Here is a 72089-nt window from a genome sequence, read left to right on the forward strand (position 1 = left end):
ATTTGTGAAATATTTCATAAGGATGCCTTCATTATGGATATGAAGGTTATTGATTCCAAGACATCCACATTTCTCCAACTTGCACAATTTGTCCTAGGCCGTTTAGCTCAACTCAGATTTTCCCCATAAGCATATGCGCCTGGATTTTTTATCTATTTTGTCTTTCACCACCTTTAGGTAGCTTCATGGAGCAAAGGGAGAAGATAGCTTTGATGACCGGTGATACAATCTCCAAGAGAAAGAGAAGATATCAGGAAGTAAGGCATGTCTCAATTCTATCAACAAGGGGAGCAAAGTCTCTTATGCTCGGCCTGGTTGGACCAAGGGGAAAATCCAAGGTTAGTGAAGGGGAATCAACCAATCCTACAATCTAAGATATTGACCGTATGCTGAGTTTAATCTTCTAGACAATGATTGAGAGGAGAAATTTTTCAAAGTTAACTCGAACACCTATTAACCGCCCAAAAGATTCAAGGAGAGCTTTGAGACACAAGAATGGTCGACGACTTCCGTTACAACGGTGTGTGTGGAATATCTTGTGTGTGCCACTCATCGAATTGTGACGATTTTTTTTCCAGTGTTCTATTAATTAACCATGCAATTATGCTTTTCTTAATCAATGGATGAGGCAAATCTTTTGCATCCGTTTAAAAAAATAGTCGACAGAACTCTTAACAGACCATGACTTCATGAGCATATCGTTGGCATATTGAACAACTAGATAAAAGAAACAAAGGACCATGTCCTTGATCTTGGTCATATTGACTACCCAACATCAAATTAAGCTAAGCAAAATGAAGTTTGCCCAACCTCTCACTAATGGATACTCAAAATACCATGCTAACTGTGAATTAAGCTTAAATTAGAAGATTAGGTTCCTTCGGATGGAACCAAACAACTCGGGTTTAAATCATGGACTTGGCACGGGCGCTCGCATATTTCATGTATTTATTTCAGGCTTCCCGGCGCTATATTTTCAGTGATATAACGTGTTCGTCGACTATGAGCTGCGTGTGAAGACTTCACCAATCTCAAGATCAGTCAACTAAGTCTCTCCGAGTTGTGCATATGGATACAGAGTGTGTGCGGACGTCTAAAGGGTGAGTGTGTGCATGTGAGTGAGCGTCCGTGTCTGAATTGTAATTTATCATCATCAACAACAAAGCATTTAGTTACATTCAAGAATTTTGAAAAACCAACTGCCACGTTCGATACATCGATCAAAGCACTGGAAGACACCAAGCTGGATGATGTGAAGACGATCCATTTTGTGGATATTGATAGCTTCGGTGGAACCACGTGCAATATCCATGGACTGAAAACGATCCATCCAGAATGAAAATGAAACATCGAGGCCAATGTTACAATCTATCTCGGCAAACTTGGAAGTTTTTGCTGTATATCCAAAAATCCATGTGGACCATACAGTAACTGAGCTGGCATAGTCCTGGCCCCATGAAGCACACTTTTTGTGGCCTAAAAATTGCGCCAAGTTTAGTAGAACAAAAAACTCTTGATCTAAACTGGGCCCGTCCCTCAAAAAAAAACCGGGTCTAGAAGATTCTTTGCTGGACAGCGAATCCACCACCAGTACATAAAAGTCACTTTCTTTCTGGGGACATAAAAGTCATTTGGTGGTTGTTTTGAGCGGTATTTACTACTGTAATGTTCGATGTGATGGACGACAGACATCGACTTGCACCTCTTGCAGCTATCTAATCCTAGCTAGCTAGCGTAAATTTTCTTGACCACTAGCTAGCATTGTGTGCACACACGTATGGCACATGTTTTGCGAGATCAAATGCATGATCGGTATGTATCGGATCTGCAGCATTTACCCCTCATGATAGATCCATCGTACATGAGGGCCATGAAAATTCATAGCGTGATGCAAAACCTTACGGAAGAGCCAGAACCACACAAGGATTTACTCACAAAAACTAATTCATTGATTTTTGTGATGGATATGTTTTGGATGAATTCCATCGGCATCAGCTCGTTCACGGGCTAATCAACAGCCCCACCATATCATTTGAGATGATGTGACATATACATCATGTACTATAGGTGTGAGTAGTCTCAAGCATGAACCATGTTCCTTTACAAAAACAGTATGTAGTACTTTAACTGTTTAACAACATTTGTTAAAGTATGTCACCGCACAGGTGGTTGAGACTTGAGAGCATATATACTTTCAATGATACTACACTTTCATTGTATTGCAGTGTATTTTTTGGTCTTTACATGCATGTGTTTTTGTTGTTTCCGTTGGTTATATATGTTGTCCGCATAATCTGCAGCTTCTACAATTCTCACATCATCCAAGTGCTAAAAAGAAGACTATACATTCTTCATGAACTTAGTACCTGAAAAAGGTGGACTACATAGATATTGTGCCAAACTCTACACCTGGATTGGGGATTGGGCTGAGAAGACCAGCAAGTGTGAATTATAGAGCGGTTTCTTATTCAACACCAAAGCTAAACTACTGGCTAATACTACCAATCATTGCTTCCTCCTCGACCGGCATAGCGCCGCATGCCATGCGCGCACTTGATCGCGTACGAAGCTGTTCCATGAAGATGACTGCGCCGCGCGGCAAATAAACAAATTAGATGTGCGGCTAACCGCTTAATCTAGTGTTTTGGTGCACACTAGCCAGAGTTGTTTTTTGTCAAATAAACAAATTAGATGTTTTTTTTGTCAAAGTGGAAGTATCATGCAGCATAGTTTAGTGGAAAACATTCTGGTCTCCGAATCCAAAACCACCCACCAACCCTATATTTATACACTGTAGTATATCCTAGCTAGGCTAGTTTTGGTCCCACGAAGAGAACTATTCAAGGTAGAAAATGACATAAACAAAAGGATAAGCAGCAACCAGCCACTGCCCACAGGACCTCATGAACAAGAAAAGTATCTGAAATTTCCTTCTGCCCTATATATATCTTAAAAAATGGAGTAGCTTTCATTAGGTGGCAATCAAACCATGATTATTCGGCCCGTCAATCCGTTTCCTTTCATGCCACAGTTTTGTCATTCTTGCTAACCACTGCCTTGACTCACTCCAGCGTACCCTGTCACGTCGTCCATTCGCACCACATGTGCTGCACGCACCTCCCTTATGCCACGGCTGGACTAACTCCACGTTTCAATGGGCCACAGCCCTTTATCGTCAGTGTACCGAGTCCATGTAACACGTATGTACTTTCTTCGTTCCTTAATATAAGTCTTCTTATAGGTTCCACTATAGATTCTATATTTGGATGTATATAGATGGCTTTGAGAGTATATGTTCACTTGTTTTGCTTCTTATGTACTGTAATTTATAGTGATTTTTTTAAAGACTTATATTTAGAAATGAAGGGAGTATGATTTTACATCGCCGTTTTCAAATTTCTTATTGTCGTGAATTGAAGGTTGATCGACCTCATGCACATACTATGTGGATGCATTAGAAAACTTGTTCTCCCCACACTGATGATGGCAGTACACTAACTAATGGTCAATCAATCGTTGCAACATCCAATGCCGCATGCCACTGTTTCCAGGCAGATACTTGTGCCGGGCCGCGCGATAAACAAATTAATCAACACTAGTTGTGCCCGCGGCTAGTCCAGTGTTTTGTTGCATCTGACATGTTCTAGTTTTCTATAGCTGTTGCATAATTGCATTGCATCCCAAATTATTTTATCAAGGTGGAGGCTCGAGGTGGATTGCTACAGTTTAAACATTTACTCCTATTAGAAGTATATAACCGACATGCAGGGCAAAAAAAATCTGGTATCCAAACCCAAAACTAGCCACCCAAAATGTATATCCATCATCTTCTAGTTTTGGTCCCAAAAAGTGAAACTATTCATGTAGAGGCGGAGCCAGGATTTGGGCATGGGGATGATGGATGAAGATGCAGTGGTCAAGTCTCACATAACAAAACATGGAATTGCCAGAGTGATTGTGTTTTTAACAATACCATATTCCTAATTTCTAGCAGGTTATTTGTAGGGTTGTAGCTTTGATCCATATATGGTCATCATTACAACAAGTGGGCACGCATGCATTTATGGCATCTGGGTGCAGCCTGCAGGATTCGGTTGCGCAGAGTTTATTCAACTAGTTTCGTTCACGAGGCACTCAGGCCAACTCCACCGCACAACCCCAAATGGACGTCCGGTTTGGCCGGATTTTGTCCCTTTGGGGCGGCAATGGGTACGCCGTGTCCAGTCATGTCCGTTGGGTCGTGCGTGCGCCCACCGCGCGCCCGCAACCCAAATCACGTCCGCGTTGGACATGATTAAAAAAACAAAAAAACATAAATAAAATGACTAAAAAAAGTAAATAAATGCATTTAAAAAAACATAAAACATAGTTAGGGGTCACGACCACAAAACGGCCCTGTTTAGCAGTTCACTTAACGACCCAGTGCCATAATTAACATAAAAAGAAAATAATAAATGCCGCTGCACGCTCCTGCCGCGCCCGTCGATGCCATGGCTCTAACCGTCTTCAGTGGCCGCCGGTGTCCAGAGGTGGGACGTCGGCGCGTGGTACACGGGGGCGGCCTGGAAGGCCGGAGGTGTTGGCGAACGTAGTAATTTCAAAAAAAATTCTATGCACACGCAAGATCATGGTGATGGCATATCAACGAGAGGGGGGAGTGTTCGTCCATGTACCCTCGTAGACCGTAAGCGGAAGCGTTATGACAACGCGGTTGATGTAGTCGTACGTCTTCACGATCCGACCGATCCAAGCACCGAACGTACGGCACCTCCGAGTTCAGCACACGTTCAGCTCGATGACGATCCCCGGGCTTCGATCCAGCAAAGCTTCGGGGATGAGTTCCGTCAGCACGACGGTGTGGTGACGATGATGATGTTCTACCGGCGCAGGGCTTCACCTAAACTCCACGACGATATGACCGAGGTGGAATATGGTGGAGGGGGGCACCGCACACGGCTAAGGAATGATCCGTAGATCAACTTGTGTTGTCGTGCCTAGAGGTGCCCCCCTGCCCCCATATATAAAGGAGCAAGGGGGGAGGGGGCGGCCGGCCTAGTAGGGGCGCGCCAAGGGGAGTCCTACTCCCACCGGGAGTAGGACTCCTTCCTTGTTGGAGTAGGAGAAGGGGGAAAGAGGGGGAGAGGAGGAAGGAAAAGGGGGCCGCACCCCTTGTCCAATTCGGACCAGAGGGGGGCTGCGCACCTCCTTCCTTTCGGCCTCTCTCCTCTATTCCCGTATGGACCAATAAGGCCCATATACTCCCCGGCGAATTCCCGTAACTCTCCGGTACTCCGAAAAATACCCGAATCACTCGAAACCTTTTCGAACTCCGAATATAGTCGTCCAATATATCGATCTTTACGTCTCGACCATTTCGAGACTCCTCGTCATGTCCCTGATCTCATACGGGACTCCGAACTCCTTCGGTACATCAAAACTCATAAACTCATAATATAACTGTCATCGTAATGTTAAGCGTGCGGACCCTACGGGTTCGAGAACTATGTAGACATGACCTAGAACTATTCTCGATCAATAACCAATAGCGGAACCTGGATGCCCATATTGGTTCCTACATATTCTACGAAGATCTTTATCGGTCAAATCGCATAACAACATACGTTGTTTCCTTTGTCATCGGTATGTCACTTGCCCGAGATTTGATCGTCGGTATCCAATACCTAGTTCAATCTCGTTACCGGCAAGTCTCTTTACTCGTTACGTAATGCATCATCCCGTAACCAACTCATTGGTCACATTGGCTTGCAAGGCTTATAGTGATGTGCATTACCGAGAGGGCCCAGAGATACCTCTCCGACAATCGGAGTGACAAAACCTAATCTCGAAATACGCCAACTCAACATGTACCTTTGGAGACACATGTAGTACTCCTTTATAATCACCCAGTTACGTTGTGACATTTGGTAGTACCCAAAGTGTTCCTCCGGTAAAGGGAGTTGCATAATTCTCATAGTTACAGGAACATGTATAAGTCATGAAGAAAGCAATAGCAACATACTAAACGATCAAGTGCTAGGCTAACGGAATGGGTCATGTCAATCACATCATTCTCCTAATGATGTGATCCCATTAATCAAATGACAACTCTTTTGTCCATGGCTAGAAAACATAACCATCTTTGATAAACGAGCTAGTCAAGTAGAGGCATACTAGTGACACTATGTTTGTCTATGTGTTCACACATGTATTATGTTTCCGGTTAATACAATTCTAGCATGAATAATAAACATTTATCATGAAATAAGGAAATAAATAATAACTTTATTATTGCCTTTAGGGCATATTTCCTTCAGTCTCCCACTTGCACTAGAGGCAATAATCTAGTTCACATCGCTATGTGATTTAACACCAATATTCACATCTGCATGTGATCAATACCCATAGTTCACATCATCATGTGATCAACACCCAAAGGGTTTACTAGAGTCAATAATCTAGTTCACATCGCTATGTGATTAACACCCAAAAGAGTACTAAGGTATGATCATGTTTTTCTCGTGAGAGAAGCTTAGTCAACGGGTCTGTCATATTCAGAGCCGTATGTATTTCGCAAATATTCTATGTCCACAATGCTCTGCACGGAGCTACTCTAGCTAATTGCTCCCACTTTTAATATGTATCCAGATTGAGACTTAGAGTCTTCTAGATTGGTGTAAAAGCTTGCATCGTTGTAACTTTTATGACGGGCTCTTTTATCACCTCCATAATCGAGAAACATCTCCTTAGTCCTCACTAAGGATATTCTTGACCCATGTCCAGTGATCTACTTATTAGATCAAAATTGTATTCCTTTGCCAAATACAGAGCAAGGTATACAATAGGTCTGGTTCACAGCATAGCATACTTTATAGAACCTATGACTGAGACATAGGGAATGACTTTTCATTCTCTTTCTATTTTCTGCAATGGTCGGGTCTTGAGTCTTACTCAACTTCACACCTTGTAACACAGGCAAGAACTCCTTCTTTGACTGTTCCATTTTGAACTATTTCAAAAATTTATCAAGGTATGTAATCATTGAAAAATCTTATCAAGCGTCTTGATCTATCTATATAGATCTTGATGCTCAATGTGTAAGCAGCTTCACCGAGGTCTTGCTTTGAAAATCTCTTATTCAAGTATCCTTTCATGCTATCCAGAATTTCCATATCATTTCCAATTAACAATATGTCATCCACATATAATATTAGAAATGCTACAGAGCTCCCACTCACTTTCTTGTAAATGCATGCTTCTTCAAAAGTCTGTATAAAACCATATGCTTTGATCACACTATCAAAGCGTTTATTCCAACTCCGAGATGCTTGCACCAGTCCATAAATGGATCGCTGGAGCTTGCACAATTTGTTAGCACCTTTAGGATTGACAAAACCTTCTGGTTGCATCATATACAACTTTTCTTTAAGAAAACCATTAAGGAATGCAGTTTTGTTTATCCATTTGCCAGATTTCATAAAATGCGGCAATTGCTAACATGATTCAGACAGACTTAAGCATAGATACGAGTGAAAAACTCTCATCGTAGTCAACATCTTGAACTTGTCGAAAACCTTTTGCGACAATTCTAGCTTTGTAGATAGTAACACTATCAGCGTCCGTCTTCCTCTTGAAGATCCATTTAATCTCAATGTCTCGCCGATCATTTGGAAAGTCAATCAAAGTCCATACTTTGTTTTCATACATGGATCTTATCTCAGATCTCATGGCCTCAAGCCATTTTGCGGAATCTGGGCTCACCATCGCTTCTTCATAGTTCGTAGGTTCGTCATGGTCTAGTAACATAACTTCCAGAACAGGATTACCGTACCACTCTGGTGCGGATCTTACTCTGTAAGACCTACGAGGTTCTGTAGTAACTTAATCTGAAGTTTCATGATCATCATCATTAACTTCCTCACTAATTGGTGTAGTAGTCACAGGAACAGATTTCTGTGATGAACTAATCTCCAATAAGGGAGCAGGTACAGTTACCTCATCAAGTTCTACTTTCCTCCCACTCACTTCTTTCGAGAGAAACTTCTTCTCTAGAAAGGATCCATTCTTGGCAACAAATGTTTTGCCTTCGGATCTGTGATAGAAGGTGTACCCAACAGTTTCCTTTGGGTATTTTATGAAGACGCACTTCTCCGATTTGGGTTCGAGCTTATCAAGTTGAAAACCTTTTTCATATAAGCATCGCAACTCCAAACTTTAAGAAACGACAGCTTAGGTTTACTGCTAAACCATAGTTCATACGGTGTCGTCTCAACGGATTTAGATGGTGCCCTATTAAACGTGAATGCAGCTGTCTCTAATGCATAACCCCAAAACGATAGTGGTAAACTGATAAGAGATATCATAGATCGCACCATATCTAGTAAAGTACGATTACGACTTTCGGACACACCATTACATTGTGGTGTTCCAGGTGGCGTGAGTTTGTGAAACTATTCCACATTGTTTTAATTGAAGACCAAACTCATAACTCAAATATTCGTCTCTGCGATCAGATCGCAGAAACTTTATTTTCTTGTTATGATGATTTTTCCACTTCACTCTGAAATTCTTTGAACTTTTCAACTATTTCAGACTTATGTTTCATCAAGTAGATATACCCATATCTGCTCAAATCATCTGTAAAGGTTAGAAAATAACAATACTTGCCACGAGCATCAACACTCATTGGACCGCATACATCGGTATGTATTATTTCCAATAAGTCAGTAGCTCGTTCCATTGTTTCGGAGAACGGAGTTTTAAGTCATCTTGCCCAAAAGGCACGGTTCGCAAGCATCAAAATGATTCATAACCAAGTGATTCCGAAAATCCATCTTTATGGAGTTTCGTCATGCGCTTTACACCGATATGACCCAAACGGCAGTGCCACAAATAAGCTGCACTATCATTATCAGCTTTGCATCTTTTGGCATCAATATTACGAATATATGTATCACTACGATCGAGATCCAACAAACTATTTTTATTGGGTGTATGACCATCAAAGGTTTTATTCATTTAAACAGAACAACAATTATTCTCTGATTTTAAATGAATAATCGTATTGCAATAAACATGATCAAATCATATTCATGCTCAACGCAAACACCAAATAACATTTATTTAGGTTCAACACTAATCCGGAAAGTATAGGGAGTGTGCGATGATGATCATATCAATCTTGGAACCACTTCCAACACACATCGTCACTTCACCCTCAACTAGTTTTTGTTTATTCTGTAACTCCTGTTTTGAGTTACTAATCTTAGCAACCGAACAAGTATCAAATACTCAGGGGTTACTATAAACACTAGTAAGGTACACATCAATAACATGTATATCAAATATACCCTTGTTCACTTTGCCATCCTTCTTATCCACCAAATATTCAAGGCATTTCCGCTTCTAGTGACCATTTCCTTTGCAGTATAATCACTCAGTTTCAGGCTTTGGTCCAGCTTTGGGCTTCTTCGCGGGAGTGACAACTTGCTTGCCATTCTTCTTGAAGTTCCCTTTCTTTCCCTTTGCCCTTTTCTTGAAACTAGTGGTCTTGTCAATCATCAACACTTGATGCTCTTTCTTAATTTCTACCTTCGTCGATTTCAGCATCACGAAGAGCTTGGGAATCGTTTTCGTCATCCCTTGCATTATAGTTCATCACGAAGTTCTACTAACTTGGTGGTGGTGACTAGCGAATTCTGTCAATCACTATCTTATCTGGAAGATTAACTCCCACTTGATTCAAGCGATTGTAGTACCCAGACAATCTGAGCACATGCTCACTAGTTGAGCGATTCTCCTCCATCTTTTAGCTATAGAACTTGTTGGAGACTTCATATCTTTCAACTCGGGTATTTGCTTGAAATATTAACTTCAACTCCTGGAACATCTCATATGGTCCATGACGTTCAAAACGTTTTTGAAGTCCCGATTCTAAGCCGTTAAGCATGGTGCACTAAACTATCAAGTAGTCATCATATTGAGTTAGCTAAACGTTCATAATGTCTGCATCTGCTCCTGTAATAGGTCTGTCACCTAGCGATGCATTAAGGACATAATTCTTCTGTGCAGCAATGAGGATAAACCTCAGGTCACGGATCCAATCCGCATCATTGCTACTAACATCTTTCAACACAATTTTCTCTAGGAACATATAAACATATGAAAGCAACAACGCAAGCTATTGATCTACAACATAATTTGCAAAATACTACCAGGACTAAGTTCATGATAAATTAAAGTTCAATTAATCATATTACTTAAGAACTCCCACTTAGAAAGACATCCCTCTAATCCTCTAAGTGATCACGTGATCCAAATCAACTAAACCATAACCGATCATCACGTGAAATGGAGTACCTTTCAATGGTGAACATCATTATGTTGATCATATCTACTATATGATTCACGCTCGACCTTTCGGTCTCCGTGTTCCAAGGCCATATCTACATATGCTAGGCTCGTCAAGTTTAACCTGAGTATTCTGCGTGTGCAAAACTGGCTTGCACCCGTTGTAGATGGACGTAGAGCTTATCACACTCGATCATCACGTGGTGTCTGGGCACGACGAACTTTGGCAACGGTGCATACTCAGGGACAACACTTCTTGATAATTTTAGTGAGAGATCATCTTAAAATGCTACCGTCAATCAAAGCAAGATAAGATGCATAAAGGATTAACATCACATGCAATCAATATAAGTGATATGATATGGCCATCATCATCTTGTGCTTGTGATCTCCATCTCTGAAGCACCGTCGTGATCACCATCATCACCGGCGCGACACCTTGATCTCCATCGTAGCATCGTTGTCGTTACACCATCTATTGCTTCTACGACTATCGCTACCGCTTAGTGATAAAGTAAAGCAATTACAGGGCGTTTGCATTTCATACAATAAAGCGACAACCATATGGCTCCTGCCAGTTTCCCATAACTTCGGTTACAAAACATGATCATCTCATACAATAGCATCACGTCTTGATCATATCACATCACAACATGCCCTGCAAAAACAAGTTAGACGTCCTCTACTTTGTTGTTGCAAATTTTACGTGGCTGCTACGGGCTTTAGCAAGAACCGTTCTTACCTACGCATCAAAAACCACAACGATAGTTTGTCAAGTTGGTGCTGTTTTAACCTTCGCAAGGACCGGGCGTAGCCACACTCGATTCAGCTAAAGTGAGAGAGACAGACACCCGCCAGCCACCTTTAAGCACAAGTGCTCGCAACGGTGAAACCAGTCTCGCGTAAGCGTACGCGTAATGTCGGTCCGGGCCGCTTCATCTCACAATACCGCCGAACCAAAGTATGACATGCTGGTAAGCAGTATGACTTGTATCGCCCACAACTCACTTGTCTTCTACTCGTGCATATAACATCAACGCATAAAACCTAGGCTCGGATGCCACTGTTGGGGAACGTAGTAATTTCAAAAAAATTCCTACGCACACGCAAGATCATGGTGATGGCATAGCAACGAGAGGGGAGAGTGTTCGTCCATGTACCCTCGTAGACCGTAAGCGGAAGCGTTATGACAACGCGGTTGATGTAGTCGTACGTCTTCACGATCCGACCGATCCAAGCACCGAACGTACGGCACCTCCGAGTTTAGCACATGTTCAGCTCGATGACGATCCCCGGGCTCCGATCCAGCAAAGCTTCGGGGATGAGTTTCGTCAGCACGACGGCGTGGTGACGATGATGATGTTTTACCGGCGCAGGGCTTCACCTAAACTCCACGACGATATGACCGAGGTGGAATATGGTGGAGGGGGGCACCGCACACGGCTAAGGAACGATCCGTAGATCAACTTGTGTTGTCGTGCCTAGAGGTGCCCCCCTGCCCCCATATATAAAGGAGCAAGGGGGGAGGGGCGGCCGGCCTAGTAGGGGCGCGCCAAGGGGAGTCCTACTCCCACCGGGAGTAGGACTCCCTCCTTGTTGGAGTAGGAGAAGGGGGAAAGAGGGGGAGAGGAGGAAGGAAAAGGGGCCGCACCCCTTGTCCAATTCGGACCAGAGGGGGGCTGTGCGCCTCCTTCCTTTCGGCCTCTCTCCTCTATTCCCGTATGGCCCAATAAGGCCCATATACTCCCCGGCGAATTCCCGTAACTCTCCGGTACTCCGAAAAATACCCGAATCACTTGGAACCTTTTCGAACTCCGAATATAGTCGTCCAATATATCGATCTTTACGTCTCGACCATTTCGAGACTCCTCGTCATGTCCCTGATCTCATCCGGGACTCCGAACTCCTTTGGTACATCAAAACTCATAAACTCATAATATAACTGTCATCGTAACGTTAAGCGTGCGGACCCTACGGGTTCGAGAACTATGTAGACATGACCTAGAACTATTCTCGGTCAATAACCAATAGCGGAACCTGGATGCCCATATTGGTTCCTACATATTCTACGAAGATCTTTATCGGTCAAACCGCATAACAACATATGTTGTTTCCTTTGTCATCGGTATGTTACTTGCCCGAGATTTGATCGTCCGTATCCAATACCTAGTTCAATCTCGTTACCGGCAAGTCTCTTTACTCGTTATGTAATGCATCATCCCGTAACCAACTCATTGGTCACATTGCTTGCAAGGCTTATAGTGATGTGCATTACCGAGAGGGTCCAGAGATACCTCTCCACAATCGGAGTGACAAAACCTAATCTCGAAATACGCCAACTCAACATGTACCTTCGGAGACACCTGTAGTACTCCTTTATAATCACCCAGTTACGTTGTGACGTTTGGTAGTACCCAAAGTGTTCCTACGGTAAACGGGAGTTGCATAATTCTCATAGTTACAGGAACATGTATAAGTCATGAAGAAAGCAATAGCAACATACTAAACGATCAAGTGCTAGGCTAACGGAATGGGTCATGTCAATCACATCATTCTCCTAATGATGTGATCCCATTAATCAAATGACAACTCTTTTGTCCATGGCTAGGAAACATAACCATCTTTGATAAACGAGCTAGTCAAGTAGAGGCATACTAGTGACACTATGTTTGTCTATGTGTTCACACATGTATTATGTTTCCGGTTAATACAATTCTAGCATGAATAATAAATATTTATCATGAAATAAGGAAATAAATAATAACTTTATTATTGCCTCTAGGGCATATTTCCTTCAGGAGGTGCCTGCACCACCTCCTCCCATGGCGAGGCCTCCCGCTTCGGTGACCGCGGCGGCGTGGGGCACTAGTTCACGCCCCCCACGGCGTCGGCCATCGCCGGAGCCGTGCACGACCAGTTCCAGTGCTGGCCCACGAGATCCGGGTGGAACGCGGCGACAGGCTCCTCCTCTAGCACCTCGTCCCTCCTCTCCTCCTCCTTGACGGCCACCATCTCCAGCTCGAGGAAGGCGATGTCGCCGGCGGCAGAGAGTTCCAGCGCCTCCTCCAAGCCGTCTCATTTGCGCTCGTCGTGCATGTTCATGGAGTCCTCCATGACACGCTACATGAGCCGGGCCTCCTCCTCCGTTGTCATGCGAGGAGGTGGAGGTGGTGACGGAGACGGGGAAGGCGACGGCGTGGGCGTGAGGCCGCGCACCCGCGTACGCCCACACACCTCTGGACGTGGCCGCTGCGGCCCCGACACCGTGCCGGCGAAGTAGGACGCGCGGCACGTGTCATGCTCGTCCTGGAGCCACGTGTCCCAGAGCACGGAATCGGGGGCGTACCTATCATCGTAGTAGAGGTCGTCGGGGAGGAGGCGGCGGCGGCGCTCGATCTCATCGCGGCGCGCACGGCCGCTCATCGGCACCGGCAGGATCGGGACCCGGTCAGCGCTGACGTGCTAGTTGTTGGGGAGGTGGATGTCGCTCCACGGGACCGGCGTCCTCGTCTTCCAGTAGCGCCGGCACACGTCGGCGCTGAGGTACTGCCGGTCGCGCTCGCCGGCGGGCCTAGCGCCGATGGTGAACAGGGCCGACGCGGGGGCTCGACGGGAGGAGCGTGGCGGTGACGCGGGCTCCTCCTTCTTCACGGAGCCGCGGCGGCGGCCCGAGGAGGAGCCGGCCTCGCCGTCGTGCTTCCCCTTGCGGCCGTAGTTCCACAGGCCCATGACTGCTAGGCGGCCGGCCGGCGAGTTCGAGGCCTAGGGTTTGAAGTGTCGGGTTTCGAGGAGGCCGCGGGGTGGAGTGGGGAGTGTGGACCGGTCCACGGCTTCCGCATTTAAGTACGACCGCGACGTTTCCCTGGGCGGATGACAGGCGGGCCCGGCCGCGCGTGCGCATTGATGTGGACGGGTGGGAGGTAGGTGGCCGCCTGCCACGCGGCCCTGACGTGGACGAGCGTGCGTCCGTTTGCTGTCCGCCGTGACCCAAAACCGGCGCATGTTTGCGCTCGAAATGGATCAGTCCGGACACAAAACGGACAGGATGGGTCCGAGCCGTCGCGTGCTGGGCCAACCGGTTTATCCCTTGTACCCCAAACGGACGTAGCCGGACAAAATGGGGTCGCGCGGTGAAGTTGGCCTCATAGATTGTATAGATGAGCTATGTAATCTCGAGTTCGACCGGTTATGGTTGTGTGTTTTTTCTAATTTGTTTTACTATCTGAAACTGGGTGTCTGCAACTTATTTCATGAACTCCTGTTATGCAGAGGCCGCGGTAATCCCCTTTTCAAAAAAAAAAAATCTACACCGGGCACCAGTAACCATGTTTTATTCTCCATTGGGCACCAATGTAAATCCAATAAGATCGTGAAATATATGTGTTGAAGGGATCCGCTGCCTTATTTTGGTCAATACTGCTCAGTTAGTTATGTCGCCCATGTTTTTTTCTCAATTTTGCCACCTCATAAATTCAGCTCAGTGGGATCATATGATATCCTGAATAACAGCAGACACAACTTGCTATTAAGCTGGACAAAGAAATCTATTTTAGGGCAAACTGTTTCTGCACCTTTGCAGTGCAGTACAGCAAAATCAACAAATATATTCATGAACGGAATATTCGATTCTGAATTGTTGGGATCCCAAGACAGGAACGGACGACAGTGATTTCGGGAGCATCTGAGCTCGAGCACCGAATCGCTGTGTCCATCATGACTCTTTGAAAGCAAATTAAAGTTCAGGAACGTGAGAACAAATCCATACTTGAGCCAACCTACTGACATATTTGCAAAGCTCAACTTGGCGCAGTAGAACACAGTTGGAGCTCCTAATGACCATTACAAGGAAGATTAAAAGCACTAGCAGGTCTCCGAGTTGCACGTTTAGAACACCTAGTGACCATTGCCTATGACGAATGACAAGCTTCTGATGCTTTCATTAAAGCTTAGACGACATATCGCCTCAAGATTTCTCGCAGTTCTGTGGTGTCATAAGTCATCTCCCTCTCTGAAGTTTTCGGAAAGCACCGATCTGTTATATTATCCCGATAGCGCGCAACCGAAGCATCTCCTCGGTATAACATATCTTAGAGCCATGTAAGCAGAATCTTCAGCTTCAGCCACCTTCAGTTGAGCCCATCTTAGCACACATGTCATGGGATGAACTCGCAAACTCCCTAGTCCCGACCTCCACTCCACTAGGTGCAGAGTTTGACTGTGCATGCCACTGTCTGTGCCCAATACTTGAGCCGAGCTTTCACTTCGTCAGGATCATCACCTGCCAAAGCATGTCATTTGTTAATCACAAAGAAGAATAGGATATCATCGTAAATGAATAGCAAATCAAACACAACTCCAGATGCTTCGCGCGCACTGCTGGTTTTGTATGAAGGCATAATGGTACACTCAAGGTATAAAGATTAGCATTTTCTTAAAAATTTGCAAATTCTTATTTTTAGGGCTAATTATGCGTTGGAGAGAGGAGACAGATTTTCTGTGGGGGCTATTGTTTTGCTTTGTTGTGAAGCTTGTCTTGGAGAAGACAGTTCACCTTACTGAGTTCCCTTTCTGTTTCTGTTTTGCAACTGGGGATGTGAGTGTGACTACAGTAAGGCTGGAAAAAAAGCTCGAAGCTCGTGAGCTAAACAAGTAGCTCATGACTCGGCTCGAATCGACTCGAACTCGAAGATTAACGAGTTGAGCCGAGCTTTAATTTAAGATCGTTAGGCTCGATATGATAGATCAACCACTCCCAATACAAAGAAAGATCAGCCACTAAACAACCTACGTCCCAGACGCACAACCCAAGGCCAAGCAGTTGAAGGCCTAGCCTCCTAGGAGACTCATGCGTTACAAGAAAATTACAACTGTTTAGTGATATATATGTTTAATATATACAAAATCATTTTTATCAGAGCTTTATGTTTATAATCTAAACGAGTTTAACAAGCTAAATGAGCCAGCTCGCGAGTTATACGAGTCGAGCCAATCTTAGGTTTGAGCTCGTTATAGTAACGAGTCGAGTCGAGCTAGCTCGTTAACAAAATGAGCTCTAGCGAGTCGAGCCGAGCTGGCTCGACTCGGCTCGAATTCCAGCCCTGGACTACAGGTTGGGATCTTCCTCACTCATCCGAACCATACTAGAGTACTCAATGCTAGTATTGATTCCTCCTTTTATTTATTTTTTATTTTTTTAAGCCGGGCTAGTCCCCTTTCCATTATAAAAATAACGGAAATACGAATAAGGTCTCAGTCGAAACGAAAAAGGGAAAGGGAAACAGCGAGCTCAAGCATTCCAGGGAAACCCGCTGTAGGCGCTCGCAATCGAAACGTCCACTACGAGGCAACAATTCCAGGGATTCCTCCTTCTATATGCTGAAAATTTCAGTTCTTTCATCAAATTTAGACTGCGCCAACCAAAAATGTTTAAAACCTTTTTCTATACTCTTAGTTCATTTTATGTAGTGTTTTTTAATAGAAATGGAAGCATAAACAGAGAGTTCTGCCACAACAGCAGAGAAAAACCTTTGCCATCTTGGCGTCATCCCGAAACGATTGTAGCGAAATCGAAATTGCGTGCACGGGAAAACAAGTCTTACCAGGGCCGGAGATCTTCCAATCCGGGATGGGCGCTGCCGCCGCAGTAGCAGGCTCCAGCTGCCCGACCAGAGTCCTCTGCTCGTCGAGGAACCTCCGCGTCATGGAGTAGCAGAGCTCCAGGCCGGGGAGCGTCCCGCAGAGGCCCGGGATCTGGTGGTAGGAGAAGCCGAAGCCGAGGTCGAGGCAGCCCTTGAGCTCCTCCAGGTCCTCCTCCGTCAGGCTCCTCGTCCTCCCCGCCGCCGCGCCGCCACTGCCACTAGCAGAGGCAGCGTCTGCTTCCAGCATGATGCACCTGCCGGTCCGCCGCCTCCGGGGCTCCCGGCCGTTGCTGCTGCTGCTTCTGGCGGTGGCAGGGTTGGCGCCGTCGGACGCCGGCAGCTGCGGCTGCGAGGAGAAGTAGGAGGTGGAGGAGATGGCCGCCATGTTCTCCCTGTCTTTCTCTCGAGGCGTTTGTCTACCTCGAACTCGTGTGCTGGTGCTTCTTGGTCGGTTTCTAGAGTTGGTTTGGGCTGTGGCTTATTTATAGAGGCAGGGCAAAGAGCGTTGGCTCATTGACTGGCTGTACCGCAAAAGACAGTAGTTTGTTCTTGGATTTGTTGTAGGTGATTAGCTCATGGGAAGCCTACCTTTTCTCGGGCTAATTTTGCCAAGAAAACATTTTGAGTGTGATGTTCGTTCCTATAGGAAGGGAGAAACTGATTCTTTTTTAGCCATGCCATGCGTGAGGGCTTCGTTGGGCGCGTGCTTAATAAATAATCTAGCAACCAACACCTTGCTCTGAGCAAGTGTTCCATCGTACTACTACTTCAGTGTGGCGGCCAACATTTCGTGTTAGTGATGACGGAGTATTTGTCACTCTCTTTGCTGGTGGTGGTCTCGGTATTGCGTTGTCCAGCTACGTGACAGGATCAGGCCCAGATTGTTGGATGGATCAGGACCGGAAATTGCGTGCACTAGGAGTAGGAGAGTCTAGGACGGCATGCACGGCAGGGGCCGGGTTCTCGCGCGCACGGTACGTGGCCACTCCGTCAAGTAACCACCACTAGAACCCTAAAGAAAACACAACTGGAACTCTGCCGCCCGCATGCGCCCTCAGCAACATCGTGATCGTTCCCAGCGCGACAAGTTTCTGCAGCTGGCCTGGCTCTTTTACTTTTACTTACGTGCACCCTCGGTCGATCGGCATCGACCGACCAAATGGTTGCTCATCACGTACTCACTTGACCATGCCTCCACCCCATGCAGTTTAGACCGCGCAGTACCGGACCCTGCTAGCTCTCTTCTTCTCTTTTAGATAGAGCTGGCACGTGCCGTGCTACTTTGTACGTGGACACGAGGTGGCCAGGTGGAAGCCCTACGCGTGCGTGTATGGATAAGTACGAGCACGAGCAAGAGAAGTTGTGGCCGAAGACCGCTAGCAGCGCCGGCCGCCGGAATCTTTGGTGCGGCGTGGGGCTGAAGCCAGCCGCCATGAACCCGCTACCCATGACCAACCGTCCCTGGCCGCTTATTTGATCGCCGCCAGGACGCCAGCCAGCCACATTTCGCTTACTCAGCCGCCGTGGGAGCTATTAGCAGCCACGCGATTTGTCTCGGCCCGTCTGTGTGGACAATGGCGGTGAGGGCCGTCCAAGGCCGCGACGGCAACGTTGCACCCTCCTCGCTCGTCGTCCAGCCAGCTGCACTGCATGCGTACGTATGGAGGAGTGTGCACGTACGTGCGTGCCGCAACCAGACAACACGTAGGGAGGGTCCTACGTGGGGACTGGGATGTGGATATGCTCTGTTTTCTTTCTTTCAAGTCTCACGTGCTCTGTTTGGGATGCCAGGAGCGTATAAACATAGTACTGTAGATAGGATTTCACGTGTCGTATCTAGTGCAATCATCCAGGGGTCACAACTCACAAGGTTTCATTTTAGACGTCATATTTCCCATTTTAGACGTTGCGGCTTGCCGTTACATTTTCTTAGGCTTGATCCTAGTTGGTTACACCTGACAATAACAATGTTTCGTTAGCACGGTTTGAAGTTGCTCGGATTTTTGATTTTCATGATGAAAACCTAGAATCACGCCTCCAGAGATTGGATCCGGCGAGGACGGTGCTTGAGTATTGTTTTCTTCTTAGAGGTGTTGCTGCTAGATAACTTTTTCAATTGTCTGTATGTTGTCAAAAGATAGATAATTGGTGCCGATGATCATTCTTGTAGTTTGTTTGTCGGTGCTTTGATCGCTTCATGTTTTTCCACCGTCTAGGCATAACTTCGGTCTTCTATGACTTTGCTATTTATCGATGTGATCTTTTATGTGTTGGTGTTGTTTAAATGTATCCTAATCATGCATAGATCATGTGTGTGCTCATTGTCTCATATTGTCGTTTCATTCCGAGTCAATAAATTCACTCATCATCTAAAAATATCTATTCTGTGAAACAAAACCCATGTTGTTGTCTTTTTGCGGGTCACAAAACCCATGTTGTCGCTTTATTTCTACATGTCACTTTATGACAAAAACTTTCAAATTGTCGATTAATCAGATATGCCTCTTTTTCGCGACAGAGTATTCGAATGGAACCACTTTTGGATGATTGGACATGGAAGGATTGAAATAGCAAAAGGCAATGTGAATCAGCCGAGGTCGCCTTTTTCAAGCAAGTGAACTAATGGATTTGTTGTGATATTTTTTATGAATATCTTGTAGAATTAGTTGTGTGGCGGGGGCGATGTGCCAGAAGCCAAGACGATTAGGCAAAGGCGGAGGTGATATGGTGAATGTGAGGGAACACGAGGCGGGGCCAGGAGGCAGCGTAGAGGGGCGGCACAATGGCAGGGGTGCTTAGGTGAGGAGCTGCGATGGGGAAGCACGGCGACATTGGTCACGAGAGGCCGAGGTGAGTGATGCAGGAAGGCGAGCGGAGGTGCGGGGGGTTGCCACAAACCTACTTACCGGTGATGGTGGCTGCCAGCCGGGTGGCACTGAGGACGGACACGACACCAAGGCATAGCGTGGGGGAAGGCGGAGGGGGTTGTTGAAACTTCGGACCATGAGAAACTGTTGATAGGATAGATCTTATCAACTACCATGACACACTGAAAAATAAAATCAACCACCACGTTGCAGGGGCGTAACCAGGATTATCAACCATTGGGTTAAGCTAGTGTAAATCTGTAAGGGATATTCCAAATTTTCATTTGGGTTCACTTGAACCCAATGGTAATGAGCTGGCTCCGCCCTTGCCACGTTGGATACATCCAAGCGGTCGATGACACTTTCCTATAAATTGAATAAGGGCTCCTTTGATTCAAAGGAATTACATAGGATTTTTGAAAGATTTGAACCCTTAGAATTTTTTCCTGTGATGCTCGTTTGATTCGTAGGATTGGCATCCTTAGGAATTTTTCCATGTGATCCATTTGTACTATATTTTGGAGGAAAATTTTCATCTACTCAAACCTCTTTGTAGAATTCCTTTGTTTTTCCTGCGCTATCAAATATTCTTTCAAATCCTGTAGGATACTATGGGACATGCCATCCTATTCCTGCATTTTTCTTATTCCTTCATTTTGATAATCCTGTGAACCAAAGAGGCCCTAAACGTGGTGGCATCTACACAATATCCATGAACTGAAAACGATCCATTGACAAATCACAATGGACAACGAAACATCAGGTCTGGGATCACAAACGATCTTGGGCTCTTTGGCAAATTGCAAGCTTTTGTTGTATATCAAAAAAATCCATGTGGGCCACGCTCTAGCTGAGCTGGTGGTGCAGACATGGCCCAAGGAAACCCATTTTTTGTGGCCAAAAGTCGTTCAGATTCGAAAAGAACGAAAAACAAACTTTTGATATAAACAGGGTCTGGAATATTCTTCACTGGACCAGCACCGCTACATAGGGCCACATAAAAGTCGTTTTCTTTTCAGGAACATAAAAGTCGTTTGACGGACGTCGACTTGCAAGCTGCGCCTTCACAAAAATTTCAAAATCACAAGGTGGAAATTTTCACGTTTGGAGGCTATCTACATAACCAGCGTAAATTTTCTTGACCACTAGCTAGCATGTTTTGCGAGATCAAATGCATGGTAGCATAGTGCAAGTACGTATACCACACAAAGCCGGCCATGCATATGGTCAAATGCAGCACGCACAAGAGAAAGATTCTCCTGAGTGTAGATAACACCGCTGTGAAATTCTGATGGCCATAGAAATAGCGGTCCATGAAACGATCGTGACGGTGCATGCCTTTCAATTGTCGGTAAAAGGTTGAAAACAAAATATGCATGGACTGGAGGTATATATCTCATAAAGATTTATTCATTAAGTGATTTATAGATATTTTTTTCTGATGTGTTTTGGATGTATGCGATCGACAACAGCTGATTTTTACAAACTAATCCACAGCCCCACCACACCACTAGTGACAATGTGACATGTATACTCATGTACAGGTGAGTTGTCTTATTGTGCATGAGCCATGTTCCTTTACAACAACAGTACGTAGTGCTGCTTTTTTTATTTAAAGTTTGTCATTTGACAGGTCCTTGAGGGCATACTTTTCGTATTCGGCCAAAAAGGAGCATATTTTTCATGATGTTGCAATTAATGACATTAATTTTATACTGCAATTTTGTATTGAGGTGCATTATTCGGCTTTACATGGATTTGTTTATGTTGTTTGCACTGGTTATATACGTTTTTCCCATAATCTGCACAAACAGTTTAAAATTGTGTAATTGCTAGCATAAATCTGCACAGACAGTTTCAAATTATGTAATTGCTAGCATAAATCTTGAACATGATATATATGCCTGTCTTCAACTTACGAACATTGTGTTAGTACTAATCTAGTAAGATAATCTGAATTGCCAAACATGATTTTGTTTCGAAACAATAATACCATATCAAAAGTGCATTACATCTCATCATTCAGCAACTGCATGCTAAACCTTATATATCCAGATAAATAAATCTATAAAAAGGTTATAGTGGCGCATTGGCAGCCATGGAAAATCAGTAATGCTCAACAAGCGCGAATACTTACAAGGGTGGACATACAGATACGGCAAAGTCTTCCTGTAGAGGAGATTGGGCTGAGATGGTCATTAAAATGATTAATGAAAATACTGATTATTTTGAACTCCAAAGGCCAAAGCTAGCTAACTATACTATACTACAAATCATTAGATCTGCGCACTTGATCACATACGCGTTGTTCCTCGAAGATATCCGCGCTACGTGACAAATAAACAAATTAAGCATTTTTTTCCGAGAGTAACAAATTGAGCATTTCGGTGTGTAGCTCATTTAGGTGTGTAGCTAACTGATATATACTCCCTCCGTCCCAAAATAACTGTCTCAACTTTGTACTAGAGCTAGTACAATACAAAGTTGTACTAAGTTTGAGACGCTTATTTTAGGACGGAGGGAGTATTAATCCAGTGTTTTGTTGCACACTAGTCAGGCCAGAGCTGTTGCACCCTAGATATTTTTGCTTGAGGAGATATTTTAAGCATGTAATGTAGTCCATGCACAAATAGACGGCATGCAGGCCGTTGCCTAGCTATAGGTTACTGGAAAACATTCTGGTCTCCGAGCCCAAAATCAGCTAGCCACCCCTAATCTTGTTTGTAGTATATATAGTTATATAATGTATCTATCCTAGTCTAGTTTTGGTCCCACGATGTGAAGTTATTCATGGCAGTTGGTAGACAAAGACATAGAAAAAGGATAAGCAGCAACCAGAGCCCCATGACCCGTGAACCAAGAAAAGTATCTCCAAATCATGTCCACCATATATCCAAGAAAATTAGGAGTAGCTTTCATTTGGTGGCAATAAAAATCATGATTACTTTGGCCGTCAATCCGTTTTCTACCACAATTCTTGGTCCTCTTACTAATCACTGCTTTGACTGGAGAGTGCATTTAGGTGTTCAAACAAAATTCTAAAATCAGATTGATCCAGTCTAAGCATTTTTTTTCAAGAGTGCACCACCAGGCCAGCAGTACCCTCTTAACTCTCTTTGTTCAAACAAAATTCTAAAATCAGATTGATCCAGTGTTCAAACAAACAAACAAACAAGAAGATACTCGAGCCGCGCGATTAGTTGTGCGGCTAATCCAGTGTTTTGTTGCACTTGACCTGTTCTTGTCTACCAGTAGAGCTGCTGCGCCCTAGAAGAATTTTGATTGATCGAAGTGGGGGCTCGAGGTGGATTTATAATTTCAGCATGCACATACGACATGCAGACCGTTGGCCAGCTATAGTTTAACGGAGAGAAGGTTCTGGTCTCCAAATCCAAAACCAGCCCCCCCTAAATACATATATCTATCACCACATCTATCTATCATAGTCTTTAGTTTGGTCCCAGCCAGAAAGTGAAGCTATTCATGGAAGAAAAAGACATAAGAAAAAGGATAAGCAGCAACCAGAGCCCCAAGAACAAGAAAAGTATCTGAAAATTCAGTCTACCATATCTATAGAAAATCATCTGTGTAGCTTTCATTAGGTGGCAATCACATCATGATTACTTTGGCCCATCCCCTAGTCATTTGACTAACATGGAGTAGCACTCTATAAGTGAGCCTCTACTCTTTCCTGGAACTTAATCAAACCTTAAGATCTATTTAAGCATAGCAGGTAGTGTATGGTAGCTCTCCAGCACTGGTTGATTATACAGGGCATGGAGTAGCATCGAAGCTAGCCATCGAGTTGTATACTTAATCAGTGTAGTTAGTAGTCCCTCCGTTCCATAATTTGAACTAAAACCACGAGAAGAATTATGGAACGAAGGGAGTACTGCGCAAATAAACAAGGTTTACAGATCCTAAAGTTAGTTCTTACACAGCTATCCGGCTACAGATCTTAAAGCAAGCAACCATCACACATATGTTCCCATGACTGGGTCTCTTGTTAAGAAGGTTCTCTCATATTTTTGAACCAACTCCTGGAGATGCTTCACGGTTGAGAGGTCACAGAACACCGTCTCTATGTTCGGCATGGCAGCAACCCATTGGCCCGTAAGTAGGGTCTGTATGCGCAACAGTTGGCCTGAGCACGCTACAACTAGCTAAACTCAAGCAAAACGATAGGGCAAAGAAAACAGAGTGAAACTTAAGCAACAGCAGAAGCTACCACCAGCAGTAGTCAGGAGGCCGACCAGAGTCTTTAGTATTGTGAGACACTGTGGCAGGTCAACATCTCTAAAACTTGTATTGCACCAATTTCTGATACAAATTGCATTGATTTGGTGTGCACACGTAACAGAAAATATGCTAGTCATGGATTCTCAATCATGTGGGTGCAAGATTAAAAAGTCTTACTTTTCAAGGTGCAAAGAGTTCACTCCTTGCTGAACAGGACTAATCATAATCAGTTGGCAAGGATCCTACAAAGCATGCTAAGCTGCAATAACATAATTTAGTCCAAACAATTGATTGCTAAGCTATATACATGAGGAAATGCAGGAGAAACCTGAAGCTTAGACTCAGCAAATGCAACGACAACAGCAGGGATGATACCCTTCCACCAGCCTCCACCAGTGAAAGATTGTGACCAGTTTTCCATTGCTTGGTGGTTCAGTGGGCATGCATAAATTTTCTCCACAGCCAAGGCAAATAAGTACAGCAGTACAACACTTGATCAGTTGTTGTTTCTTGAACTGCCATTACTGATAAGAGGTAAGCTATTTCTAGATCAGGAGCTACAAGATAACTTAGGCTGAGAAAACAAAATATTAACTGTGTACCACAAGGAATATTTGCACATGTGAGCATTCAGACATCTGCTAAACTACTTGCTAGCTCATCCAAGATGGTTAGTGTTTTCTCTTGAAATATGTTCTTGCATTTTTCCAGTAAGATGCGAGAAGTGCCCAGCACGAATTTGCCGAAGTGTGTTGTGCTCATACACAATTATTAACTGACAATGCTACTCGCACATTCTGCTATTCACTCTGTCCTTTGTGCTTTAAACTTGTCATTTTAGTTTAGGTTTTAGTTGGTTTTAAGTCTTACTTTCTAGTATTAAGGAAAGCAAAAGGAAGATTGGAATGTTCAATGTACCATGAGTTGCAACTTACAACAGCACTACATTTGCTCGGACGTAAACCAAATTGTCATTTTCTGCCTACAATTGAATGAAAATAAAAACATGGGAATAAAGTATCTTCAGTTAACATGACAAAAGGTGAGGTCAAAGTTCTACTCCAATCAGGCCTGTCCTACATTATGTCTTAAAAAAGTTAAGTCGTATTGGACTTAAGCTCAATATGGACAGGGATCAGGGGTTATACATCACGATTTCAACTTTCAGTGGCTACGCCAAAAGATTCGCAAATAATGAATGAATACAGTCATTAATTTGCCATTAGTGTTACAACCAGGAGAGCCTAAAAACGATTTGCAAATACTCCCTCCGTACCATAATATAAGACGTCTTTGCAGTTCAATTTGATTATGATACAGAGGTAGTAGTAAGTGACAACAATTATTAATTTACCATTAGTGTTACATATACTACAACCAGAAGAGCCTAACAACACGGGGCACATATGAACTGCATGTATGATGTGACTGCCTATAAGATCTGGACAAGATAAGATAGGGCATGCCAGCAACATATACCTTGCAGTATAACTAAACATACTACAACAGTTTGACAAGATAACCAGTACACTGAACGATGAAACCTCAACGGAGTAATATTGTTGATTTAGAAGAACTATCATTTCCGTAACCATCCTTGAGCTTCAGTTCGAAATTGCAACCAGAGAAAGCTTCATACTCAAATTCTAAATCAGGAAGGAGATAGTTGCCATCATGCTCACCTGCATGAAAACGACAGGTTTGTTGGACCAGTTGCAACAAAAGGTTTTGCCACGCAATGACACGTGTAGATAATTTTTAGTAAGTTTATGAAGACTTTTTTGTGGGAAGGAGGGCATGTGACACAGTAGTGAATTATTCGTGTAATTTACTGCCACAAACATGCATGTGACACAGCGTGCAAGAGGGCGGACGAAGGCAGTGAGACAAACCTAGTCTTGAGCTTAAATGCGACATTGGAGGAAGAATCTCAGGGTCAAGCTCCAATGTTGTTTCATCATCTGGATCGTCCATGGATATCTAAAATACAGAAGTAGTGAATTTAAACAACTGGAGGTAATTAATTGCACACAACGCATACTCATGACATCAACAGAACAATGGGGAAAACATTTCAACTCATAGTCATCAGTAACACCATGCTGTTCACTAACTCAGTCATCTTATAGCAGTCACGAGCCTGCAGTTAAAGGGGATAAATAGCATACTAATATATAATCTAACACTTATTCTAATCTAATTCCACAAAGCCAAGTATATAACCCAGTTGTCCACCAGAAAATTAGTTAGCTTGTGACTGAGAAATGCTAACCATCAGCAATCATAACAGTTCAATCATTCACTGTTATCACCAATTTACTCCAGCCTGATATTATTCCTCTCGATTGTAGTGTATCATCTTGATGCACAACTAAGTTTCATCACACTTGAGGGTAATTTGGGATCAGGCAAAAGGTTACGACATACCTTTGATGGTTCATCGATGTCATAAATACTGTCCATGGAGACTTGCAAAGTGCTCATTGCCTTCTCCACCTTCTTTCGTATGCCTGGTTCCGGAATTGAAACATAGGAAAGATTTAACACATACAAACACTAAAAACTTGTTTTTTATAGTGGCTAAAGAAGTTCAGTTAAACAGAAAACATACGCTCTTCACGCTCGTCTGCCATCAGTCTCTGCATATCATTCCCGGTGAAACTCGCAGTCTCAATGCCACCCTTAGCCCACTCGCAGCATTTCACCCAGTCCCCGTCACTCAGAGAGCTCGGTTTCGCCACGCCCTTCGACCCCTGCACGCTCACTGCTGCTGCTGCTGCTGCGGCCTTCCTGGAGGCGCCGGCCGGCGGGGCTTTGCCGGCTCTACCGAGGTCTCCCAGGGCTCTCCGCCCCGCCCTCGCCGCATGCCCGCGCGCCACTCCGGCCTTCTTCCCATCAACGCCTGGCCAAACAACGGCAGGGACGCGCAGCGGGTCAGCGCAGGGAGAGAGTTCGCCGCGGATTCGGCGAGGTGGGCAGGTGGCGGGTTAATTACCTCGGAAGATGGGCAAGTTCTCGTTTTGCACGAGGACTGGAGCCCGTGGAGCCTGCATTTCCTCGGACGGTCCGGCGGCGCCGCCGGATCGCGCGCTTGTTCGAGCAGTTAAGCTCCGACCAAGACGCGAAGCTGGAACTCCCGGCGGGGGTAGAACCCTGGAAATCGCAGGACTTGGCGCGCGCTGCGCAAAAGCCCTAGCCCGACCTTGGATTTCGGTGGCTCGCCCGGCGGAAACCGTGGAAGTGGAGTGAAACTGTGGCAGGCTCGCTGGGGAAGGAGGGGGAAGGAAGGAAGGAGGCTGAGAACGGAACAGGTTGACGCGAACAAACCTGGCCAAATGGGCCGGCACGGCACGGCACGGCCCGGCCTGGTTTAAACGGGCCAGGCAGGCACGGCACGACCCGGTTAGGCACGCTAAGTGCACAGGCCGGCATGCGTGCTGCCCTATATGGCCCAGGCACGGCCCCCTGCTACACGGGCCGGCACGGCGGCCCGTTTACCACGCGAGCACAGCGGCCCGAGTGACAGATTTCTAAAAAAAAAAACAAATCGAGCCACATACCTCTCAGGAGCTCCTAACCGGCGCCTTAAGCGCCGGTTCAGGAAGCTGGCGCTCACAGCCGCGCCTGCTGGGCCGGCCCACGACACGCCTTCTATACCACAAAAGAAATCCCCTAAAAAGTGTTGCTCCCGTGAGGATTCGACCACGCAACCTCCAGTACATGTTCCAGTCCACTAACCACTAGTGCAACCAATCAATCATGGATATTTTCAGCGCGCATGAATTAAGAATAATTAAAGTCGCGCTATTTATTGCGCACAGATTTTGAGAAACGTAATTTTTTCGGGACGAAATTCGAAAATTCACAGATTTCAAAATAATCACGCATTGAAAAGGTTAACGAACTAAAAAAAGATTGATTTTAAAAAAGTTCACAAATTTCAAAAAAGTTCATAAATTTTGAAAAATAGTTCATCAATATCAAAAAAATTGTTCAAATTTTTTAAAAAATTCAGCAACTTTGAAAAATGTTCATCAAATTTGAAAAAAAGTTCATCAAAGTCGGAAAAACTTCATCAAATTTTAAAAAAGTTCGTCGAAATCTAGAAAAGGTTCATTGAAATCTAGAAAAAGTTCATTAAAATTGGAAAAAGTTCATGGAATTTAAAAAAAATGTATTTTTCTTTTTTGTTCGTGATTTCAAAATGTGTTCATAGTTTTTCAAATTTGTTCACTTTTTCATATTTTGTTCACTATTTTAAATTGTTCAGTGTACATAAAAAATGTTCAATGGGTATTTAAATGGTTTTTCAGCGCATATCACAAAATTGTTCAATGTGTAGTTAAAAATTGTTCAGATTATATTACAAAAATGTTCAATGTATAAAAGTTGTTCATCTTATATCAAAAAAATGTATAAATATGTTTTAAATTATTTCAATGTATATCACAAAAATGTTCGCTGTGTAGTTAAAAATTGTTCATCGTACACCAAAAAAATGTTTAGTGTATATTTGAAAATCGCTCATCGTATATAATTTTTTGTTCAGGTTCTCAATAATTGTTCACGTATTAAAAAAATCATGGAATTTGAAAATTTTCATCGAATTTTACAAAAAGTTCATCAATTTGATAAAGGTTCATCAAATTTGAATAAAAAATTGCACATTTACGGAAAAAAGAAAAAGGAATAAAGAAAAGAGAAATGAAAAAAGAGCAGGAAAAAGGAGAGAGAAAAATCTCGCGATCTGGAGAAACAATAAAAGAGGGAAAAGAGGTTTGCAAACAGCAAGTAGTTCCTCGCTTAGTGGTAACTGCGCTGATGTCTAAACTAAACATCCCAAGTTCCAACCACCGCACTCACGCTTTTTTGATTGATGCAGTTTTAACAGAAAAAGAAGAAATGGGCCGGCCCAGCCTGGCGCGGGGGGTATGCGCCCGTTTGCATGCAGCGAAGAAACGGGCGCAACGGGCGCCGTAACAAAAGCGGGTGCACGGGATTCGAACAGGCAACCTCCTGTGTCGTCGTACAATGCACTCACCACCGCGCCACTGAGCCTAATTTGATTAGGTGCATCTTTCTCGTTCATTTCTTCCTCGTACTTTTCTTTTTTCATTTTCCCCTTTTCCTTTTTTCCTTCTTTCCCTTTTCTTTTTTCTTTTTCCTGGTTCGATGCAAAATCGATGAACTTTTTCTCAAATTCAATGAACTTTATATTTTAAATTTGGTGAACTTTTTTTCAAATTTGATGAACTTTTTTCAAACTTGATGAACTTTTTTTTAATCTCGATGAACTTTTTTGAAACTCGACGAAATTTCTCTCAAATTCGATGAACTTTTTTCAAATTTGATGAATTTTTTTTGAAGTTCGATGAACTTTTTTTTCAAATTCGATGAACTTTCATTAAGTTTGCTGAACTTTTTCTCAAACTCGATGAATTTTTTTTGAAACTCGGTGATTTTTTTTTCAACTTCAATAAAATTGTTTTCAAATTTGTGAACTTTTCTTCAAATCAATCAATTTTTTTTTCAAATTCGGTAACTTTCTTAAATATTGATGAACTTTTTTCAAATTTGCGAACTCTCTTCAAATTCGGTGAACTTTTTTTTTGCGATCTTTCTTTGATTTTTTTGGAAAAAATATTGTCAGAGAGTTAACAGGAGGCCAGTCAACCACGAAGACCTGAACAAAGAACGATGAGCCTTCGCCAACGAGCGAACACACGAGCGAGCGAAGACCAGCGGAAAGAGAAGTGCTTAATGGACCACGGCCCACTTAACGCGCGCGTGAGCGCCAGCTTTCTCTCCTGGCGCTATAGGCGCCGAGGAGGAGCTCTCTACCTCTCGTGCGCTCGTACGATCGTGCCAACAAGGTACATCGAGTCACGTCTCATACGATCGTGCCGCTTCAACCGGTCCCTCCCGCAGCAGCTCTGTTTTTTTAGGGAAAACGCAGCAGCTCTTTCAAGAGATCGCTACTGGCCTGTTTTTTTGAGAGAGATCGCTAGTACGGTATGTACAATGGTTGATAAAATAGTCTTATCTTAAGTCTTGCATGTGATTTAGAGATGATACAAAAATTTGTCTACAATGGGTCATCTCTTAGCCTTATCCTTAATAACTAGCAATTCCTAAAAGTGTGGTGAGACATATTGTGCTAAGATATCACCTCTTGTCTTCTCTTAAATAAGATAAGACAAGCCTTTTCTTATGAAATCTCTCTCCTTCACCTCATCATTTATCCTACGTGGCATTTCTAAGATAGCACCATTGTACATGCCCGTACTGGCTTTTTGTTTTTAGAATTGCCAACACTTATCAACTAGGGGTTGGGGCGCCACCTTGTGACGCCTCCTGAAAGAAAACTCGGACGGTGCAGGTTGGTAGCCATCCATTCCAGTTGCTTTTTTGCAATCTTGGTAACACATGATAATGACATGTTATACGAAGTCGCAATATAAATTTTGAAAGAGCTAAATAAATGACACTCAAATACAATGAAATTAGGGCATCTCCAATGTGGATCAGCAAACGGATACCACCAAGATGTTCATGGACATCCATCAAGCTCCGGTCATTTCAATGTAATTTATAAAAGTTAAAACAAGACATCGATCATAACAAAAACTAAAAACCAAAGAAAAAACAGGACACCGACAAAGGTTGATGACCCCCGCGCCCGAGCCGCCAGCCTCGTCGTTGTTGGCGGCTAACGCCAACCCGCGGAGCACGACAATATAACTACAGCAGGAAGAGTATGCATTCATAAAGCAGAGCAAGCCTAATAGTTCCATACATACTAATAGGCTTATATACTAACATAGAAGGGCCGGTATTACAAGGTGGATCAATAGATTCTGATAATGGAAGTCTTCCAAGGTGGATCAGTTTTCTCAAATCAGCTGAGAGGAAAGAAGAATATGCTAGGCATGAGCAAATTATGAATAAAACCAGTCAGTTTGAAGCATGATAGCTGTAAATTCTGATAAAAATGATTCACATAGAGTAAGAAGCTTTAGAGCATGCGTTTCGGGGTGGATCAATAGGATTTGAAGCAAACCGATGAATATTTCGACAATCTATTACTCCCTCTGTTCGGAATTACTTGTCACGAAAATGAATATATCTAGAACTAAAATACGTCTAGATACATCCATTTCTGCGACAAATAATTCCGAACGGAGGGAGTAGAAGGATAGAACTTGTGATGCAGGAAAGACATTTATCCGACATGATCAATTTCAGCTAGAAGAACAGACATTCATGGAAGATAATAACTAACAAAGAAGAAAAGGGTTAATTTCATGGGAACATAATAATTGTTGCCACACATGTATTACCCACCATGTTTTATCCAACAGGCTAACCAAAAGAGTATTTTGCCAATGACCATAGGCACAAAAATGGAAGTATGTGACTTTAGGAACTCAGAGAGTGATCCTAAAGTTAAGACATTGTTGCCCGTACTCGATCCAAACCTCAAGTGTCATGTATCTTCGGAAAAAAATTTGGCTAGGAGCCTCATGGGCCGCCAATATATTTAGTGAAGTGGCTCAGTTCAGCTGATACATCTGATAGAATTAGACATGAGGCTGACCAAGCGTCTGAAAAACATGGACAAAACCAAATGAGTTCACAGTGCTTGATAGTTCACGACAAATCTTCTTCCAGCATGCATTGAATAATCATCTAGGAGGCAACTTTAAGCTAATTAAACAACTTTTCTTGCCAAGTTAAATAAAATGAAGGGTTGTACCTTTTTTTGCAAAATAGGGTTGTACTAAACTTCTAGTAGCAAATATCTCACATGATCACAAAGGGGCATAATATCAGCCAATAGAAAAAATATGTATTTCTTGCAAACACAAACAATTCCAGGTTCACTTGTTGAAATTATATCAACAGAAAAAATATGTATTTGTTGCAAACACAAACAATTCCAGGTTCACTTGTTGAAATTATATCTACACAAAATAAAATAATTTGAGCTAAGTGCATCACAAAATAAATAAAGTATCTGCCGATGCTTGCAGTACTGGTAATCACTCTGAAAAATAAAGTAGCACAAAAGCTCACCACAGATGTTCATGATCTAGCCTCTTTCACATAAAAGCTACAATGGAATCTAGAGGGAGGGAGCTAGAGGAGGAGAATGGAGAGAAACATGACATGCGTGCGTCGTCGCGGCGCGCTACAGGTACATGTGGCGCTCAGAGTACACTCAACTCATAAAGTAATTTTTTAGAGTATTCCAAACTCCTAAAAGAGGTTCTCAAAATAATCCAAACTCCTACAAAACAATACATAAATCATTTGCTTCAGCATATTATGTGTTCAGTTTGAGAAGAATTCAAAATTGTCATACAAAGTCTTGCAATTCTTCGTACTCTACTGAGCACATAAAATCAGTGATATTGTTAGAAGTATTTTATTCTCTTTCCTTAGCTAGAAATTCCAATCAAAATCATCAAATTCCACTATGAATAAATATGTTGTGTTGTTTCCTTAAAGCAAAACAGAATGATTTAAATAACATTCTATTGGGTGAAATTCTAGTTCTTGCCTTGCTATTATTTGACTTACACTTGTGAACCAAGCAAGGAAGGAAGCTAGCTCATAGTGTTGGTCTCTTGCAACCAAGGCTAGTGTGCTTGACGAAGGCTCACCATGTCCTGACCAGCGTAGCACATGCAGAAAAGATCACCCTCATGACCCAAGACAATGTCCACCAAAAATGATGTCCGAGAGTAAGAAACAGAAAGGGAGCAACTAATCGATTATATGTGTAGGTACTGTTTCATGAGGTACGCAATATATGACGGAATCATAGTACACTTTCTAAATGATCTCAACTGCAAGGTATACATTTCTTTTTTCCTACACTTAAGTAGGCAAATATATGGCTGGCTACTGCTGCTTGAATTGCACCTCTACATATAAACATTCTATCACAATATCAGTGTGTTTGTGTATGAGACTATGAGACTATGATATGAGTTTGTATGGACCTAGAAAGAAATTTCTCACCTCTAAACTCCTTTTGATATATGAACTCAAACTCATTTGTAACTCCTTCAGACCCCTATGCTTGCAGCCTCCATCAAATCTTAGGCGCTTCTTTGATTTGAAGACCCCTGTGTCTGCTGGATCCGTCAACAGATGTACAGAAAGAACACACATAAAACCTACAGAGGAAGGATTACACACTTTTATTAGGTGTTAAGTCACACTAGTAGAAAAAGGGTCAAATGTGAGACACATTAGTCCCGGTTTGTAACAGAACCGGCACTAATGTGTCCATTAGTGCCGGTTCCAACGGCTAGGCGGGAGGAGCTCTTTAGTACCGGTTCGTGGCGAACCTTTAGCACCGGTTCGTGTCACGAACCGGTACTAAAGAAAGTGGTGGCAGGATGTTGTCAGAGTGGGGCCCTTCCAGCACCTTTAGTACTAGTTCGTGGCACGAACCGGTACTAAAGGTCGTCCTATATAAACCCTTCGTCCACCCGCACTCTGTTCTTACCCCTTTCCCCTCTCCATCTCCTCTGTTCTTCCCTTCTTCCTCTCGAGTTCATCACAAAATTTGCCCCAAATTTGTCAAGATTTGCAGGCTCTCATCCATTCAAATGATCACCAAGGTTAGCAACTTTGTCCTTTCATCTCTCATTGCTAGATTAGCTCTTGCATTGGTTTATATAGTGATTAATTGTGGGTTTTAGTAATTTGGGAGGAATTATATGTGGTAGTATTTGATTTATATGCAATTTGAGGTCAAAATAACACTTAGTTTGCATATGTAGGTGTGGTTTACTTAGTGCCTTCTAAATCTCCGTCGTAACCACCGTCGATCGCCCGCACCGTCCCGTCGCCGGCACCACCTTGTGGTGAGCCTCTTGTTCATGAAATTTTATATAAAAAATTGATGTTTGTGTGATTTGGATATATAGTTACTCGTATAATAATTATCTTACCCGTACGTTGTTTGTTATACATAGTGCCATGGTTTTGATATCCGTCCCCGTCGGCCCTCGTCCTTGTTATGATTCGGATGTGGTATATTCTCTTTTAAAACTATTTGTTGCATTTCGTGTTTATGACAAATTATGCCCATCAAGTTGACATAGATATTTTTATCTAGGAGGTATGTGAACCGGAAATTCCAACCGACCCTATTGTCGAGAGGTTAAATTTAGTTGAAAGAGAAAACGAGTACTTGAAAGAAAAATTGAAAAGAATTGAGGGGGAGAAGATGGAATTGGAGTTGCATGTTGCCGATGTCGTCGATGATCACAAGATCAAGATGGAGAAAATGCGCTTGAAGATTAGAAAGATTAGAAAATATGCCATCGGTAGTGAGGCTTGGTATCATTATGCTGTTGGATCAATTGTTACCTTAGTTGTGATCTTGATCGCATTTGTTGTTGCACTTAAATGCTTTAGCTAGAGAGTTATTTGTTTGTTGCATTTAAGTGTTGTATGAACTTTATGTATGAACTTGTATTAATTTGGTCTATTCGGTGTTGTGTAATGAAGATGAGCCGGCAATGGATGTATGATGACCGATGCTCTCCCCAGTTCGTTGAGGGCGTGCATACTTTTCTGCTTGCGGCTGAGGCAAACAAGCGGGCGGATGGTTTTATGCCTTGTCCATGTGCTGGCTGTAAGAATGGTCGCAATTACTCTACGTCAAGAACCATTCACGTCCACCTGTTTGAGTCCGGTTTCATGCCCCACTATAATGTTTGGACCAAGCACGGAGAAAGAGGGGTTATGATGGAAGACAATGAAGAAGAAGAGGATGACGACAGCTATCCTGGCCATGGGTTCCCTGAATACGATGATACAACAATGGGGGAAGAAGCTGAGCCGGTAATGCGGGAAGAAGCTGAGCCGACAATGCGGGAAGAAGCTGAAGAAGAGGCATCAGATGAGCCCGTTGATGATCTAGGTCGGGCCATTGCCGATGCAAAGAGAACCTGCGCAAGTGATTTGGAGAAGAAGAAGTTGCAACGCATGTTAGAGGATCACAAAAAATTGTTGTACCCGAATTGCGTAGATGACAAGAAAAAGCTGGGCACCACACTGGAATTGCTGCAATGGAAGGCAGAGAATGGTGTATCTGACAAGGGATTTGGAAAGTTGCTGGTAATGATAAAGGATATGCTTTCAAAGGACGACGAATTGCCCGAGAGTACGTATGAAGCAAAGAAGGCTGTCTGCCCTCTAGGGTTAGAGGTGCAGAAGATATATGCATGCCCTAATGATTGCATCCTCTACCGCGGTGAGTACGAGGATTTGAACACTTGCCCGGTATGTGGTGCATTGCGCTATAAGATCAGCCGCGATGAGCATGGTGATGTCGAGGGCGAGCGCCCCAGGAAGAAGGTTCCTGCCAAGGTGATGTGGTATTCTCCTATAATACCACGGTTGAAACGTTTGTTCCAAAACAAAGAGCATGCCAAGGCGATGCGATGGCACAGAGAAGACCGTAAGAAAGACGGAAAGTTGAGAGTACCCGCTGACGGGTCGCAGTGGAGAAAAATCGAAAGAAAGTACGGGAAGGAGTTTGCAGATGACGCAAGGAGCGTATGGTTTGGTCTAAGCGCAGATGCATTAATCCTTTTGGGGAGCAGAGCAGCAACCATAGCACCTGGCCTGTGACTCTATGTTTGTATAACCTTCCTCCTTGGTTGTGCATGAAGCGGAAGTTCATTATGATGCCAGTGCTCATCCAAGGCCCTAAGCAACCCAGCAACGACATTGATGTGTACCTAAGGCCATTAGTTGAAGAACTCTTACAACTGTGAAATGGAACAGGTGTACGTGCGTGGGATGAGCACATGGGGGAAGAATTTGACCTAAAAGCGTTGCTGTTCGTGACCATCAATGATTGGCCTGCTCTCAGTAACCTTTCAGGACAGACAAACAAGGGATACCGCGGATGCACGCACTGTTTGGATGATACCGACAGTATATATTTGAATAGTTGTAAGAAGAATGTGTACCTGGGACATCGTCGATTTCTTCCGAGCAGGCATCCCGTAAGAAAGAAAGGCAAGCATTTCAAAGGTGAGGCGGATCACCGGACGAAGCCTCGCCACCGTACTGGTGCTGATGTACATGATATGGTCAAGGATTTGAAGGTGATATTTGGAAAGGGTCCTGGCGGACAACCTGTTCCAAAGGACGCTGACGGACGTGCACCCATGTGGAAGAAGAAATCTATATTTTGGGACCTGCCATATTGGAAAGACCTAGAGGTCCGCTCCATAATCGACGTGATGCACGTGACGAAGAATCTTTGCGTGACCCTGCTTGGCTTCTTGGGCGTGTATGGGAAGACAAAAGATACACCTGAGGCACGGGAGGACCAGCAACGTATGCACGGAGAAGACGACATACATCAGGGTCATGCAAGCTACACTCTTACCAAAGAAGAGAAGGAAATCTTCTTTGAATGCCTGCTCAGTATTAAGGTACCGTCTGACTTCTCGTCGAATATAAAGGAAATAATAAACATGGCAGAGAAAAAGTTTCAGAACCTAAAGTCTCATGACTGCCATGTGATTATGACGCAACTGCTTCCGTTTGCATTGAGGGGGCTTCTACCGGAAAACGTTCGATTAGCCATTGTGAAGCTATGCGCATTTCTTAATGCAATCTCTCAGAAGGTAATCGATCCAGAAGTCATACCAAGGTTACAGAATGATTTGGTGCAATGTCTTCTCAGTTTCGAGTTGGTGTTCCCACCATCCTTCTTCAACATCATGACACACGTCCTAGTTCACCTATGCGAAGAGATTAATGTTTTGGGTCCTGTATTTCTACACAATATGTTCCCCTTTGAGAGGTTCATGGGAGTCTTAAAGAAATATGTTCATAACCGTGCTAGGCCAGAAGGAAGCATCTCCAAGGGCCATCAAAATGAGGAGGTCATTGAGTTTTGTATTGACTTTATTCCTGACCTTAAGCCGATTGGTGTTCCTGAATCACGGCATAAGGGCAGACTGGATGGAAAAGGCACGCTAGGAGGGGAACAAATAATATGTATGGACGAACATTCTCTCACTGAAGCACACTACACAGTTCTACAGAATTCCGCCTTGGTGGCTCCGTATATGGATGAACACAAGAATTTGCTACGCTCCAAACACCCGGAGCAGTCTGATGACTGGATTACACGTGAACAAACCAGGAGTTTCACCAACTGGTTGCAGACACGTACCATGCATGACACCTCTATTGAAGATGACCTGTACTTGCTGTCCCAGTTACCATCTTCGAATATAATGACTGACGGTGTCCTGGACTAGGGGGTACTCACCACGTCGTCTCCCGATCAGTTGGATTGGGCCGAGGATCCCCATGGCCGTATACTCATGGGCCAGTCCGGATAGTTGCCGCATACAAGGAAGATTCCACAAGACTTGGCGATCAAGAAAAGGACTCCTCCCCCACCGGCGTATTCGGCTAGGACTCTTGTTATCCTAGGCCTCTGGTGCATTATATAAACCGAGGCCAGGCTAGTCGATAGATAGACAACAACAATCATACCATAGGCTAGCTTCTAGGGTTTAGCCTCCTTGATCTCGTGGTAGATCCACTCTTGTAAACATCCACAATATCAATATCAATCAAGCAGGACGTAGGGTTTTACCTCCATCAAGAGGGCCCGAACCTGGGTAAAACATCGTGTCCCTTGTTTCCTGTTACCATTTATCCTAAGACGCACTGCTTGGGACCCCCTACCCGAGATCCGCTGGTTTTGACACCGACATTGGTGCTTTAATTGAGAGTTCCGCTGTGTGATCGGCGAAAGGATCAATGGCTCGACTGCAGGTCAACTGCGACGTCGGCTTCTTCGTCACCAGCTCGACTGGTCACCTTGGCTTGACCAAGGACTACGCCCTACCTTCGATCGTCATGTTCGGATGAAGGCCTTCATCAACACCAACTCTGATCTCTATCAAGATCATGGAGGAGTCATCCATGGAGCTCGGGGGCTCAACGTCAACATTGCCCTCGGTCGACCATGTTGTTTTTTTGACAGCGGACTTGTGTCTGCCGCCACCGCCTCCTCGGGTGTCGTTTCAACGATCGCTTCGGTGGAATTGTGCGGAATTAAGTCTACAACAACCCTGCAAAAATTTCATCGAGTTCCGATGGAGGAATCTCCGGAAATCTCCGATATACCGGAGCCCTGTTGAATCTGGACGAGAATCCGGACGAGTTTAGGGCGTGATATCCAGCATCTAGCTCGGATGTCCTTTGGAGGATCCAACCGTTGATTCACTGCGGAATTCCCATATCTACCACCTGCCAAAAATTCAGCTCGATCCGACCGTCCAAACTTCGGGAAACTTCCGATTAGTGCATCACTTTTTGGATCTGTTTTTTGTGCGAGAACGAATCCGACCCGAATTCATCTTCTTTATGAATGGGATCTCGGACATCCTTTTTGAAGGAAGTTTTCATATGGGGTGTTGTGTTTTATTCTCAAACACATCCCAGTGGTATTAAAAGTATTCTTGCAATACGAACTTCACCGTCGCACCGGTGTCAAACCAGCCCAACAACATCACTCCACGGCGGCCGACCTGCGTTAGACACGTCGTCGCTTTGTTGAGCCGAGCTCAATTTCTTCGGATCATCATCTCGGCCAGCCGAACAATAGTTCGGCATCGCGAAGGATAAATCGTCACCAACGTCGCCGCCCCACGGATTACACGGAGCGGGCACACCTGCATCGCCACACGGTCACTTCATCAAGCCGGTATCGACCGCGTCATGACCTGCATCAGCAGGGCCGCACTATTGCTTCTTCAAACTGGTGTCCATCACGCCGACCTACTTCGACATCTCGACTGGACCGGGGGCTTCGCCATCTCTTCATCAACCTACTCCGGACATTTCGGCGTCACTAGCCGACCAGGCAATGGGTGCGCGGATCAAGTCCCAATTTTGGGAATCATCTTCCTTCGGATTGCTACAACAAATAAACCAGGTGCTATTAATCCTAGTATTTCTTTTTGCTTGTTTGGGTTAATTTTTCCCAAGGAATTATTACTCTGGTTTGTCCATCATATGTACACAGGTCTATCAAATGGTGGCCGCATTATCGACGGTCGCATGATGGTTCGGTCAGTTTTCGTACATAGTCCGGCGAACGCCGCATCCGGAACTTGGACCGACCTGTGAATCCAGGCTTTGCCACGCCTTTATTGCGTTACGCCGACGACCTGCATCGACATCGACTTCGGCGCCAGGCCATATTTCTTTTATTACTCACTTGCATAAATTATTTATTATGCAACGATTTTTTTTACTATTATCTCTGGTTTGCACTATCTTTTGTGCACAGGAAAATGATCCAGCTGGACTATATCCTTTGACGTCACCTCGGCTGGACGGGGGGCTTCGTCAACACTTCATTACCCCATGCCAGGGACTTCGGCATCACTCTGCCGTCCTGCATTGACCATGCTATGTCACCACTTCACAGTACCGAGCTCTTTGCTCCGCCACCTCGGGACCGGCTTGGGGGATGGAACCTTGTCCCGCATCAAGCTTGGACCGCATCGTCAATACCGAACACATTTAACCAGCTAAGTTGCCTTCATGCTCAAAGTTTTAAAATTTCCAACTTGTGTTCGGTTCGACCAAGCATTATACTTTCTCGAAAAAAAGTTGCTTGTAAAAATCTTCCTTGTCGAAACTTTGTTCGCACACACTTGACGCGCTACCCGCGCTCATTATACCTGGGGGCTTCTTTAACAGAAGCTTATTAATTCGGGCTTTATGCCCAACACATGTGTCACACTTCCACATGTACCTTTTATTCACCATTATATGCATCAATATGACTTAAGTTTTGGCCAAGCTGGGTTGCCTGGCTCCTGTGCTTACCCCTACATTCCCGATTGTTCGACTAGGTGGTAAAGGGAGCACCTCTACGATTGTTACTGCCGGGTCAGCCGGATGTGTACCTCACACTGGATGAAGCCGAAAGCTAGCGTTCTTAAGGGAATACTCGGTCGGTGAACTAAAAGATGATTTCTTACCTATTTATTTACCTGCCCCCAGATGTTTTTCTGCTCTTTTCGCAGTCTGCACATGCACTTTAGGGCATGCCTCCCAGGGAAAGGAACCCCTAATGGAACTATTCTCCCTGGAAGATGTTTCTTACTAACCATGTAATATAACATAACTAGTTGGGCACTTGTCTGATAAAGCACTAATGACCCCTACGCCTGGTCTCCACGCATGCCCCGGTTTTTATAACCGCGAGGGTATTCGGACACACTCCGGACTATTGGGTCCAGAGGTTGAAGCGAAAAGGTCCGCTACGACAAACGATCTACAATCCGGCTAGAAGGCATTCTACATGTCACCTTACATTATCAACTTTTACCCAAGTCAATTGGGGGCTCTTAAATTCATATGAGCCGTTTTATGATAATTGTTTTTCTTCTTAGTCGTTGCAAAGTTTTTATTATTATTTATCACTCCTTCGACACAAGTGTACGGTCACTAGCCGGGGAGCCTAATTTCTCTCTCAAAGAAGCCGTAGGCTGACCCGCTTGAAGTTTTGAGATAGGATGTGTCATGTTAAAGCACGACAGAAGCACCTTTTTTTTCTAAAGTCCAATTTTCGGATTGGCACCGAACACTTGATCTAGTTCGGACATTAACCTTTTGAATAAGTTTTTTGGCTTTTCGAGCCCATGGCACTTTTAAACTATTTGTGTGTTTTTAGCACAAGTCTCGCAGTGCAACGCCGCACACCTTTAGAGATTCGGCAAAAACATTCTCGGATATTGCTATATATGCATCGGTTTCGAATTGTGTCTTCGGTCAATAGTTGGGTTGCCCGGCTCCTGCGCTTGCCTCCTATGTTCCGCTTTGTTCGGCTAGGTGTGCAGAGGGAGAACCAGTGCGATTGTGCTTCCAGCTCACATGGTTAAGCACCTCAGTGGAGAAAGCCGAAAACTGACTGTCACAATAAGCATAAACTGGTCGGCGATCCGATGACGGCGTTAAATGACGGGCTATTCATAACATTGGCCGAAGTGTTTCCGGCTTGACCTCGACTGTCGCCGAACACTACCGGGGGCTATTAACTGGCCTCCCAAACTAAATCCTCGATATTTTGCTCTTACATTGGAGCTGAGGTTTCATGATCATGCTTAGCATGACAACCTAAAGAAAGGAACCAATAGGGGGACTATTTTCTTTGGAAGACATTTCTTTTGTTAAACAGTAATATAACATGTCTCTCCGCGTACCTTTGTTTATAAAACCGTATGGCCAGATTGCCTTGTTTGTTGTAAATCTTTGCCCTCATAAAGGCTTTATAAAGTAGGACAAACACTCCTCGGCTATTGGCCGAGGAGGTGGAAGCCGATGTCGGTCAACAAAGTTTTGTACAATGCGGATCCGAGCATTAATGACGTAAAGTACTTGGATACATAGAGTCATTACACATAATTTGTGATTTTACTATGGATATCGATCCTTAATTCGGCCTCCCGTGCCCGCATTAAGGCTCGGGGGCTACTGGGCTTCGGGCTTATTATTTAGAAATATTAAAGGGGCACATCAATCTCTTGATCTGGTGTTGCCACCCGACCAGTGTCTCGGGGGCTACTGCATTGCCTGTTCTATGCAGAAAATTTTAAGTGCAATACAGTTTCCGAGGAGATTTTGATCCTCAGGTTGGTCGGCCGCACCCAACCCGAGTCTCGAGGACTGAGCACGCCGCTTTTTGCGTCCCGAAGTATTCTGCCGAGCTAGGACTTGATCCTCAGACTGATTTTGCAAATCAACCTGAGTCTCAGCGGCTACGGGGATCAGCGGTCTTATGTCATCCTTCATGTGCATCTCGGGTTTTAGACCGATACCCACCTTGAGGGCTACTGGCTATATATCTCGTCAGAGAATAAATTGCATCAGTAAAAAACATTGACCAAAAATCAGCCCATGACCGAGGTGCTTAACCACCTCGGAAGCAGTCCGGCATAAAGCTCGGGCGCTAGTGGCTGGCTCCATAGAGGGCATTTCCGGCATTAAGCTCGGCTAAACTCCTTCAAACTTCTTTGAACCAAGGTGATCTACGACACCTCGGATACAGTCCGGCGTTGGAGCTCGGATACATAGTCCGGCGTTAGAGCTGGGAAGCAGTCCGGCATTGGTGCTCGGCTGCAAAAGATACCTCGAATGCAGTCCGGCGTTGGAGCTCGGACGCAAGATGACGTTGCCGCCCGGGAACAACTTCAAACCCGAGGTGTGGCATAAAAATAACAAGGCATTGATAAAGGCCGGAAACTTAAAGGGGCTCCTCGGATACCCGACGTATAAACTCGTCGAATGCATTTCAGCGATCCTCAAGATCGAAGATGAGAAGATTTGTTGAACCAGTTTTCAAGACCGACGACCGAAGATGAAGAACAGTTCGGAAGAATCAAGGAGCGTCCCCAACTTGAAGACCGGTTCAGGGGGCTACTGACGGTGTCCTGGACTAGGGGGTACTCACCACGTCGTCTCCCGATCAGTTGGATTGGGCCGAGGATCCCCATGGCCGTATACTCATGGGCCAGTCCGGACAGTTGCCGCATACAAGGAAGATTCCACAAGACTTGGCGATCAAGAAAAGGACTCCTCCCCCACCGGCGTATCCGGCTAGGACTCTTGTTATCCTAGGCCTCTGGTGCATTATATAAACCGAGGCTAGGCTAGTCGATAGATAGACAACAACAATCATACCATAGGCTAACTTCTAGGGTTTAGCCTCCTTGATCTCGTGGTAGATCAACTCTTGTACTACCCATACCTTCAATATTAATCCAGCAGGACGTAGGGTTTTACCTCCATCGAGAGGGCCCGAACCTGGGTAAAACATCGTATCCCTTGTCTCCTGTTACCATTGATCCTAAGACGCACTGCTTGGGACCCCCTACCCGAGATCCGCCGGTTTTGACACCGACAATGAATTTCAAAGGGTACGAGATAAATGGTAATACATTTTACACGATCGCCCAAGATAAGAAGAGCACCAACCAAAACAGTGGTGTCCGCTTTGATGCAGAAACCAAGACAGGAAAGGAAACATATTATGGTTATATACAGGACATATGGGAACTTGACTATCGACGTGGTTTAAAGGTCCCTTTGTTTCGATGCAAATGGGTCAATATGACACGAGGCGGGGTAACGGAAGACCCGCAGTACGGAATGACAACAGTGGATCTCAACAATCTTGCGTATGCAGACAAACCATTCTTCCTAGCCAATGATGTGGCACAGGTTTTCTATGTGAAGGACATGTCTACCAAGCCAAGAAAAAGAAAAGATAAGGAAGCGAATGCATCGTACGATGAGCCAAAGCGGCACATAGTTCTTTCTAGGAAGAGAAACATCGTGGGAGTGGATGACAAGACAGAAAAGTCAGAAGATTATGAAAAGTTTGATGAAATTGCTCCATTCACAGTGAATATTGACCCGAGCATCCCGTTAAATGATGAAGATTTTCCATGGTTACGGCGCAAAGGGACACACGCAAAGAAAAAGTTTCACACCCAAAGATCTGGGATGTGATCGGCTTCACTATCATCACTTTCTTCTGTGTTTCACACCCAGAGGGGAATATCTGTAATAGTTAGGGTAGTTATGTGTTTTGGCATTTGAAACGCGAAGAAATTTTATGTGCAAACAAATTCTTTCATGCCTTTACTGATTTTTAAAGTTAAGTTATTCACAAACTAGTGATTCACACTAATTTCAAATAATTCAAAATTTAAACTATTCAAATTTGAAAACTACGGGCACTAACAAAAAGTTTGTAATTTTTTGTACCTAAAGCAAAAATATTCACAAAGAAACTCTAAATACACAAAAAAACAACACAAAAATAAATAAAGCAAAAAAATAAAAAAAACCCGCCTACTAGGCCAGAGCGGCCTGCATACGACTAGAAACCCAACCTGTTGTTGGGCCAGGATGTAGGCCCGCAAAGGCCAAGTGGGCCCACAGGGCAGCAAAGAACACGTAGGCCCAGTAGGCCTGCTTTGGAGAGGAGCTCGAGAGAGCGAAGAGGGTTTATAAACCAGTGCGGTCGCCCCTCGGCTAGCGAGGTGGGACTAAACTTGCCGCACCGCACCTGCGCCAGCGCACCCCCTTTAGTACCGGGTCGTGGCGAAGGGTCAAATGTGAAGCACAATAGTGCCGGTTGGAATTTCAGCCGGCACTAATGTGTACACTAGTGCCGGTTCGTGGCGGCGATCAATAGCACCGGTTCGTGGCAAACCTTTAGTACCGCTTCATGCCATGAACCGATACTAAAGAGGTTGTGTCAGCCTCCGGTCAGGCTATGGCCCCACCATCACCATTTAGTGCCGGTTCGTACCACGAACCGGTACTAATGAGGTTGTGTCAGGTAAGGCGGGGGCCCCACGAGCACCTTTAGTACCGGTTCATGGATGAACCAGACGTAAGCTGTTTTTTAGTCCCACCTCGCGAAGTGAGAGGGACTAGGAGCGGTTTATAAGCCCTGAGTGCAGAGACGATGAAGAAGAGGCTCAATGCTCACGTTGCTTAGCTTCAAGCCTTCAGGAATACGGTAGACTGCACGGAGCTATGCGCAGTGCAGTTTACACTATTCCGAAAGGCTTGAAGCAAATTAACGAGCATTGCACCTCTTTTTTATTTTTAATAACTTATTACAACTCCGGACTTCTTCTGTTATGGCAAAAACTAATTGCACGTCGACATTTCTTTTTTTAAGTTATAACTCCAGACTTTGACCATCAAGTTTTGCAGAAAAGAAAAAATAGCAGAAAAGAAGAAAAACTATAGCTGAAAAGAAAAAACTATATAGAAAAACTACTCAGAAATAAATAGAAGAAAATAAATATAGCAGAAAAGAAAAAACTACTCAGAAATAAAAAGAAGAAAAAATAAAGCAGAAAAGGAAAAAAATTATATTTGCTATTTTTCAATCATTTACAAAATGACCGTGAAATTGAAAATCACTACAAAATGAACTCTGAAAATGTTGAATTTTGGCAAACTAGATGAAAAACTACTCACAAATAAATAGAAGAAAATAAATATAACAGAAAAGAAAAAAATATACAAAAAACTACGCAAAAATAAATAGAAGAAAATAAAGCAGAAAAGAAAAAAACTATAAAAAAAATTGGGGCGTTGCCCTGTGGGCCTGATAGGCCACAGGTGTGTAATTACAGGCCTTAAAGGCCCAGCAGACTCACAGGGCAGCGCGTAGAGTTTAGACCCACAAGCCTGCTATATAGAGGAGTTCGAAGTGGTAGCCGCGGCTGGGTTTATAAACCAGTGCGGCTGCCCTTCGCCCGGCGAGGTGGGACTAAACTTTGGGGTGGCAGCGCGAGGCCTTTAGTACCGGTTGGAGCCACCAACCGGTACTAAAGGCCACCCTTTAGTACCGGTTGGTGGCTCCAACCGGTACTAAAGGCCTCGTCTTCCCGCCTCTTCGCCTGGCCAAAGTTAGCCTTTAGTACCGGTTGGTGGCTCCAACCGGTACTAAAGGCCTCTCCTATATATAGAACACTTGCGAAAATTTCATTCTCCCTCTGTTTCTTCCTCTGTTTCCCCATTGAAGCACCGCCCGCGCGCCCCGATCGATCGACGTCGTCGCCGTCGTCGCCCCCGTCGCCGTCGCCGCCCCGTCCCCGTCGCCGCCCTCGTCTCCGTCGCCGCCCCGGGCCCGTCCCCATGGCCGTCCCCGCGTCACCGCCCCCGCGTCACGCCCCGGCCCGTCACCGCCCCCGGCCGTCGCCTCGCCGTCGCCGTCGCCCCGCTATGAGCTCTCCCCCTCTAACCCCTCCTCCTCGCCCCCGGCGGCCACCATGGGCGCCGCCCCTCTCCGAGCCCATACACACACACAAGCATGATGAACACACACACACACACGTACATATGTATGAATTAATGCATGTATATATTAGTATATACGTATTTTGTATGTTTAATTAGTTTAGATTATTTAGATTATTATTTTTTCACTATTATATATCTATGAATGCATGTTAGATGGATATAATTAGTGTTTAATTAGTATGGAATTTTTTTATGTAATGTTGTTTTTCAGTTTTTTAATGGATGTATAGAAGTTGTGTTTTCTGTTTTTAGTGTTAGATGCTTAATTAGTATGAAATAGTATATAGATTTTGGACATATGCAATGATAGCGTAATTAGTGTTATATAGAAATGTTAGAAATTTTAGTTATCAAAATTCAATCATTAAAAAAATGTTACTTTTTGCGGGCATATAGCTAGTATTTGTTCTCGACTATGCCTGGCCCGCATCCTCGCCGTCGACCCGTCCGCGACGACGTCCGGCTGACCCATGTCCGGGACTGGGCTCCACCATGCTGGCACTGGGAGGTGCTGCCTGGAGGGGCGCGCCGCTTGATGAGGAACCCGGCCCCGGGTCCCGTCGTCGACCCTGATCTCGTTTGGTGGCGTTCGCGTGGGCCAGTTTCGGTGCGGAGGGACCCGGCCCCGCCGGAGGTGGTACGTCGCCGTGTCAGGGAGGAGGACGAGCACGTCCATCGCTACATGGTTGCGTTAGAAGGTGGCAAGTTCTCCAATACCTGGCAGTTTCTTCAGGGATCTCACTTCAGCTATGATCCTGTGAGGGTTCCTTCTCTTTGGGTGTCCACCGCCCGTGCCGCAGGAACCGCGAGTGTCCTAGATTCTTCTGTAGTATTCGATCTTTAATTAGCTACCTAGCCAGTGATGTATTATTCAATATTATATATTATTCAAGACGATGTATTCGAGATTATATCTATTATTCTAGACGATGTATTCGAGATTATATCTATTATTCGAGACGATGTAATTTGAATATTAAATTGTTTTATATTTCTTTTGGATTAGTTAAATAAAAGCTATGGCAAACAATACCGACAGAGAGGGAGAACAGACCATGTTCGATATGATACGCGGGCCAGATGATGATCAGAATGAAGAAGAAGATTATGACGGCTCCGAATTTCTAAACAACACCGGAGAGGGTGATATGATATTCGATCGCGACAACCGAATTGATGAAGTCATGAACTACGATTATGACGATGACGAAGAACATGTTGATCCTGAAACAACAAAGACCGGTGAGGTATATTTATATAAGCAGGCATCTGGTGATCATCACATGTTTTAAATGACTTGAAGATATATTAACGAATCGATCTTTGTTCTTTCAGCCATCCGGATCGAGCAAATCTTCAGGCAAAAGGACGAAACGAGGCCCGAACAAAAAGTTGAAGGAGGGCGTAAAGTACAATATCGAGGCAGTCAGACCTAATGGCGAACCATTAGCGCCTAAGAAGATTGTGGACAAGTTCGTTCGTCAGTGCGGAGTTCTTGTGAAGGACCAACTCCCGATCAAACTTCAAGAATGGAGAGAGCCAGCAAAGCCACGTCCAGATGTTACTTTTGTCAACAAGAATCAAAAAGATCTGCTTTGGGATACTCTCATGGAACATTTCACCCTACCAGATCATTTCACAAAAGCAGATGTGCAGAAAGTCAAGGACGCTGCTCTTAGGAAGATGGCGGTTGCATTCAAGAACCACAAGAATCGTGAATGGGACAAGTACGTCAAGGGAGGAAGGAAGACTCCAGTATTCGAGGGGACACTAGAGAACCAACGTGCTCATTGGGACGATTTTGTGAAATTCAAGGATTCAAAATTAGCTAAGGAACGGTCGAGAATAAACAAGAAGAATGCCGAAAAAAGGATAAGTTCCATAAGCTGGGGCCAGGTGGCTATGCGGTGGCAATGCCTAAGTGGGATAAGTCTGAGAAAGAGATGGAGGATGCAGGTGTCACTCCGGTTACTAAGAGCTGGCCCCCCAGGTGCAGGACTTGGTTCTATGCGCATGGGGAGGGGGAGTTGGACCCGAAGACAGGCAATGTTTCGACGAAGGCAAGTCTGAAGGGAGCCGAGGATGCGATACTTGTTGCAATAGAAGAGGCACGATCGGGGGTGTTCCAGCCCAACAGAGAGAACGACGAGCTTACGCGTGCCCTGGGAAATCCTGAACACCCGGGAAGAACATGAGGCAAGGGCGCTATTCCGTGGTATGAGGGTTTTCAGACTGGAACACTGACTACAAAACCCGTGCGAGAAAGAAGATTGCGGAGGAGAAGAAGAGGAAGATGGAGGAGGAGCAGAGGAAGCGGGACTATGAACGCCTTCAAGGCCTAGAAGCAAGTCAAGCGGAATTGGCAGTCAAATTCCAGCGGCAGCAGGAGCAGATCGACTCACTTACCCAGCAAAGGGGGTCTCAGCAGCTGCAGCGGCTAGCGGATGATCTAGCATTGGATAGCACCGCCCCATCCATGCCGAGAAGCAGCGTGGGTTCCGCCCCGGACGACGCAATGCTGGGTAGATACCCCGTGGATGACATCACGGAGAACACTAACTGCGAGCTACATGTCAAAATAACGAACATATCCATGAAGGTGGCGGACGCTGTTGCTTTTACAAATCCCCCCGAGGCAACCTTCCATTGCAACCCGATTCCAGCGGGCTATGCTCGTGTCTTGGTTGATGAGGTGGTGGACCCACCATATTCAGAGCTACAGCTTGACATTCCTGGAGGTGACGACGAGCGCTTTCTCGGAGAGGCCAAACATCGTATCATCCTATGGAAAAAGGATTGCATCATCTTTCGAAGACCACCGACTCCTCGTCGAAGTCCACCACCGAGTCAGCAGACTTCCGCTCCTGCAAGTCCACCAAGTCCGGCAAAGTGTCTGGCCACTCCTCCTCCAAGTCCGGCAAAGTGTCAGGCCACTCCTCCTCCTCCAAGTCCGCCACAGCATCAGACGTCCACTCCTCCTCCAAGTCCGGCACAACCTCAGGCCACTCCTCCAAGTCCGGCACAGCTTCAGGCCACTCCTCGTCCAACTCAGCCCCGTCAGCTGTCTCCGCCGCCTTAGCAATCGCAGAAGAGACACCCCACAGCTATGGTGCATAGCGGTACGAGTTGAGGTAGTACAGGAAGTACAGACGGAGGCAAGCGATATAAATATGGTCCAAGCCTCACGCCTCTTCCGTAGAGGGCTTATGACAAGTCCGAGGAGGAAAATGCAGCCATATCGAAGGCCGAGGTGGAAGCCCATTTTGCACCGAAATCGCCACCGCCGCCAAGGGAGAAAGTGCCTGAGGAAACGATTAACCACTTCATTCGTATGGCTCAACCACCAGCTCCCAAGCCTGTTGACACAGACTATGAGTGCCACATCAGGAAGTTAAATCGAGCACGTCTACATAAGGAGGCAAGCTCGGGATCGAGCAAACAACAAGCAGCTGTCAAAAAATGCGGGAAAACCATTCCCCAGCTGGGAGAACAGGCGGCGCAATCGATCCCCTCGCTTGTTGTGCCAACAACACGTGACAGTACGCGCGCCCAATATTATTGTGGGCAAACAGTTTATGTTCCCGAGGTGGGCAATGTGGTAATAACCAAGGACCATATAATGCAGGCTGAAGTTCTCAACATCACTGTTGGACAACTCCTTGAGATCGAGCCCATGCCTATGCTTAGAGAGGATGAAATAAAACGGAAATATGTCCGGGGCCAACCTTTCGTCGAGCCAGACAAGGTCAAGAACCTCCCAACGAGAATGTATGAATTGCATCAATGGTACATGAACATTACCAAGATTTCAGATCGATTGTCCCTCATGGTGAATGTCAAGGAGGAGCATTACTTCCATGAGAAAGCTCTGTCCGTTGAGTATTCTGAACTGTTTCAGTTATACAATCAAGACGCACTCGACAAATCTATCGTCAGTTGCTATTGTCTGTAAGTGATTTCTTTCTGTAATTTAAGTCTCAAGCTAGCTGTAGTGATCCTTTTGATCAATCATTACCTGTAATTATCCTCACTATATTCTTTTCTGTGGTATTATGCAGGATGAAGATGTATGAAATGAGAAAAGGTGGCGCTTTGGCATTGGGTTCATTGACCCAAACACCGTTAATGAATACACATGGCGGATAAATCCAAATCATCAAAAGGACGTAGAGGACAACATGCTAGAGTTCTTGAAGCGCCTCAAATACAATGAAGATATACTACTTCCTTACAACTTCCAGTGAGTCACACTGTCTTGTACTACAAACTCTCTGTTTTTGCCTACTAGCTAGCTACATGTTTTTGCTTACGTATGCCCGCTTAATTAAGACATGCAAACGTGTGTGCATATAGATTTCACTGGGTCTTGTGTATCACTAAAGTTGACGACGGAACAGTTGAAATACTGGACTCACTACTCAAAGCAAAAACTGACTATAACATCTTGTTTGGGATAGTCAATAGGTAATTTCAATCATTATTAACTATATATCTCGACCTATTTAGTTTGTCATTTCATGATATGAACTATTTAATAACCCCTTTATTCATTTTATTTGTCGGTGGGCAGGGCTTGGGCAAGGTTCATCAGCGTCATGGAAGGCGAATGGAAAAAAAGCTTCAATGGTTTCGACCCAAGGTAAGTAATTAAGTAGTACTAGCTAGCTAGCTAGCTGCCATCTCTTTAATTAATTATCATGCTTGATTAATTATTATCTGATCAAATTCCATTCTCGTAAAGGCCCTGAAGCAGGCGCAAGGGACTGATCTATGTGCATTCTGCGTTTGCGAGAACATTCGCATGATGGCGTGTGAAAGGAGCAGATCTCAAAGACAGGAATGGGTACGCTTGTCAGAACACTATTCACAATTTTTACACCATTATCGATATCTAGTCACACAACTAATACACATGCATATTGATCTCCTTCTTAACAGTTCAGAGAGGTGCGGGAGAAGCTCCTAGAAACGGAGCGCGTAGAAGCACTTCAAGAGGAAATAGCGGGATTTTTGCTCGACCAGGTCATAAATCCGAAGGGAGAATACTATTACCCGCTACCGCCCCCATGAAAACCACTTCCAATTGTCATCGTGCTCCGAAGGCACCAATTAGGCTAATGCCACTGGCTCCGAAGGCAACATGCATATGTAGGAGAAATTGTATATAGCTATACATGTGTGTATGTGTGAATTAATTAATATGGTGGTTTGTGAGACATTGATGATATATATATGCATGATTGGTTCTACTAGAAATTCTATTTATATATATATATATATATGCATAACATGTACAATGTGTAGTATCGTAAAATACTAGCAAACGAAAAAGAATTAAAATGGAAACACAAAATTAAATGAAAAAGAAATCATAAAACTAAAAAAAACCCAAACCTTATAGTACCGGTTGGTCTTACCAACCGGTATTAAAGGGCTCCAGGCCCCCGGAGCTGGCTCGTGCCACGTGGTTGCCCTTTAGCACCGGTTCGTGCCGAACCGGTACTAAAGGGGGGGGGCCTTTAGTGCCCACGCTTTAGTGCCGGTTATGGAACCGGCACTAAAGGGCCTTACGAATCGGTGCTATTGCCCGGTTCTGCACTAGTGTCAGCTGCCTTGACCATGGCAGTAAGTAAATTCATAACTGGATTCTGCCGATCTGTGAATAGGTAGCCTAACCGATGATGGGTAGCCTCACCCTGTTGAATCTGATCGGGTACAAAAATAATGTGAGAACCAAAATGAATTTATTTTGCTCAATTTCTTACATGCAATTGTTTTAAATAGATGGCACAAGCAGGTTAAACCTATCTCATCTTCAAACTTTGAACCTAGCCCATCTTCAAACCTAACAGAAGACCAAAGCAACAAATTTAAAAGGAGGGGTTGATTACTTGTATTTTTTGAATCATCATGGAGAACTGAATTCTTATATGCTTTTACTGGATTATCTTCACACTGCGTCATTAGCTGATGTATACTGTCCCTTGATGGTCAGATCTGAAATTTTATGAAGAAAGCATGCATAGTTCTTTCAGCAAGCTCCCGAAACAACACATTGAAGAGGTCATGTTGTGCAACACCATCTTACTATCCATGCCTAAAGGAGCAAGATCAGAAAAATATGGGAGTTTAAGCTACCGTATAACTCACCTAGTACTCGGGGAGAGAGGAAGATGACGCCGCTGGGAAGAGGGCCTGGATGGCCAGGGGACGGAGATAGCTGGACGCTCTTGAAGACGGAGGATGCAGAAGAAGACCGATGGCTATGTGTGAAGTTTGAGGTCGCCTTCGCTGCTGCCATGGATCTGGAGGTCGGGAAGATGGAAATTTGGTGGCCAGGTGCTCATGGGGGGAGCATGTTGGACGAGCAGTAGCACGCCTTGTTTGATGATCTGCGCCGGAGGCGCAGGGATGCGACAGCGGTGATGGTGGCGGCGCCAACCCTAGTCCCTACTTGGGTGAAGAAAACCAGGGGATGAGAAGAAAATGAGGTGTTGTGCTCTCTCTCTCTCTGTGGTCCTGTCCCACCACGGCCCTATCAGCCCACATCAGATGGCCCAACGAAAACGACACGCTCCTACCCAACCCACCACCACCGAGCACTACTCCTAGTGCCACGTGGACCGCGCAAGCTAACGCCCATGTTGCATATGCTAATGTTTTTGATGTGGATGTCCACAGGAATACAAGAAGGGTCATGCGGAGAAATTAGCCACAAGTCGCGACCCTAATCAAGCAAAGAAGAGTGTTTGGCAAGTAAACGAGCTCCTAGTTCAAAGCTTTAGTTTCAAAGGTAAGAACGCAATTATCTAACGTACTAGCCCTAGTACTGAATTCTCTAACAATAGCCTCATACGTGCCTCCCTTTCCCTCCAAGATGTCATTCACCACTATCTTGGAGTCGCATTCAATAACAATCTTAGAAATAGAAAGATCTTCAGATAACGATAAAGCTTCGCGACAATACTAGGATTTGCAACGTTGTCGTGTTAGTGGTGCCATGCATAACAATACAAGAAGATCCCAAGCATATGCCATCTCTGCTCTTACATATTGCAGCCGATGCACCGACCTTGCCATCCGTAGAAAGTTCTCACACTACATGAATTTTACAGAACCCTTCTTCCGGTTGCCTCGAGGAGGTTGGCGCAGCAGTACAAGGAGAGAACCTCGTCACTGCTCTAGTCGTGATAGTACTGATGGAGTCAAGCTCACCGATGAACCGTTGAACAAATAAATGAGTAGACATCGGGCTTTGGAATATTTGTTCATGAATAGCCTTTCTCCGAGCATTCCAAATTGTGCACAAAGTCATGATACGTTCATTTTGCATCATGCTTTTATATTGATATTTATTGCAGTATGGGCTGTTATTACACATTATAGCATAATACTTATGCCTTTTCTCTCTTATTTTACAAGGTTTACATGAAGAGAGAGAATGCCGGCAGCTGGAATTCTGGCTGTAAAAGGAGAAAATATTAGAGACCTACTCTCTACAACTCCAAAAGTCCTGAAACTTTATGGAGAATTATTTTGAAATTAATAAAAAATACTAGGCGAAAAAATACCAGAGGGGACCCACCATGCAACCACAAGCCTGGGCGCGCGCCCTACCCCCTGGGCGCCCCCCATGGCTTGTGGCCCACCTGGCAGGCCTTCGATGCCCATCTTCTGCTATATCATGTGTTTTGACCTGGAAAAATTTTAGAGGAAGCTTTCAGGACAAGGTGTCACCGTCTCGAAGCAGAACTTGGGCAGAACCAAGCTAGCGCTCCGGGGGCCTGGAGAAACTTCCCTCCGGGAGGGGGAAATCGAAGCCATTGTCATCACCAACGATCCTCTCATGGAGAGGGGGTCAATCTCCATCAATATCTCCACCAGCACCATCTCCTCTCAAACCCTAGTTCATCTCTTGTATCAGATCTTGTCTCAAAACCTCGGATTGATTAATTAGCCTGACCATACAAGTGTGGGCGATTACATGATGGGGAACGTAGCAGAAATTAAAAAAATTATACGCATCACCAAGATCAATCTATGGAGTAACTATCAACGAGAGAGAGGGGAGTGCATCTTCATACCCTTGAAGATCGTGATGCGGAAGCGTTGCAAGAACGCGGTCGGTGGAGTCGTTCACTAAACGATTTAGATCGCGGACGAATCCGATCTAAGCACCGAACAACGGTGCCTCCGCGTTCAACACACGTACAGCCCGGGGACGTCTCCTCCATGATCCAGCAAGGGGAGAGGAGAAGTTGAGGGAGAGCTCCGGCAACACGACGGTGTGGTGGTGGAGCTTGCAGTTCTCCGGCAGAGCTTCGCCAAGCACTACTACTACGGAGGAGGTGTTGGGGAGGGAGAGGGCTGCGCCAGGGGAAGGGTGAAGCTCCCATGTGCCTCCCCACTATATATAGGGGTGGAGGGGCTGGTTTCTTGCCCTCCAAGTCCATTGGGGCGTTGGCAAAGGTGGGAGGAAAGAAATCCCATCATTTCCTTCCCCACCGATTGTTATCCCCCTTTTTTAGGGATCTTGATCTTATCCCTTCGGGATATGATCTTATTCCTTCTAAGGGGGGATATTGGTGCGCCTTGACCAGGGGTGTGGGGCCTTGCCCCCACTACCCACGTTCATGTGGGTCCCCCCATGCAGGTGGGTCCCACTCTGGAACCTTCTAGAACCTTCCCGGTACAATACCGAAAAATCCCGAACATTTTTCGGTGGCCAAAATAGGACTTCCCATATATAAATCTTTACCTCCGGACCATTCCGGAACTCCTCGTGACGTCCGGGATCTCATCTAGGAATCCGAACAACATTCGGTAATTGCACACTAATTCCCATAACAACTCTAGCGTCACCGAACCTTAAGTGTGTAGACCCTACGGGTTCGGGAATCATGCAGACATGACCGAGATAACTCTCTGGCCAATAACCAATAGCAGGATCTGGATACCCATGTTGGCTCCCACATGTTCCACGATGATCTCATCGGATGAACCATGATGTCAAGGATTCAAGCAATCCCGTATACAATTCCCTTTGTCAATCGGTACGTTACTTGCCCGAGATTCGATCGTCGGTAACCCAATACCTCGTTCAATCTCGTTACTGGCAAGTCACTTTACTCGTTCCGTAATGCATGATCCCGTGACTAACTACTTAGTCACATTGAGCTCATTATGATGATGCATTACCGAGTGGGCCCAGAGATACCTCTCCGTCACACGGAGTGACAAATCCCAGTCTCGATTCGTGCCAACCCAACAGACACTTTCGAAGATACCCGTAGTGCACCTTTGTAGCCACCCAGTTACGTTGTGACGTTTGGCACACCCAAAGCATTCCTACGGTATCCGGGAGTTGCACAATCTCATGGTCTAAGGAAATGATACTTGACAATAGAAAATCTTTTAGCAAACGAACTACACGATCTTGTGCTATGCTTAGGATTGGGTCTTGTCCATCACATCATTCTCCTAATGATGTGATCCCATTATCAATGACATCCAATGTCCATGGTCAGGAAACCATAACCATCTATTGATCAACGAGCTAGTCAACTAGAGGCTCACTAGGGACATGTTGTGGTCTATGTATTCACACATGTATTACGGTTTCCAGTTAATACAATTATAGCATGAACAATAGACAATTATCATGAACAAGGAAATATAATAATAACCATTTTATTATTGCCTCTAGGGCATATTTCCAACAGTCTCCCACTTGCACTAGAGTCAATAATCTAGTTCACATCACTATGTGATCGTAATGAATCCAACACCCATGGGGTTTGATCATATCTCGCTTGTGAGAGAGGTTATTAGTCAATGGGTCTGAACCTTTCAGATCCATGTGTGCTTTACAAATCTCTACGTCATCTTGTAGATGCAGCTACCACACACTATTTGGAACTATTCCAAATAACTGTTCTACTATATGAATCCGGTTTACTATTCAGAGTCATCCAGATTAGTGTCAAAGTTTGCATCGACGTAACCCTTTACGACGAACTATTTTACCACCTCCATAATTGAGAAAAATTCCTTAGTCCACTAGTCACTAAGGATAACTTTGACTGTTGTCCGGTGATCCATTTCTTGATCACTCTTTTACCCCTTGACTGACTCATGGCAAGGCACACTTCAGGTGCATTACACAGCATAGCATACTATAGAGCCTACGTCTAAAGCATAGGGGACGACCTTCGTCCTTTCTCTCTCTTCAGCCGTGGTCAGGTCTTGAGTCTTACTCAATACTCACACCTTATAACACAGCCAAGAACTCCTTCTTTGCCGATCTATTTTGAACTCCTTCAAAATCTTGTCACGGTACGTATTCATTTGAAAGTACTATCAAGCGATTTTTGATCTATCCTTATAGATCTTGATGCTCAATGTTCAAGTATCTTAATCCAGGTTTTCCATTGAAAAACACTTTTCAAATAACCCTATATGCTTTCCAGAAATTCTACATCATTTCTGATCAACAATATGTCAACAACATATACTCATCAGAAATGCTATAGTGCTCCCACTCACTTCTTTGGAAATACAAGTTTCCAATAAACTTCGTATAAACCCAAAATCTTTGATCATCTCATCAAAGCATATATTCCAACTCCAAGATGCTTACTCCAGACCTTAGAAGGATTGCTGGAGCTTTGCATACTTGTTAGCATCTTTTAGGATTGACAAAACCTTCTGTTTGTATCACATACAACCTTTCCTCAAGAAAATCGTTGAGGAAACAATGTTTTGACATCCTATCTGCAAGATTTCATAAATAATGCAGGAACTGCTAATATAATTTCAACAGACTCTTAGCATCGCTACGAGTGAGAAAGTCTCATCATAGTCAACTCCTTGAACTTGTCGGAAAACATCTTAATGACAAGTCGAGCTTTCTTAATGGTGATACTTACCATCATTGTCCGTCTTCCTTTTAAAATCCATCTGTACCCAACAGCCTTACGACCATCAAGTAGTTCTTACAAAGTCTATACTTTGGTTTCATACATGGATCCTCTCTTGGATTTTATGGCCTCGAGCCATTCGTCGGAATCCGGGCCCACCATCGCTTCTCCATAGCTCATAGGTTCATTGTTGTCTAGCAACATGACCTTCAAGACAGGATTACTGCACCACTCTGAAGCAGTACGCGTCCTTGTCGACCTACGAGGTTTGGTAGTGACTTGATCCGAAGTTTCATGATCACTATCATCAGCTTCCACTTCAACTGGTGTAGGCGCCACAAGAACAACTTCCTGTGCCCTGCTACACACTAGTTGAAGTGATGGTTCGATAACCTCATCAAGTCTCCACCATCCTCCCACTCAATTCTTTCGAGAGAAACTTTTCCTCGAGAAAGGACCCGATTCTAGAAACAATCCTTTTTGCTTCCGGATCTGAGACAGGAGGTATACCCAACTATTTTTGGGTGTCCTATGAAGATGCATTTATCCGCTTTGGGTTCGAGCTTATCAGCCTGAAACTTTTTCACATAAGCGTCGCAGCCCCAAACTTTATAAGAAATGACAGCTTAGGTTTCTCTAAACCATAGTTCATACGGTGTCATCTTAATGGAATTGTGTGGTGCCCTATTAAAGTGAATGCAGTTGTGTCTAATGCCTAACCCATAAACGATAGTGTTAATTCAATAAGAGACATCATGGTATGCACCACCAATAGGGTGCATTTACGATGTTCGGACACACCATCACACTATGGTGTTCCAGGCGGTATTAGTTGTGAAACAATTTCCACAATGTCTTAATTGTGTGCCAAACTCATAACTCAGATATTTATCTCTATGATCATATCGTAGACATTTTATCCTCTTGTCACGACGATCTTCAACTTCACTCTGAATTACTTGAACCTTTCAATAATTCAGATTTGTGTTTCATCAAGTAAATATACTAAGAATCTACTCAAATCATCTGTGAAGTAAGAGCATAATGATATTCACTGTGTGCCTCAGCACTCATTGGATTGCACACATCAAATGTATTACTTCCAACAAGTTGCTCTCTTGTTCCATCTCACTGAAAACGAGGCCTTTCAGTCATCTTGCCCATGTGGTATGATTTGCATGTCTCAAGTGATTCAAAAACAAGTGAGTCCAAACGATCCATCTGCATGGAGTTTCTTCATGCGTATATACCAATAGATGTGGTTCGCATGTCTCAATCTTTTCAAAAATGAGTGAGTCCAAAGATCCATCAATATGGAGCTTCTTCATGCGTTCTATACCAATATGACTTAAGTGGCAGTGCCACAAGTATGTGGTACTATCATTACTATCTGATATCTTTTGGCATGAACATGTGTATCACTACGATCGAGATTCAATAAACCATTCATTTTAGGTGCAAGACCGTTGAAGGTATTATTCAAATAAATAGAGTAACCATTATTCTCCTTAAATGAATAACCGTATTGTGATAAACATAATACAATCTTGTTTATGCTCAACGTAAACACCAAATAACAATTATTTAGGTTTAACACCAATCTCGATGGTAGAGGGAGCAGGCGATGCTTGATCACATCAACCTTGGAAACACTTCCAACACACATCGTCATCTCACCTTTAGCTAGTTTCCGTTTATTCTGTAGCTCTTTTATTTCGAGTTACTAACACTTAGCAACCGAACCGGTATCTTAATACCCTGGTGCTACTAGGAGTACTAGTAAAGTACACATTTAATACAATGTATATCCAATATACTTCTGTCAACCTTGCTAGCCTTCTCATCTACCAAGTATCTAGGGTAGTTCTGCTTCAGTGACCGTTCCCTCATTACAGAAGCACTTAGTCTCGGGTTTGAGTTCAACCCTGGGTTTCTTCACTAGAGCAGCAACTGATTTGTCGTCTCATGAAGTATCCCTTCTTGCCCTTGCCCTTCTTGAAACTAGTAGTTTTACTAACCATCAACAATTGATGCTCCTACTCGATTTCTACTTTTGCGGTGTCAAACATCGTGAATTGCTCAAGGATCATCATGTGTATCCCTGATATGTTATAGTTCATCACGAAGCTCTAATAGCTTGGTGGCAGTGACTATGGAGAACCATCACTATCTCATCTGGAAGATTAACTCCCACTCGATTCAAGTGATTGTAGTACTCAGACAATCTGAGCACATGCTCAATGATTGAGCTTTTCTCCCTTAGTTTGCAGGTTAAGAAACTTGTCGTAGGTCTCATACCTCTTGACGTGGGCACGAGCCTGAAATCCTAATTTCAGCTCTTGGAACATCTCATATGTTCTGCGATGTTTCAAAAAATGTCTTTGCTGCCTCAATTCTAAACCATTTAACATTACGCACTGAACTATCACGTAGTCATCAAAATGAGTATGTCAGATGTTCGCAACATCCACAAATGATGCTCGAGGTTCAGCACACCGAGCAGGGCATTAAGGACATAAGCCTTCTGTGCAGCAATGAGGACAATCCTCAGTATACGGACCCAGTCCGCATAATTGCTACTATCAACTTTCAACTAAAATTTTCTCTAGGAACATATCTTAAACAGTAGAACTAAAGCGCAAGCTACAACATAATTTGCAAAGTCTTTTTGACTATGTTCATGATAATTAAGTTCATCTAATGAACTCCCACTCAGATAGACATCCCTCTAGTCATCTAAGTGATACATGATCCGAGTCAACTAGGCCGTGTCCGATCATCACGTGAGACGGACTAGTCATCATCGGTGAACATCTCCATGTTTATCGTATCTACTATACGACTCATGTTCGACCTTTCGGTCTCTTGTGTTCCGAGGCCATGTCTGTACATGCTAGGCTCGTCAAGTCAACCTAAGTGTTTTGCCTGTGTAAATCTGGCTTACACCCGTTGTATGTGAACGATAGAATCTATCACACCCGATCATCACGTGGTGATTCGAAGCAACGAACTTTTGCAATGGTGCACAGTTAGGGGGAACACTTTCTTGAAATTTTAATGAGGGGTCATCTTATTTATGCTACCGTCGTTCTAAGAAAATAAGATGTAAACATGACAAACATCACATGGAAATCATAAAGTGACTGAAGGAAATATGCCCTAGAGGCAATAATAAAGTTATTATTTATTTCCTTATTTGATGATAAATGTTTATTGTTCATGCTAGAATTGTATTAACCGGAAACATGATACATGTGTGAATACATAGACAAACATAGTGTCACTAGTATGCCTCTACTTGACTAGCTCGTGAATCAAAGATGGTTAAGTTTCCTAGCCATGGACAAAAGAGTTGTCATTTGATTAACGGGGTCACATCATTAGGAGAATGATGTGATTGACTTGACTCATTCCATTAGCTTAGCACTTGATCATTTAGTATGTTGCTATTGCTTTCTTCATGACTTATACAAAGTTCCTACAACTATGAGATTATGCAACTCCCGTTTACTGGAGGAACACTTTGTGTGGTACCAAACGTCACAACGTAACTGGGTGATTATAAAGGTGCTCTACAGGTGTCTCCGAAGGTACATGTTGGGTTGGCGTATTTCAAGATTAGGATTTGTCACTCCGATTGCCGGAGAGGTATCTCTGGGCCCTCTCGGTAATAAACACCACTTAAGCCTTGCAAGCATTGCAACTAATTAGTTAGTTGCGGGATGATGTATTATGTAATGAGTAAAGAGACTTGCCGGTAACAAGATTGAACTAGGTATTGGATACCTACGATCGAATCTCGGGCAAGTAACATACCGATGACAAAGGGAACAATGTATGTTGTTGTGCGGTTTGACCGATAAAGATCTTCGTAGAATATGTAGGAGCCAATATGAGCATCCAGGTTTCGCTATTGGTTATTGACCGGAAACAGTTCTAGGTCATGTCTACATAGTTCTTGAACCCGTAGGGTCCGCATATATTTGGATATCGGAAACGTTCTGGGTGAAATCGGGATTTTACCGGAGTACCGGGGGGTTAACGGAACCCCCCCGGGGGTTGATGGGCCTACATGGGCCATGAGGAGAAGAGGAGGGCCGGCCAGGGCAGGCCGCGCGCCCCCTCCCCCCTAGTCCGAATAGGACAAGGAAGGGGGGCGCCCCCCCTTTCCCCTTTCCCCTCCCCCCTTTCCTTCTCCACCAAGGAAAGAGGGGGGAGTCCTACTCCCGGTGGGAGTAGGACTCCTCCAGGCGCACCCCTAGGGGGCCGGCCGCACCTCCCCCCTCCCTCCTTTATATACGGGGGCAGGGGGGCACCTCTAGACACACAAGTTGATCATCGTGATCGTTCCTTAGCCGTGTGTGGTGCCCCCTCCACCATATTCCACCTTGGTCATATCGTTGCGGTGCTTAGGCGAAGCCCTGCGTCGGTAGAACATCATCATCGTCACCATGCCGTCGTGCTGACGGAACTCATCCCCGACACCTTGCTGGATCGGAGTCCGGGGATCGTCATCGAGCTGAATGTGTGCTAAACTCGGAGGTGTCGTACGTTCAGTGCTTGGATCGGTCAGATCGTGAAGACGTACGACTACATCAACCGCGTTGTCATAATGCTTCCGCTTTCGGTCTACGAGGGTACGTAGATGACACTCTCCCCTCTCGTTGCTATGCATCACCATGATCTTGCGTGTGCGTAGGATTTTTTTTTGAAATTACTACGTTCCCCAACAGTGGCATCCGAGCCTGGTTTTATGCGTAGATGTTATATGCATGGGTAGAACACAAGTGAGTTGTGGGCGATATAAGTCATACTGCTTACCAGCATGCCATACTTTGGTTCAGCGGCATTGTGAGATGAAGCGGCCCGGACCGACATTACACGTACGCTTACGCGAGACTGGTTTCACCGCTACGAGCAATCGTTGCTTAAAGGTGACCGGCGGGTGTCTGTCTCTCTCACTTTAGTTGAACCGAGTGTGGCTACGCCCGGTCCTTGAGAAGGTTAAAACAGCACTAACTTGACGAACTATCGTTGTGGTTTTGATGCGTAGGTAAGATCGGTTCTTGCTCAGCCCGTAGTAGCCACGTAAAATTTGCAACAACAAAGTAGAGGACGTCTAACTTGTTTTTGCAGGGCATGTTGTGATGTGATATGGTCAAGACGTGATGAGATATAAGTTGTTGTATGAGATGATCATGTTTTGTTGAAGTTATCGGCAACTGGCACAAGCCCTATGGTTGTCTCTTTGTTGCATAAGATGGAAATGCCAAATAATTGCTTTACTTCATCGCTATGCGATAGCAATAGTTGCAAGAGCAATAGTTGGCGAGACAACCATGTGACGACACATTGATATAGATCAAGATGATGAAGATCATGGTGTCGTGCCGGTAACGATAGAGATCATGACAGTACTTTGGAGATGGAGATCAAAGGCGCAAGATGATCATGGCCATATCATGTCACATATTTTGATTGCATATGATGTTTATCTGTTATACATCTTATTCTGTTTTGTTTGATGGTAGCATTTTAAGATGATCTCTCACTAATTATCAAGAAGTGTTCTCCCTAAGTATGCACCGTTGCGAAAGTTCTTCGTGCTGAGACACCACGTGATGATCGGGTGTGATAGGCTCTACGTTCAAATACAATGGGTGCAAAACAGTTGCACATGCGGAATACTTAGGTTAAACTTGACGAGCCTAGCATATATAGATATGGCCTCGGAACACGGAGACCGAAAGGTCGAACATGAATCATATAGTAGATATGATCAACATAGTGATGTTCACCATTGAAAACTACTCCATCTCACGTGATGATCGGACATGGTTTAGTTGATTTGGATCACGTGATCACTTAGATGACTAGAGAGATGTTTGTCTAAGTGGGAGTTCTTAAGTAATATGATTAATTGAACTTAAATTTATCATGAACTTAGTCCTGGTAGTATTTTGCAAATTATGTTGTAGATCAATAGCTTGCGTTGTTGTTTTCATATGTTTATTTTGATATGTTCCTAGAGAAAATTGTGTTGAAAGATGTTAGTAGCAATGATGCGGATTGGATCCGTGATCTGAGGTTTATCCTCATTGCTGCACAGAAGAATTATGTCCTTAATGCACCGCTAGGTGACAGACCTATTGCAGGAGCAGATGTAGACGTTATGAACGTTTGGCTATCTCAATATGATGACTACTTGATAGTTTAGTGCACCATGCTTAACGGCTTAGAATCGGGACTTCAAAGATGTTTTGAACGTCATGGACCATATGAGATGTTCCAGCAGTTGAAGTTAATATTTCAAGCAAATACCCGAGTTGAGAGATATGAAGTCTCCAACAAGTTCTATGGCTAAAAGATGGAGCAGAATCGCTCAACTAGTGAGCATGTGCTCAGATTGTCTGGGTACTACAATCGCTTGAATCAAGTGGGAGTTAATCTTCCAGATAAGATAGTGATTGACAGAATTCTCTAGTCACCATCACCAAGTTAGTAGAACTTTGTGATGAACTATAGTATGCAAGGGATGACGAAAACGATTCCCAAGCTCTTCATGATGTTGAAATCGACGAAGGTAGAAATCAAGAAAGAGCATCAAGTGTTGATGGCTGACAAGATCACTAGTTTCAAGAAAAGGGCAAAGGGAAAGAAAGGGAACTTCAACTAGAATGACAAGCAAGTTGTCACTCCCAAGAAGAAGCCCAAAGCTGAACCAAAGCCTGAAACTGAGTGCTTACACTGCAAAGGAAATGGTCACTGGAAACGGAAATACCCTGAATATTTGGTGGATAAGAAGGATGGCAAACTGAACAAGGGTATATTTGATATACAGGTTATTGATGTGTACCTTACTAGTGTTTTTAGTAACCCCTGAGTATTTGATACTTGTTCGGTTGCTAAGATTAGTAACTCGAAATAGGAGTTACAGAATAAACAGAAACTAGTTGAGGGTGAAGTGACGATGTGTGTTGGAAGTGGTTCCAAGATTGATATGATCATCATCGCACACTCCCTATACTTTCGGGATTAGTGTTGAACCTAAATAAATGTGGCGTTTGCGTTGAGCATGAATATGATTTGATCATGTTTATTGCAATACGGTTATTCATTTAAAATCAGAGAATAATTATTGTTCTATTTAAATGAATAAAACCTTTGATGGTCATACACCCAATGAAAATAGTTTGTTGGATCTCGATCGTAGTGATACACATATTCATAATATTGATGCCAAAAGATGCAAAGTTGATAATGATAGTGCAACTGAAGGAAATATGCCCTAGAGGCAATAATAAAGTTATTATTTATTTCCTTATAATCATGGTAAATGTTTATTATTCATGCTAGAATTGTATTTTCCGGAAACATAATACATGTGTGAATACATAGACAAACAGAGTGTCACTAGTATGCCTCTACTTGACTAGCTCGTTAATCAAAGATGGTTATGTTTCCTAACCATGAACAATGAGTTGTTATTTGATTAACGAGGTCACATCATTAGTAGAATGATCTGATTGACATGACCCATTCCATTAGCTTAGCACCTGATCGTTTAGTATGTTGCTATTGCTTTCTTCATGACTTATACATGTTCCTATGACTATGAGATTATGCAACTCCCGTTTACCGGAGGAACACTTTGGGTACTACCAAACGTCACAACGTAAATGGGTGATTATAAAGGAGTACTACAGGTGTCTCCAATGGTCGATGTTGGGTTGGCGTATTTCGAGATTAGGATTTGTCACTCCGATTGTCGGAGAGGTATCTTTGGGCCCTCTCGGTAATACACATCACATAAGCCTTGCAAGCATTACAACTAATATGTTAGTTGTGAGATGATGTATTACGGAACGAGTAAAGAGACTTGCCGTTAACGAGATTGAACTAGGTATTGGATACCGACGATCGAATCTCGGGCAAGTAACATACCGATGACAAAGGGAACAACGTATGTTGTTATGCGGTCTGACCGATAAAGATCTTCGTAGAATATGTAGGAGCCAATATGGGCATCCAGGTCCCGCTATTGGTTATTGACCAGAGACATGTCTCGGTCATGTCTACATTGTTCTCGAACCCGTAGGGTCCGCACGCTTAAGGTTACGATGACAGTTATATTATGAGTTTATGCATTTTGATGTACCGAAGGTTATTCGGAGTCCCGGATGTGATCACGGACATGACGAGGAGTCTCGAAATGGTCGAGACGTAAAGATTGATATATTGGAAGCCTATGTTTGGACATCGGAAGTGTTCCGGGTGAAATCGGGATTTTACCGGGTTACCGGGAGGTTACCGGAACCCCCCGGGAACCACATGGGCCTTCATGGGCCTTAGTGGAAAGGAGAAAGGGGCAGCCCAAGGGGGCTGCGCGCCTCCTCCCTTCTCCTAGTCCTATTAGGACTAGGAGAGGTGGCCGGCCACCCCTCTCCCTCTTTCCCCCTTGGGAATCCTAGTTGGAATAGGATTGGAGGGGAGTCCTACTCCCGGTAGGAGTAGGACTCCTCCTGCGCCTCCTCCTCCTGGCCGGCGCACCCTCCCCCCTTGGCTCCTTTATATACTGAGGCAGGGGCACCTCTAAACACACAAGTGGACACAAGTTGATCCACGTGATCGATTCCTTAGCCGTGTGCGGTGCCCCCTGCCACCATATTCCTCGATAATACTGTAGCGGAGTTTAGGCGAAGCCCTGCTGTTGTAGTTCATCAAGATCGTCACCACGCCGTCGTGCTGACGAAACTCTTCCCCGACACTTTGCTGGATCGGAGTCCGGGGATCGTCATCGAGCTGAACGTGTGCTCGAACTCGGAGGTGCCGTAGTTTCGGTGCTTGATCGGTTGGATCGTGAAGACGTACGACTACTTCCTCTACGTCGTGTCATTGCTTCCGCAGTCGGTCTGCGTTGGGTACGTAGACAACACTCTCCTCTCGTTGCTATGCATCACATGATCCTGTGTGCGCGTAGGAAATTTTTTGAAATTACTACGAAACCCAACAGTGGCATCCGAGCCTAGGTTAATGATGTTGATGTTATATGCACGAGTAGAACACAAGTGAGTTGTGGACGATACAAGTCATACTGCCTACCAGCATGTCATATTTTGGTTCAGCGGTATTGTTGGACGAGACGACCCGGACCAACCTTACGTGTACGCTTACGCGAGACCGGTTCCCTCGATGTGCTTTGCACAGAGATGGCTTGCGGGCGACTGCCTCTCCATCTTTAGTTGAACCAAGTATGGCTACGCCCGGTCCTTGCGAAGGTTAAAACGGAGTCTATTTGACAAACTATCGTTGTGGTTTTGATGCGTAGGTGAGATTGGTTCTTACTTAAGCCCGTAGCAGCCACGTAAAACATGCAACAACAAAGTAGAGGACGTCTAACTTGTTTTTGCAGGGCATGTTGTGATGTGATATGGTCAAGGCATGATGCTGAATTTTATTGTATGAGATGATCATGTTTTGTAACCAAGTTATCGGCAACTGGCAGGAGCCATATGGTTGTCGCTTTATTGTATGCAATGCAATCGCGATGTAATGCTTTACTTTATTACTAAACGGTAGTGATAGTCATGGAAGCATAAGATTGGCGAGACGACAACGATGCTACGATGGAGATCAAGGTGTCGCGCCGGTGACGATGGTGATCATGACGGTGCTTCGGAGATGGAGATCACAAGCACAAGATGATGATGGCCATATCATATCACTTATATTGATTGCATGTGATGTTTATCTTTTTATGCATCTTATCTTGCTTTGATTGACGGTAGCATTATAAGATGATCTCTCACTAAATTATCAAGAAGTGTTCTCCCTGAGTATGCACCGTTGCAAAAGTTCTTCGTGCTGAGACACCACGTGATGATCGGGTGTGATAGGCTCTACGTTCAAATACAACGGGTGCAAAACAGTTGCACACGCAGAATACTCAGGTTAAACTTGACGAGCCTAGCATATGCAGATATGGCCTCGGAACACGGAGGCCGAAAGGTCGAGCGTGAATCATATAGTAGATATGATCAACATAATGATGTTCACCGATGAAACTACTCCATCTCACGTGATGATCGGACATGGTTTAGTTGATTTGGATCACGTGATCACTTAGAGGATTAGAGGGATGTCTATCTAAGTGGGAGTTCTTTAATAATATGATTAATTGAACTTAAAATTTATCATGAACTTAGTCCCTGATAGTATCTTGCTTGTTTATGTTGATTGTAGATAGATGGCTCGTGCTGTTGTTCCGTTAAATTTTAATGCGTTCCTTGAGAAAGCAAAGTTGAAAGATGATGGTAGCAATTACACGGACTGGGTCCGTAACTTGAGGATTATCCTCATTGCTGCACAGAAGAATTACGTCCTGGAAGCACCGCTGGGTGCCAGGCCTGCTGCTGGAGCAACGCCAGATGTTATGAACGTCTGGCAGAGCAAAGCTGATGACTACTCGATAGTTCAGTGTGCCATGCTTTACGGCTTAGAATCGGGACTTCAACGACGTTTTGAACGTCATGGAGCATATGAGATGTTCCAGGAGTTGAAGTTAATATTTCAAGCAAATGCCCGGATTGAGAGATATGAAGTCTCCAATAAGTTCTATAGCTGGAAGATGGAAGAGAACAGTTCTGTCAGTGAGCATATACTCAAAATGTCTGGGTATAATAATCACTTGATTCAATTGGGAGTTAATCTTCCAGATGATTGCGTCATTGACAGAATTCTCCAATCACTGCCACCAAGCTACAAGAGCTTCGTGATGAACTATAATATGCAAGGGATGAACAAGACTATTCCCGAGCTCTTCGCAATGCTAAAAGCTGCGGAGGTAGAAATCAAGAAGGAGCATCAAGTGTTGATGGTTAACAAGACCACTAGTTTCAAGAAAAAGGGCAAAGGGAAGAAAAAGGGGAACTTCAAAAAGAACGGCAAGCAAGTTGCTGCTCAAGAGAAGAAACCCAAGTCTAGACCTAAGCCTGAAACTGAGTGCTTCTACTGCAAGCAGACTGGTCACTGGAAGCGGAACTGCCCCAAGTATTTGGCGGATAAGAAGGATGGCAAGGTGAATAAAGGTATATGTGATATACATGTTATTGATGTGTACCTTACCAATGCTCGCAGTAGCACCTGGGTATTTGATACTGGTTCTGTTGCTAATATTTGCAACTCGAAACAGGGACTACAGAATAAGCGGGCACTGGCAAAGGACGAGGTGACGATGCGCGTGGGAACCGGTTCCAAAGTCGATGTGATCGCGGTCGGCACGCTACCTCTACATCTACCTTCGGGATTAATATTAGACCTAAATAATTGTTATTTGGTGCCAGCGTTGAGCATGAACATTATATCTGGATCTTGTTTAATGCGAGACGGTTATTCATTTAAATCAGAGAATAATGGTTGTTCTATTTATATGAGTAATATCTTTTATGGTCATGCACCCTTGAAGAGTGGTCTATTCTTACTAAATCTCGATAGTAGTAATACACATATTCATAATGTTGAAACCAAAAGATACAGAGTTGATAATGAAAGTGCAACTTATTTGTGGCACTGTCGTTTAGGTCATATCGGTGTAAAACGCATGAAGAAACTCCATACTAATGGACTTTTGGAACCACTTGATTATGAATCACTTGGTACTTGCGAACCGTGCCTCATGGGCAAGATGACTAAAACACCGTTCTCCGGTACTATGGAGAGAGCAACAGATTTGTTGGAAATCATACATACCGATGTATGTGGTCCGATGAATATTGAAGCTCGTGGCGGATATCGTTATTTTCTCACCTTCACAGATGATTTGAGCAGATATGGATATATCTACTTAATGAAGCATAACTCTGAAACATTTGAAAAGTTCAAAGAATTTCAGAGTGAAGTTGAAAATCATCGTAACAAGAAAATAAAGTTTTTACGATCTGATCGTGGAGGAGAATATTTGAGTTACGAGTTTGGTGTACATTTGAAAAACTGTGGAATAGTTTCGCAACTCACGCCCCCCGGAACACCACAGCGTAATGGTGTGTCCGAACGTCGTAATCGTACTTTACTAGATATGGTGCGATCTATGATGTCTCTTACAGATTTACCGCTATCATTTTGGGGATATGCTTTAGAGACGGCCGCATTCACGTTAAATAGGGCACCATCAAAATCCGTTGAGACGACGCCTTATGAACTATGGTTTGGCAAGAAACCGAAGTTGTCGTTTCTTAAAGTTTGGGGCTGCGATGCTTATGTGAAAAAGCTTCAACCTGATAAGCTCGAACCCAAATCGGAGAAATGTGTATTCATAGGATACCCAAAGGAAACTGTTGGGTACACCTTCTATCACAGATCCGAAGGCAAAACATTTGTTGCTAAGAATGGATCATTTCTAGAGAAGGAGTTTCTCTCGAAAGAAGTGAGTGGGAGGAAAGTAGAACTTGACGAGGTAACTGTACCTGCTCCCTTACTGGAAAGTAGTTCATCACAGAAAACTGTTTCAGTGACACCTACACCAGTTAGTGAGGAAGCCAATGATAATGATCATGAAACTTCAGATCAAGATACTACTGAACTTCGTAGATCAACCAGAGTAAGATCCGCACCAGAGTGGTACGGTAATCCTGTTCTGGAGGTCATGCTACTAGATCATGATGAACCTACGAACTATGAAGAAGCGATGGTGAGCCCAGATTCCACAAAGTGGCTAGAAGCCATGAAATCTGAGATGGGATCCATGTATGAGAACAAAGTATGGACTTTGGTTGACTTGCCCGATGATCGGCAAGCGATTGAGAATAAATGGATCTTTAAGAAGAAGACTGACGCTGATGGTAATGTTACTGTCTACAAAGCTCGACTTGTCGCAAAAGGTTTTCGGCAAGTTCAAGGAATTGACTACGATGAGACCTTCTCACCCGTAGCGATGCTTAAGTCCGTCCGAATCATGTTAGCAATTGCCGCATTTTATGATTATGAAATTTGGCAAATGGATGTCAAAACTGCATTCCTGAATGGATTCCTGGAAGAAGAGTTGTATATGATGCAACCAGAAGGTTTTGTCGATCCAAAGGGAGCTAACAAAGTGTGCAAGCTCCAGCGATCCATTTATGGACTGGTGCAAGCCTCTCGGAGTTGGAATAAACGTATTGATAGTGTGATCAAAGCATTTGGTTTTATACAGACTTTTGGAGAAGCCTGCATTTACAAGAAAGTGAGTGGGAGCTCTGTAGCATTTCTGATATTATATGTGGATGACATATTACTGATTGGAAATGATATAGAATTTCTGGATAGCATAAAGGGATACTTGAATAAAAGTTTTTCAATGAAAGACCTCGGTGAAGCTGCTTACATATTAGGCATTAAGATCTATAGAGACAGATCAAGACGCTTAATTGGACTTTCACAAAGCACATACCTTGACAAAATTTTGAAGAAATTCAAAATGGATCAAGCAAAGAAAGGGTTCTTGCCTGTGTTACAAGGTGTGAAATTGAGTAAGACTCAATGCCCGACCACTGCAGAAGATAGAGAGAATATGAAAGATGTTCCCTATGCATCAGCCATAGGCTCTATCATGTATGCAATGCTGTGTACCAGACCTGATGTGTGCCTTGCTATAAGTTTAGCAGGGAGGTACCAGAGTAATCCAGGAATGGATCACTGGACAGCGGTCAAGAACATCCTGAAATACCTGAAAAGGACTAAGGATATGTTTCTCGTATATGGAAGTGACAAAGAGCTCATCGTAAAAGGTTACGTTGATGCAAGCTTTGACACTGATCCGGACGATTCTAAATCGCAAACCGGATACGTGTTTACATTAAACGGTGGAGCTGTCAGTTGGTGCAGTTCTAAACAAAGCGTCGTAGCGGGATCTACATGTGAAGCGGAATACATAGCTGCTTCGGAAGCAGCAAATGAAGGAGTCTGGATGAAGGAGTTCATATCCGATCTAGGTGTCATACCTAGTGCATCGGGTCCAATGAAAATCTTTTGTGACAATACTGGTGCAATTGCCTTGGCAAAGGAATCCAGATTTCACAAAAGGACCAAACACATCAAGAGACGCTTCAACTCCATCCGGGATCTAGTCCAGGTGGGAGACATAGAGATTTGCAAGATACATACGGATCTGAATGTTGCAGACCCGTTGACTAAGCCTCTTCCACGAGCAAAACATGATCAGCACCAAAGCTCCATGGGTGTTAGATTCATTACAGTGTAATCAAGATTATTGACTCTAGTGCAAGTGGGACACTGAAGGAAATATGCCCTAGAGGCAATAATAAAGTTATTATTTATTTCCTTATAATCATGATAAAATGTTTATTATTCATGCTAGAATTGTATTTTCCGGAAACATAATACATGTGTGAATACATAGACAAACAGAGTGTCACTAGTATGCCTCTACTTGACTAGCTCGTTAATCAAAGATGGTTATGTTTCCTAACCATGAACAATGAGTTGTTATCTGATTAACGAGGTCACATCATTAGTAGAATGATCTGATTGACATGACCCATTCCATTAGCTTAGCACCTGATCGTTTAGTATGTTGCTATTGCTTTCTTCATGACTTATACATGTTCCTATGACTATGAGATTATGCAACTCCCGTTTACCGGAGGAACACTTTGGGTACTACCAAACGTCACAACGTAAATGGGTGATTATAAAGGAGTACTACAGGTGTCTCCAATGGTCGATGTTGGGTTGGCGTATTTCGAGATTAGGATTTGTCACTCCGATTGTCGGAGAGGTATCTCTGGGCCCTCTCGGTAATACACATCACATAAGCCTTGCAAGCATTACAACTAATATGTTAGTTGTGAGATGATGTATTACGGAACGAGTAAAGAGACTTGCCGTTAACGAGATTGAACTAGGTATTGGATACCGACGATCGAATCTCGGGCAAGTAACATACCGATGACAAAGGGAACAACGTATGTTGTTATGCGGTCTGACCGATAAAGATCTTCTAGAATATGTAGGAGCCAATATGGGCATCCAGGTCCCGCTATTGGTTATTGACCAGAGACATGTCTCGGTCATGTCTACATTGTTCTCGAACCCGTAGGGTCCGCACGCTTAAGGTTACGATGACAGTTATATTATGAGTTTATGCATTTTGATGTACCGAAGGTTGTTCGGAGTCC

The 72089-nt window shown here is 44.1% G+C and overlaps 2 protein-coding genes across 2 annotated transcripts; both read right to left on the bottom strand.

Annotated features, from left to right (window-relative positions):
* Positions 1–14957: 14957 nt before the first annotated feature.
* Positions 14958–17451, bottom strand: LOC119277865. The gene is made up of 2 exons (XM_037559199.1): positions 16947–17451; positions 14958–15625 (listed from the first exon to the last, which is right to left on the bottom strand). The coding sequence occupies exons 1-2, from the start codon at positions 17368–17370 to the stop codon at positions 15546–15548; spliced, it is 504 nt and encodes a 167-aa protein (XP_037415096.1). The 5' UTR covers positions 17371–17451; the 3' UTR covers positions 14958–15545.
* A 7892-nt stretch (positions 17452–25343) lies between these two features.
* LOC119277864 lies at positions 25344–27387 on the bottom strand. The gene is made up of 5 exons (XM_037559198.1): positions 27087–27387; positions 26703–26993; positions 26519–26601; positions 25984–26071; positions 25344–25773 (listed from the first exon to the last, which is right to left on the bottom strand). Exons 1-5 carry the CDS (start codon positions 27142–27144, stop codon positions 25637–25639), a joined length of 657 nt encoding a protein of 218 aa, XP_037415095.1. The 5' UTR covers positions 27145–27387; the 3' UTR covers positions 25344–25636.
* Between the last annotated feature and the right edge of the window lie 44702 nt (positions 27388–72089).

This window comes from Triticum dicoccoides, chromosome 3B (genome assembly GCF_002162155.2).
Source record: "Triticum dicoccoides isolate Atlit2015 ecotype Zavitan chromosome 3B, WEW_v2.0, whole genome shotgun sequence".
Taxonomy (NCBI): Eukaryota; Viridiplantae; Streptophyta; class Magnoliopsida; order Poales; family Poaceae; genus Triticum; species Triticum dicoccoides.

What these genes read in the sequence shown, in the direction of transcription:
- LOC119277865 (XM_037559199.1), bottom strand. Translation starts at nt 17,370, where the DNA reads ATGGCGGCCATCTCCTCCACCTCCTACTTCTCCTCGCAGCCGCAGCTG. An exon ending in TTGGAAGATCTCCGGCCCTG is followed by an intron (nt 15,626 to 16,946) that starts GTAAGACTTGTT and finishes ATGCTTTGGCAG; the next exon opens with GTGATGATCCTGACGAAGTG.
- LOC119277864 (XM_037559198.1), bottom strand. Translation starts at nt 27,144, where the DNA reads ATGCAGGCTCCACGGGCTCCAGTCCTCGTGCAAAACGAGAACTTGCCC. An exon ending in ACATCGATGAACCATCAAAG is followed by an intron (nt 26,072 to 26,518) that starts GTATGTCGTAAC and finishes TCTGTATTTTAG; the next exon opens with ATATCCATGGACGATCCAGA. An exon ending in GCATTTAAGCTCAAGACTAG is followed by an intron (nt 25,774 to 25,983) that starts GTTTGTCTCACT and finishes GTTTTCATGCAG; the next exon opens with GTGAGCATGATGGCAACTAT.